Here is a 60,281-nt window from a genome sequence, read left to right on the forward strand (position 1 = left end):
TCGGTTAACAGCTGCGAAATGAGCCGAGATAGGCATAGGACCACATTCAGGTGGCTGGAAATAAATATGGCAACAAGAAAAACCTGTCTACATTATTTGGAATACGTGTCAGCTGAGAATAAGCCTTCCAGAATAAGGAATGCATGCATATGAAAAAAAATGAAGCATCATTCAGTGCCAGGAGGAAACATTAATGCAATCAATTTGCAGTAATTTACTTGCTGTTCTGGGGATTGCTTGCTGTAGCTTAACTCATATTGATGCCTGTTCCTTTTTTGCAGATTTTGAAAGCTGGAAGGATCATGAGGAAAAGACTGAGCTTGTCCACTTTGTTCTGTCAGGGGGTACGAAACATCTGGCATCTGGAAGGACAAAGAAGTATCTGGCTTGTCATCGCTCAGGGTTATATGTGAAGACAGCAAGAGGTAAGCGCCAATCAAAGGTTCATGGTAGTGTGAAATGTGAGAGGAACCGCTTGGCGACAATGGATGTCATTGAAAAAAATGAAAATATGGTAGTGGACTACCAAGCTGAACACTACGGCCATGAGAAAGAGCTACGGTGCCAGCCCTTGTCGATTTCTGACCAAAAAGACATTGCATGCAAGCTGAAGCTGAAGGTCCCTCGTAGGGTTATTCTTTCAGATGCTCGTTCGCCTGCCAGAGCTCCACTGGACCGGCTTCACCTTTTGACCTCATCAGAGGTTCAAAACATAAAGATGTTTAATATTGGCAGTGAAGTGGAGAAAGATCGTGATGACTATGTCAGTACACAGAAGTGGATCGTCGAGCTACAGGATCATGGTGCTTTGTTGTATGCAGAGGGAGAAAAGCTAACAGAAGAAGGCATTGGTGAGTTTGTGATGGCAATGATGAACACTACCCAGGGTGACATGCTGCTAAAGCATAGTCAAAGAGCAGTGTGTGTTGATTCAACTCATGGCACAAGTCGCTATAAGCACCAGCTTAGAACTGTGATGGTGATAAGAAATACTGGGTCAGGCATTCTGTGTGCCTTCCTCCTCTCTTGTAGTGTGTCTGAGGATGTCATGGAAAGATTTTTTGCTGCTATCAGGGACAGGCTTGGCAAACGAGTTAGCTGTGGTGCATTCATGTCAGATGATGCACCAGCATATGCAAATGCATGGGCGCGGGTCATGGGGAACCCTGTGAAACGCATGTAGTGTGTGTGGCACGTCAGATGGAACTGGAAGTGCAACATGACCAAGGTAACTGACAGCCAAAGCCGAGAAGTTGTTCAGGAGAAGTTGAATGCATTGTGGACCAGCAGAAGCGAAGAGGACTTTCACAAGGAGCTGTCAGAGTTCCGTACTTTAAAGGAGTTTGTTGAGTGCGTTAAGTTTGTTGAGTACTTTCGGAGAGTATATGCTAAGCGCCCGGAACAGTGGGCTCTTTTCTACAGGCAGGACACCGGATTGACTACTAACAACCATCTTGAGTCAATGCGTAACGAGCTCAAGAAAAGTTATTTGGGAGGGTTTCAGAACTGGCGGTTCGACAGGCTGCTGGTGTCTTTGACGAAATTGTCCACTGACTGGGTAATGAAACAGCTGATCTGTCATGTGAAGCGCAGGGCAGACCATCGCACAGCAGACTGTTTCAAGAAGCATGCTGCAGGAGTGGAAGTCTCCAAGTCTGGCGTGACCAGACTTTCTGATGGAAAGTGGTCTGTGCAGTCGTGATCTGAAGAACGTCCTGACAACAATACGTCCTGACAACACTGTTGTCAGGAAGGACACACAGTGCCAAGGGTGCATGCTTAGCTGCCCTGAATGTAACACTTGTTGTTCCACTGCAGCTGTAGGTATTTTTATCTGTGCATGAAAATGTGCGAACATATCCATGCAGTTGTGCAGTGGGAGCTGCGGAGAAGGGATGCAACTGTTCGCGATCCGATCATTGAGGATCCATCTTCTGTTTTGGTATCTGCAGATGATCATTCATTCACACTGAATGAACCTCCTGTTCACGAGTCAGTCAGTCAGGACACATCAGCAAATGATTCATTCCCAGTGGATGATCCTGCAGCACTATTTGAGAGCATTCAAGGTGACATGATTCAGTCATAAGACTCAAATGTGCTTGCAGGTATTCACATTGAGCTTGCTGCTCTTACACGCAAATTCAGTAAAAAACATCAACTGACCCACAAGTGGGAGCATTGGTGCGTGAATACATTGGAAAACTTGCGCAGGTTGTCAGGGGGTGTGCCGACAAAGAGGAGGAACCACCTCAGCCTAGGCCAATTCCTGCCAATAAGCGACAAGAAGAGCAGTCAAGGTATTGGCCCGAACGCAGCAATGCCACCGCTTCTACATATGCTGGAACATGTTCTCAAGGGGAGCATGTGAGACAACAGCTTGAATGTCAACAGGGGCCACCTATCCGCATCGCGCATTATGATCCATGTATCCACATTCTGAGAGAGCACGACTACGTAAAGCTCTCCTGAATACAATTACAATGAGCAACCGCAGCAGCTTCGCTAACTATTCAACCTTTCTATTATGTGCACACCCCTAAATTTTAGACTATTTGTTTTCGTGTAACAAGTATGCAAATGCATAGAAATCTAAAAGAAGGGTACAGCAGCTATGGGGGATCACCAGTGACCTTCACGCTGTGGGCATGATAAGGAAAGCGTTATTGGAGGGAGGACACTATAAAATGCACACTTGTGGAGTGTGGCATTTGTTTGGTAGCTCATCTTTTGGTGGCCAGCACTGCTATATGAAAGGAAAAAATACAGTAAACAATGCTGTCATTTAAACTTAGGCTGGAAATATGTTTGACAGCTGTCAAGTCAAGCAGCAGTTAAAAATTAAATTTGCTTTGTGTAATTGGAGGTATGGAATAGTTTCATTAATATGAGCCTGCTGATATGCTGAGAAAACGGCAGATAATGAGACACAGTTAAGAGTTCAGTCACGCTCTCACTCATATCCACTCAATCGCACTCACACTCATGACCACTCGTACTGACAGCCACTCACTCACACACGCGAACACCCACTCACACTCACGTCATCACACTTTTGTCACATGCATGCGATACGAGTGCACTCGTGAGTGAGTGTGCTGACCTGTGATATTATGTAGGCAGTGGCACTATCTGGCCTGGGTGGTACACCAGTGAGAGGTGCTCCCAGTGCTGGCGCCACTTGTGCTCAAGTTGATTTTGTGTGCCACGAATGCTGCAGTGTGAATGGGCGACAACCATTTAGAATGTTTAGTTTGAAAAGTTTGTCCTGTCCCAGCAGTGTCTGTCTCTGCCTTGTGAAAAAGCATTAGTGGGCTCTGCAGTGTAAAAGTTGCTTATAGTGGTGGTCCTGCTTTCCAGTGGTGTGCTCAGTGTGTACAGTTGTGGTCTGCAGCCAAGTGGCACTAACTCGCCTGGGTGGTACGTGAGAGAGAGCTGCCTCCAGTGCTGGCGCCACTTGTGCTCAAGTTGTTCTTGTGTGGCACGAATGCCATGATGTGATGCGAGAGGTGCTGCTAGTGCTTGTGCCACTTCCATGGTGTGAACAGTTGTAATATGCTGTGACGACGCAGACATTTCTCATGTCTGCGGGTGGTTGTCCACATTATCCAGGCGAATATTGGATGACATCCGGTCTGTCGATAGTAAAACCAGCGAAGGAATCTCTTTCCGGTCAACCTCAGATGCTTCACCCCTTTGCATATTTGTAGTGCGAAAAAGCGTTCTTCCAGCTGACAGCACAAATGTCGACTGGCGTTTCTTTGCATAAGCTTTCAATGGCTTCCCGAGCTCGCAGAAATCAGTCCATATGTGCATTGTTTCAAGTGCGGAACGAAATTCGCTAGGCATTCGGTCTGTTGGTAGTAAAAGCAGCCAAAATCTCTTTGTGGTCACCTTCAAATGCTTCGCCCTCCTTGCATTTGTGCAGTGCAAGGAAGCGATGTTGCAGCTGACTGTCTTAGTGAGTGCTTTGCTTTTCATGCTGCCTTCTCCGCACTTCGGCGGCTCGTATGTAAGCGCATCGTAGTAGTAATTGAATCAAAGCAGTTTAAAGTCGTGAATTGACACATGGGTTGCGAGGGACGCCGTATTGGAGGCCTTCGGATTAGTTTAGACCGCTCGGGGTTTATATAGCATGTGCCAACATCGCGCACACTACACCGCAGTATGTGACTGCTGCTGCATCCTAGTTTTTCATGTTGCTTGCTGCCATGTTTGGCCCGTTTAAATGTTTGCGCACCTACGGATAGCCATTAAACATTATACGAACCAGAATTCGTCGAAATTGTAACTTTGGCAGCTGGGGAAACCTGTCGCATGGTGTTTATTTGTAATTCTAGGAGGAGACATTTCTGCTGTCCGCGATTTTGAGAGCTATCAACTGGCAACATATCAAAAAGGTCTTAATGTATTCATAGTCTAGGGAAGTGGCACAAACAGGCCAGGATGTGATGCGAGAGAGGTGTTGCTAATGCGTTTGCCACTTGCATGGTGTGAACAGGTGTAATATGATGTGACGACGCAGACATTTCTCCTGTCTGCGGGTGGTGGTGGGTCCGTCACACCTAACACTAAAACAAACCGTGTTTTCCCTTTTTGCCTGAGTGGAAGTCAGACTGAGGAAATTTCTCACTACTTTTGGAAATGCCCTAAATGTATGCTTCGTTTCTTTTGCTTCATCTAAGTGCAGAACAGTTTTGGATAATTCTGTCGCTTGCGGTAACTGCGTAATAACCAGATGTGTAATGCCTGGCATCACATATTGTTTTTTCTTCATCTCCAAGCTTTTTTTCCCTTAGAGTTGTTCCTTTTTATAAGCACATTTTTCTTCCATTTGCATAATCAGGGGTACCCTGTAGGCAACCAAGGTACGGCTCTGGCACGAACGAATGCCTCAGTCAAACCAGTTCGTGTTTTTTAATTGTCTTGGTACCGATTAAAACTTTTTACAGCCTTGTGTTTTCTTTGCATGTTGGTTTCCGTCTTGTTTCAGAGGATTCCAAAACTTCTTCCTGCTGTTTTATCGTGTTTTACCTTTCTATTCTTTTCGCCTGTTGGCTATGGTAATTTTGTGGCTGTATACTTGGTCTTGCATGGTGTTTTGTAGCCGCTATGTGATATTACTGTTTCATGTTTTTCCTTTTCTGTGGATATATTATACATTTCTGCATACACTGTTTTATTTTAACCCAAGATGTGGTTTCATTGTGCAGTTATCTGTGCCGAATACATGATAGTCGCTTCTTTGCAGAGTGCTTACAACCTGACTGCTCTGCCAGGACCTCCCTGTCAGGAACCTGTTTTTGGTAGTATCAAATAAAGAAAGACATGACCACGTATTTTTGATGTGTTATTTATTTGCACAAATCCAGGTTTGGATGTCCACAATAGGACAGAGAAGACAGGAGCACAATTCTGTTTCTTTAGCAGCACAGTACCCAAATTTCCAGTTCAGCTGTGCTTTTCACTGATTTCGGCTGAGAAGTGTTAGTGTAAACTTAATGAAAACACAAGCCCAGGGAGAATGGCGAGCCGGTAATTCATGTAGACAGCAAACATGCCATCCCGCAGGACCAACAGCATCAAGTATTCGGTCGCCTGTTTTCATAAAGTTGCTCCCGTTACAACTTTGTGGTGTTATTGTGAGAACAGAATCTTGCTTCGCAACCGCATGATAACTTCACAAGAATACTTCTGCACACTGCAACCCTGCATTACAGGTGTGAATGGAGCACATATGCACAGGTGTTTTTCTTCCAGATATACTATACCTTAGCTTTATCACAAGGTTAAGAACAATCGGCCTCTGACCCGCATAAATACAAAATAGAAATAGCAATCCGCTCATGCGTTTCCCCCCTGCCCGGGCGTCGACACAGGCGGAGATGTTGGCCATATGGGACGCTTTGAGCGCCCTCTGTCCACGCCTTTCGTCCCTCGAAGCCACAGTGGCATTCTCACAGACTCCTCAGGCGCCATCCGTACTCTTAAGGCGTGTTCTGAACTCCGACTCTTTTGGCACAGGATGATCAGAACGTAATTAAAAATTCTCCCTCACAGTACGGGTACGACGGATACGTCGAAATGCACACCTCACACAAGCCTCGGTGGGTGGAGCAAGTACTAAACTTAAAAGACGGTTCGTTGCGTTCGTCGGAATGGATTAGGCTCTTCGAAAAGTTGATGATTCGGCGGTGGGGACGGAGAAGGCGCTAGATGATAGAGGCGAGGAAGACGAGGAAATATATTTGCATGCATATGCAATGGAGACCACTTCAAGTTACATAAGCAGTGACACATACGAATTGAGAGATCCGTAACTTAAAAGAACTTATGTCACACACAGAAACAACACCCGAACACCTTACTTACCGATCGGAGGTCTCGGTTAGAGCCCAGGTATTTTTGAAGTACGTGCTAAGCACGGAGCCTCTAACTTGACTGCTGTCCAGTGCATTTTCTTGTATTTTTATACGTTTCGCGAATAAAGAAATTAGGGCGGGTATGTTTGAAGGCCCGCCCCAAACTTCGGTAACCAATGAAGCTTTAATACAAGGTAGCCACAGCCCCTGAAGGTTGGACACAACCTCGAGCCCATGCAGGCCTTGGTTAAAATAAAGTAAGAAGCACACCGAGAAAGCATTCCGAACACCCACTCCCCGCGGCAGTCCTCGGCCTTATTGCGTGACGCCCTTTCCCTTTTCCCATTTCACCACCACACCTGCGTGTCACTTCTCCAAGGATGACGAGTTCTTCTAGCCAGGAAGTGTCGAATGGCGTTGGCAGGCCCTTCGGTGCCGCCACGAATGCCTGCAAACGAAACCCTCGCGAAACCCCAGCGGATGCCCGCGGTGAACAACGCTAGGAGTCCTCGGCCGCCGTAGCGGCGCTGTTAAACCGGCAAATGACTTCCGCGCTTTTGTATATGCTCGCAGAGGACGCTTGGGCGGTGAGCTCCGAAAACGTGGAGGGTAGAGCGGAGGCGTACAATATCTCAAGCTAAATTAACTACAAAGGCTCTAATGAAGCGCGACCTTACACATGTTGTGACTGAACCTGTCCGGAGACTCTTCCTAGCAGAAGAAAACTTATACGGCGCCGCGCGCTCCCTTGAACCCCGCGTGGTAACGATCTGGCGGCCTTGCGCGCTGAGAAGTCTTGCTTCGCAGTTTACGCCTCCGTGTCGCCCTCACCTTAGCGGTCATCTGATCGAGTCCGGCATAGCACCATGTGACTTGCTCTGGGCCTTGCTCTGGACGTGCCTGTCTTTGCACGCCATGCGGCAGAAATACCAGCTCCGATGCGGACCGCCCCAGGTCGACAACCTGATGAAGACGACTGGATATTTGGGCCGCACCACCGGATCTTGTTGGACTTGCTTCAGGGATCCGGCGTGTATCTGCACGTGCGGATAATTTATGCAACCAGGCAAGCTGGCGCAGTACAACAAAAAAAATATTCAATTACCCGCCCAAATCAAGAAACGCGCATGCTCTCTCTCCTCTTCCACTCAAACAGACCAGCTTTGCAACATAATGTGTGCGCGTCGTCATAAGACGGCAAGCAGGTGAGGCTTGACGCGACCTTGTTCAGAGAAGCAGCACCAGTTAGCGCTCGTGCTTCTCAGTCCGTGCCGCGCTCAACTCTTCGATTGCCTGAACTGTGCGCCGCGTAGGGCGAGTGAGCTGCCATTGCTATGCAGGCGAGCTTGGAAGAAGACGAAAATAACATAAACCGGGCAATGCATTCTTGAAACAGAATCTCACCGACTGCCTTGCTAAGTGTTCCAACCTTTTCTTTTCTATGAATTATTACATTTTGACTAAATCATTAATATTTAATCCCTCTCTTTATTATTATTCTTAAAATTTTAAAATCAAAACACACATCCCTTTTCTGTTCATGACAAAAATTCACCGGTGTTGCGCTACCACGTGCTTTTCCTTTTTGTTAACTGCGTTCAGGTGAATAGCCACCCCATTCTTGGCCGATCCCCCAGTGTGGGTATGTGCCATCTTTTGATAGGCTAACAACAACAACAACAACTTCTATCCAGCGCCAGTGCATCTGTAAATCTTTTTTCACCAGCGCCTTCTTTCAGCATCTACATTTATTAAGTTGCTTCATTTTAGCCGCAGCCGCGCGACACGATTGCGACGGAACGTGCTGTGGCCTTCGAAGGAAGAAGATGCCATCTTGCGCAGCCGGAGGGGAAGCTTCGTCATAGCTGCAGGTAGCATCGCAGACCGTCCGCACAGCGAAGGCTTCACTCGCCCTGCTGTTTCAAGGGAGGCAGTGAGTAAGGCAGGCGGCAGCCGTACTGAGCGATCGCGTCTCTGTGTGCACTGACGCCACCGTCGATGGCTCGCCAACGCAGTGCTGCCTCGTGAACCGGGGCCTCTCCGTGGGGGAGAGGAGGTGCAGCCTGGGGAGGACTCCGCTGCATGTGCCGCTTGGCGCGACCGGGGAGACCAGCCGTGCTCCTGCTGCTGCTGCTCGGGCGCATGGCTCTGGCGGCAGCAGCAGAACCCGCAGACAAGCGGCGGCCCGCCCGTTGTGCACGACAACATGGTGGGGCCCTTCGAGCGTGGCACCGGCGTCCCCGACGACCTTCACGGGCTAAACTTCAAGCCTGCCAGCTACGGCAGCGTGCCGACGCAGGACCCCAAGGCGCCGCGCGGCGGCGACGGCCCAACGTGTGACGCCGTCACGGTGGTGGAGCACTGCCCCTGCGGCGACCACCGAGGAGTCGACGACATGCATAAGCACGGCGACGACGCCACGGGCACAGCGGCGGCAGGTGAGCCGGGTGTCCACGGGGCGTGCATCCCAGCTTCACTCACCGGTGAGGTTGGCGCAGTTTTGAGCATGCCTAGTCCGCCTACGACCACCTGCGAATGCGGCGGAGGAGGAGGCAGGGCAGACACGCCCGTGGCACATCTAAGCAAGCCTTTACAGGAAAACCAGACGAAAGTGTATAGATGCTGTGTAGGCGGCGGTGGCCTGCCGAGCGGATAAAGACGACGCGTATAGGACAGGAAAGAAGTTTATTTACATAGAACACTATGTACATATACTAAGGAAGACAACAGTCACCGAAGCCAAGGGGCATAGGGGAAAGTTATCATTTTTTCATCAATTTGTGATGATCAGTGGGAGTTGAGTAGTCTATTATTCATTCGCTGAAAGATAATTGATGAGCAGAAGCAAAAGCAACTATGCATATGCCGCCGGTGGGATCCAAGCCCACGACCTCCGAATTTCGCGCCCGGTGCTCTACCAGCCGAGCAACGGCGGCGGCTGTTCCATCGTCTATTTCCGGGGGTATGTTCATGCGCCTGTAACCTAACATCGAGAGTGCTCACCAGGGCCACCCTCGTCCATAGCGGCGGACGTAGTGCGTTCTGTATTACCGCAAGTGTCACGTGGGAGATGATCAAACGGTGAGGGCGGAAGCTGTGCGAGAAACTTCTTACGCTATCAAGACTTCCAGAACCGAGACCCTCGGCAAGCTACTGAGCGGACAATGGAAGAGGAATGAGGCGCTCATTACGATCGACATACCTGCGAAGGACGCCAGCAGTCAACAAAACGAATGAGCGCGTATATGTATATAGGGTGTTTCACCTACGAATTTCCAGAGTTTTTAAAAATTGGCTTTTGTGTTAGAAGATAGCTTTTTTCAGCATAGCATTGTCAGCGGTGTAGTGCATCGAAATGCAGAGAAGGCGTCCTAACTAGCAGGCTGCTTAATTAGTATTCAATTGTTACCTTTTTACCTACTAATTTTAGGCTCCTGTTAGGCCACCATAATATGCATTTTTTTAGAATTTCGAAAACGGAGTTAGCCTTAATGTTGTGTCTCAACAAATTTTCGCTATTTCAACGAGTTACGTGCACTGGAGAGGTTGTTTTGCCTGTAAGCTTCGCGAAAGCGGATGCATTTAGGCGCGATATAGCCAAAATTTTTGGGCCACAGCGCCGAGGGTAACCGCGTTTTCGAATTTTCTAAAAATTGATATGGATATTACTTATGGTGAGCTACACGCCTCTCAATAATTAAGGAGCCTAACAGTAATAGTTAAACTGTTAACTATTCAATATTCCTTAACCAGCCTGCTAATTAGCACTCCTTAAATGTATTATGATGTACTACATCGATGACAATGCTATGCCAAAACTCAAAAACAAAAAAAAACTCTAACTCTTCAATCGAATTCTTAAAAATTGTGTAATATCTTAGGTGACACACCCTTTGTATAACATAGGCATGGTGACGTAAAACATATTTGTGAGGCTAAGTTATACAAGTAGGTGCACTGAAAAAGAAACTTAAACCAAAACTTAGCGAGCAACAGTAGGGGTGCAGTTTTTTTTATCACTGAAGAAAGTGATATGAAAACATTTTTACAACCTTCACGGGAGGTCGGAACTTAAAAGTTAAGTTGTTCATCACTGAATGCTAATGTGATGACGTCTCTCTAATTTGAACACCCGTACCTTGACACATCTTTGTATTGTTAGCCTACTTTACATGAAGCTGGCAGGAGCGTATCGATTCAGTCGTCGGTCTGAGAGAGGTCATGCCAATTCGACTACTGCGCGTTTTGTCGATAAAATACTTTTCGAGTCAAGCCAGTCACGCCGCGTTCTAGTAGGCACGGCGGCACTTGTGAGCATGCCCCTGCTCCTGCTGTTTATCAGCCAGATAATCTTTTCAGCCGTGTAATCTGCACAGTGATCAGCGAGCCAAGACATCCGCGGCCGACCCGACTAGAACCTTCCCTTGCACTCCCCGATTCGACTCGTCGGCGTTTACATGAACAGAGTAATCGATTTTCTTCCCGACAGAGAACCTCAACTTTGCCCTCTCGGTTTTAAAATGAACTCGACGAGTCGACAGAATCGGTACGACTCGGCCTGTTGGGCTGAGTCGTGTCGAAGTAGGTTGACTGAGTGCGACCCGAACTTTGTGGGGTCGGTGGAAGGGAAGAGGAGAAAGTGGTCTTGTACTGGTGCTCGCGATCCTGGACGCCTCCTTTCAGAGCTCGCGTTGCAGTGCTCTGCGCTGACCATCGCCGCTGTTACCCGGATGGCGTTTACGTAAACGCGCGGTCGGCAAGTAGGGCTGACGTCTGACTCGACTCGCTCCTGTCGTGTTCACGTGAACATCGCTTTTCGCCGCGAACGTCAGCTGACATCGGCAGCCTTACGAGGGCAATCCTTTCTGTAGTGCCTGCGGGCCTTGAAAGTATGCATAAATAAATAAATAAATAAATAAATAAATAAATAAAGAAATAAATAAAAAGTAAATAAATAAATAAACCCTCATGAGGGTCTTCTCAGCCCCACCTCATGAGGGATTAAGTCGGTGAGGTGAGGGAGGAAAAGGTGCACGGATTGGGGTGACAGTGCGTAACAAAATTGGCGCTTATCCTGGTTTAAGTTTACCGTGCGGGGCAAAGCAGATTCTAGAGCAGGCATGGACGCAGGGACGAGGACGGGATAAAAACAACTAAACAAGTATAGTTTAACGGCAAGAGTAGCAGGGGTACAAACGCCTTCCTTTTTATTATTATTTTATTTAGAAATACTGCAGACAGCTAGTGCTGCCCAAGCAGGAGGGCATTACAATGCTTCGATAACAACTATTCAACTTTTTCCTCGTCAGAACATTAAACAATAGAGGGAGGGAGACAGTTCCACTTTTCAATCGTATGGGGAAGAACGATTTTTGAAATACTGTTGTGCGTGCAAAATATGGCATTATTATTGCAGAATGATTCAGTCTCACGGACCTGAGCGCTGGGAAAAAAAACATAATTGTCACTTGATAGGCGAATTTTGTTATAGTACAATAAATAAATAAACTTCAGTCTGGCAATCTGTCGCTGTATGGAGTGCTTCTAGTTTAATCTTGTTTAACATGTTGGTGACTGAGGAGGACATTTTATAATAGGATAAGATAAATCGGGCATCGTGACGATCAGAGCGCTCTACCTTAATATCTTTAGTGAAATAAGGGTCCTACACAACGAATCCATACTCGAGAACTGGGCGAACAAGTGTACAATAGGCTTCATTCTTTACATTTGACGGGGCACTCTTTAGTTTTCTGCGCAAGGAACAGAGTTTAGCAAATGCTTTGGAAGAAATGTTATTAATGTACTCGGCCCAACTAAGATTATTTTTAATTGTTAAGCCTAAGTACTTCACAGGCGAGACTGAAGGAATATGCTGATAGCCAATGTCATACGAATGGGACGTTTTTTTTTTATTGTGATTGACATAGAGACTGTTTTCTGAAAATTAATTTGCATCCCACGCCGTTCGCACCAGTCCCCAAGGTTGCAGATGTTCTCACTGAGTAGGTTCTGGCTGTGATTATCATTAACAACTCTGAAGATTAGACAGTCGTTTGCAAATAGTTTAACAACAACAGATTCATCAATCGTGAATGTCGTAGCTTCACCTGATTTGATTCGGGTGTTCGAAATTACTATTGCCTCTTTGATTTTGTTAGCAGCCATTTTGTAAGGTAAATTGATCACTATTCTTCACGGTTGTAAAAATATGTCTCTATTATTTTTGTTCGGATTCTTGAGGAGTTGACTATACTGTTAGACTGCTTCTTCTACCTTGCTTTGTAGATGTCCCTAATAATTTCCCATCTATTTTGGAATCATCTTCTGTGTGCGTTCACCCTTTTCCACTCTCTTTATATTTGCGGGCTCCACCAAAAATTGGTTCTTTCTGTTTTGTTAGCTGTTACCTTCGAATGTCTTTGGATAAGATTGTTATTATTATATAAGACGTTGACTATATGTTCAAGTTGATTAACTGCGGCACTGTTGGCTTCAGCTGTATCCTTTAAACACGCACAGTTTTCTCGCTCTTTAAGAACTTTAAGCTCTCCCTTGTGTGTAAGCTTCCTTACTTTTGCCTCTGGTTGATCGAAAAGCTTAATACTTAAATACCTGTGGTCGCCATTTGTAAATTCATCTAGAACCTCCCATTAGACCAAATAAGACGTCAGCTGTGGAGAAAATATTGTCAAGTCAATCCCGCGTCGTCCATGCTGGACTCGAACGTAGGAAAAGTGTTGGGATGATTTAATAATTCCAAGTTCCGGCACTGATAAAATTTTCTATTTCAATTCCCTTGCCGTCGGTCTTATTTCTACCACAAGCTGAATTCTTGGCGTTGAAATCTCCTCCAGCAAATATGAAGCCATCGCTGTTATAAAATATTCTCTATATTTCTGTTAGTAGAGGTTCTAGGCTTTGTGTGGGAAGACAGTAGCAAATAATGCATACGATGCTTCTTCCTTCCCAACTAAGTCTTACTGCAGTGATATTATGGATAGCTTATAAGGAGAATTACTATTACTGTACTTGGTTGACCCGGAACCGCTATTGTTTTATCTTTATTTCATCATCATCATCACCACCATCAGCCTGACTACGCCTACTGCAGGGTAGTAAATGCCTCTCCCATTTCTCTCCAATTAGCCCTGTTCCTGAAGAAGAGACCGGTCTTGTTTTAGCTGCTTTCAGGGCGTACTTCAGGGCGTACTTCATGCCTGCAAAAGGGTTGAGCACATACTCCACCTTCACTGGCTGCAGTCTCAAAAAAGCCCGAACATAGAACAAATCCGCCCACAAAAATATATTATAACATTCGCTGTTTTGCCTTTTGTCGTAGCACGCAATGTACGATACCATGATATAACCTCGCACACATGAAATGCGAAATGCAAAAGCTTATCAGTGCTCGCGAGAAGAGGATTTCATAAGGACTTTAATACTGTTCTGTCTTCGTCATGCTAGAGTGCTGCGGGTGCGCCGAACACTTCCATTCCTTCTTTCCGCTCCCACTTCCGTTTACACATCAGGGGATAAAAGCCATCACACGCCCCAAATACACGTCTTCTATGTTCGAGCTGTCAGTGCCTAGTAACTGTCCTGGCCGCAGGCCGTGGCTATGCAACACTGGCGACGAGGATGGGATATTCCACAGTCGGTGAAAGTAGACCCGGAATCGGCATCCGCGAAGGCAGCCTCACAGACGACAAGCATGACTCATCATATGCTACCTGCATTCAACGAAGATACAGATAAGTGGAAGCCGTATCTCATTAAAGCAGATGCCTACATTGAAGCTAAATAAATCACCGATTCGGCCAAGAAGAGAGCACTGCTCGTGGCAGCATTGAGCACACAAACCGTGGAAGTATTAGCCGTCAAGTTCGCACTGCGAGCCCCAAAAGCTTTGAGTTTCGAGCAAGAGTTCGAGGTGCTGAGCGAGTACTATGACCCGAAGCGACATGAAATAGCTGAGAGTTTCAAGTTTTTTAATCGCTCCCAGATGGAAGGGGAATATGTCACGTAGTTCTTGGTGGAAATACGGCACATAGCCGATGACTGCAATTTTGGCAACGCCCTGGAGCGGATGCTCAGGGATCGTATTGTGTGCGGTGTTCGGTCGAGGGCCCTACAGAAGCTATTACTTGGAAAGGCCGACATCACGATAGCGGAGGCTGAAGCGCTCGCAATTTCGGTTGAAACTGCTGAAAATGACGCTTTGAAAATGTCATCAGAGCCAAAGGCTCTATTGAAATTGCATGCAGCTCGAAAAACGCCCTCCGGGGAATACAGAAAGGCTGAAGAGCATCTGTAATGCGGAAGGTATGGCAGCTCGAAACACGACGATGTCAGTTGCGGATGAGCAAGTGCGTTGTTGTCGCTGTAGGCGGCGGGGACACCTTGCTAGGAAATGTTAAAGCCACCCTAACCGCTGAAGGTTAGCTGCCAGAGCGATGCAAACAGTTGCACTGGGAATAACGGAAACCACGCCAATGGACGATGGCAGTGACGAAGTCCACGTTAGGATATTGGTTTCGGAGCGTAAAAATCTTCTCGAGCCACCAATACGCCACTCATTTATATGGAGCGGCGTTCAAATAGCAATGGAAGTCGACACCTGGTCGCCAGTATGTCATTTCTAAGGAACAGTACAGGAAGCATCAAAACCATTGGCCTGCCTAGAAGCCGTCACGTGTGAAGTTGTGCTACGCAGTGCGGTTTGCGGTGCTAGGTGATCTGACATTACGTGTCGGCTTCAGAGACGTGCTCGTGGACTGTCCCCTCATGGTGTTCGACTGCGAAGGGCCAAGCCTATGCGGAAGGGACCTGCTGACGCTGCAGGACAACGCTGGCGCTCCGGTGCTACATTTGACTCCGGCCTGCGGAGCCACAGAAACCAGCGAAACGGACACCTGCAAGATTAAATCCATTTTCTCAGACTACCAGGACGTCTTCACCACGGAGCTCGGCCTAATGAAGGGTCCTCCAGCGAGCCTGCGCCTCAAAGATGAAGCAATACCAAAGTTTTGTAAGGCGAGACCCTTCCTTATGCCCTACGCGACAAGGTAGCTTTGGTGCTAGACCGACTCGTTTCCCTTGGCGTCTTATCGCCAGTCAGCCATTAGGATTAGGCAACGTTATAGCGCCGGTGCTAAAGAAAGATGGATCGGTACGGATTTGTGGCAATGTTAAAGCTACATTGAACCCTGTTTGCGCAATCGAAATATATCCTATTCGTGTAATCGAGGATATGTTCGCAGTTTTAAGTGGCAGTGAATGATTCAGCACCCTCGACTTGCGAGACGCTTGCAGTCAGGTACCTCGAAGTCGCACGCAAACTCTGCGTCATCAATACCCAAAACGGCTTATTTTGCTATAATTGACATCCGTTCGGAATATCGACTGCGCCGTCGATTTCGCACAGAAAAATCGACACGATTATCAGTGGTCTACCCGGCGTGCAAGCCTACATTGATGATGTAATCGTATCCGAGAAGAAAGGCGATAACGGAGAGCGATTGAAAGTCGTCTTAGAGCGTTTTCGGGATCATGGAGTGAAGTTACGGTATGACAAATGCAAATTTCGACAACCAGCTGTTATATACCTCGGACATCACATTGAATGCGAGTGCCTCTATTCAATCGAAAGCAACGTGAAAGCTATTATGCACACAACCTTTTCCACGGAGCGTGACCGAACGGCGGTCATTTATCGGAATGTTGACGTTCGACGCGAAATTTTTTCCAAACATGTCAACGTACCTAGCACCGCTGTATCAATTAACTATTGGGGAAAAACGCTCGGTGGCAATGGAAAGCACCGCAAAAAGTTGCCATCAAGGAATCCACGTCATCGTCATGATTCCCATGTAATTCATTGTTAACCGCTGTTATTGCGCCCTCTCCTCATGTAATGTCCCGTCAGGGACCCTTGAGGTTCAAATAAATAAAATAAAATAAAAGTTTGATGCAGCGAAAGAACGTCTGAAAAATGCTCGAGTGCTTGTACATTTCGACTGTACAAATGAACTCAAGCTAGAGTGTGATGCGTCGTCGCTAGGGGTCGGAGCAGTTCCATTTCATTCTAGCAACAACGTACATAGACCTATTGGTTTTCGCTCAAGAACACTGACCGAAGCAGAGCGGAACTACTCCCAGTTAGAATGTGATGTGTTGGCGCTGATTTTCGGTGTAACAAAATTCCGGGACTATCTTCTAGGTCGTGAATTTACGTTGGTCACGGATGATCAACCTCTCGTCAGCCCTCTGAGACCTGACCGCCAGACACCGACTATGACGGCTGCGCGAATTCAACGCTGGGCACTGTACCTCGGAGGCTACAATTACAAGCTTCAGTATGTTCCTGGGAAACAACTACTCAACTCGGATGCTCTCAGCAGACTGACACAGCAGACCACCAGAGACAGAGGTGAAGGTGAGCCCCCGGAGTACGTCCTCCCACTCAAAAGCTTAGATGAAGGTGTGGTCTCAACGCGTGAACTGAAGAATCTAACGAATGTCGACTCGAAATTGCTTAAGAGAGAGAGAGATCACTTTATTTGCACCCGTCAAAGAGTATGGGTGATCGGGTGAGACGCAGCTCCCCCTTTCACCTTCACCGTATGCCTCCCCCCTAGACGTCGGCCGGAATCAGTTGACTTCCGGCGGCGGCCTGGGCTTGACCGATGACATGTTTCTGGACTTGTCCTTCCTGGCTATGGAAGAAGGAACCCCATGACTCTTTGTTTCCATGTAGACCATTTAGCGCTGGTCAAGACCACAGCATGTGATTTAGGGTCGCTATGCTTTCAGTTTTTGCATTTGGAAGAGTGCACCTCAGGATGCCATTTGTGTAGGACATACAGGTTTGGAAAGGTACCCGTCTGCAGTTTTCGCCAGATTACTTCTTCCTTCTTTGTGAGAGATGTACGGGGGGGGGGGGGGCAGGGTTCTCCTCCCCATTCTGTAGTGTTCTAGAATTTCACTGTATCGTAAGGTTCAACATTGCGTGTCGCGCGGTTGGCCACCAAGCAGGGCAAACATAAAGCCCGATTTAGCACTTTATTATGAGCGTAGACTAGAACTGTCCTTGGCCCATGACCTCGTATACTGGGGCAATCGCGTCGTCATACACAGTGACGCCAGATAGCGCTACCTGCAACTTCTTCACGAAACCCACAAAGGATCATCGGCTATGAAAGCCGTGGCACGCTCCCTATTTTGGTGGCCAGGTCTTGACCGCGACTTAGAGTAGCGCGCGGCCAATTGTGGAAATTGAATAGCAAATTTACTTATGCCACCGGCTGCACCTCCCCTAGAATGTCCGAAGACTGAAGAACGGTGGTATCGGATCCAAATCGACTTCGCAGGACCCGTAACTGGGAAGATGATCCTGGTTGTAGTGGACGCGCACTCCAAATGGATCAAAGCGATTCCTGTGAAGCATGCAAACGTAGAAAGCACAATAAAGGCTCTGAGGAGCATGTTTGCCCGCTTTGGTGTGCCACGTACAACGGCACACCAAGAGTAAGGCATTTTCCACATTTACAGCAAAAAACATTACGAACCTGTGCACAGCACCTTTTCACACACAGTCAAACTGCAGCTGCTGAAAGGGCGGAGCGAACGATAAAGGATGGTATTCAGAAAATAAAGGGTGGCGATCTCGACGAGAAATTGGTACGGCTGCTGTTCAATTATAGACGAACACCTGTGAAGACTGGGAAATCACCTTCAGAGATGCTCCTCGGGTATCAAATAAGATCGCGTCTAGACACCTGCTTCCCTGTGAATGTTGCAGGTCCAACTGAGGGGAGCCACGACTGGACACGGCCGCCAGACAGCAGCTTGTACGTCCGCAATTACGGACAGGGAGAGAAGTGGATCCCTGGTCATGTCAAATCGGCGACAGGAGCACGGATGATAACCGTAGAGCCTCCCACTGCAATCGTCAAGCGGCAAGTCGATCAGGTGCGCCGCCGCTCGGATTCATCACCAAGGTTTCCGGTCACCGATACGACTGCTCGTGGTCCAGGGCCCAGCCAGACGAAAGGACCCTGCACGGCGGCCAATGTAACCACTCCCTTGGAAGCGGCCGCCCCAGATTATTCTCCTGATACAGCCCAAATTGCGGGCAATAACATTCAACCTCGCACCTCTCTTCTCCCACCTACCTTGAGTCCGGCCGAAGCTTCGCAGTAAGTCCTGCGCCGGTCAACGAGGCAGCGGAAGCCAGTGCAACGGTTCCATTTTGGAGGAGAGGGTAGAGTTGTCTTCGTCATGCTAGAGTGCTGTGCGTGCGCCGAACATTTCAATTCCTTCTTTCCGCTACCACTTCCCTTCACACTTCAGGTGATAAAAGCCATCGCACGCCCCAAATAAACGTCTTCTATGTCCGAGCTGTCTGTGACTTTCCAGGCCGTGGCTAAGCAACAAATACATTGTATGGTTAGTCTGATTTGGCATGTTTGCATTTTCCTGCAACACCTGCCTTGCAACCGCACGTTGCTAGGACCAGGTGCCTGGTCTATATGACAGCTGTGTTAGAAAGAGGAACCGATAAAACTTTTCGAAGGCGCCGAGACGCATGTTCGCGCGATGCACCGGGCCGACACTTCGCGCCAGTTTCCGCTAAAATTTCTTTCAAATCGTGAACAAGGCGTGGTTAAAAAACCTTCATGCTTTAAGCCAGGTTACCTCCTTCAAGAAAACTTGTCAGTCCAAAAAGCTGTCAGAACCAAGTTTCTATGTGTCTTGGGAAGAGGCAGTCATTCGAGGAAGATTCGTGGAGGCCACGGCAACTTGCAGGCTTCAAAGCAGTCGCTCGACAAATGTCTGCGCTCTGTTGCTTCGAGCATCTCGGGCATACGATGGAATTGTTGCAGACTCTGCTCACGTGACCCATCCCCATGCACCTCCTGCACTGTAGCGGCTTCGGAACGATAGGCCGAACTTACTGTCGAAAATGCCCAAGCTTCAAGTATAATGGTATACATTCAACCTCGAAGGTCAGCTTGATGCATTTATACCTGGCAAGGAACATAGGTAAATCGGCATCACATATGGCACTGTCACCGTTGCAGATTACGCCAGACGTAGTGCCGCTGCCTTGGAGTGGGCGTACATACTATTGTCGAGTTTGGCGATGGCGATCAATATTTCTAGGACGTCCCACCCCTTGGCAACAATGGCAATAACACTTTTATAGGGTTTTATTCTCACGTCTTCGACCCCTCCCTGTACGAGGCTTTCCAGAGATATAGAGGTGCCTGACTGTTCTGAACGTTTAGGAGGACGGGTTGTTCATGTGTCACAAGCGAGACTGTTTGCGCCGGAGCACTTCGCGCCCACTTCACCTTTGACGGGCTTCATTAGGACGACTTGGATTGTCTGCGCAGTCTGCGCTTGGCCTTTCATAACGACCGCTACGAACCCGGCATCCGTCGAGGAGTCATAACTTGGCACAGAGTACACCAGTGTCCTGGCTGCTAGAATCCCTCATGTGGCAGATTCGCTTTCTCTGGAAGGCAGTTGCCGACCCACCAGGTTCTAAGGTAGGCCCAGCGGCCTCCACTTCCATCGCCGGGGCAAAAGGGAGCGGGGAATGAGAATAGTCTTAGTTGCAAACAATCGCTATTTCAAGGAGGGCTTGCTGTGATTGTGTGACCAGCGCCTTGTATTGTCTAGTACAGCGAATGTCTTAAATATAAAGGTTTCCGGAAACCCTTCAGCTAGTGTCACACCTGTAGCATAGTAGCAAGCGTAACTGATTCCCACCGGTGGGTGCAACAAGCACCTTGCTCTATCGAGCCCAAGTTGGATACGTGCTGGCTTGGTCGGGGTGGTTGCTGACACTTGCACGGCTCTTTGCGTTTATAAGGCGGGAGCTGGACTTTACTTTGCTTTACTTCCCACGAGTTAACCCTATCGGACGAGTTAACCACGTCCTATCCTGTACGGCACCCATAAAATAAGTACGTATATCTGCGCAAGAGACGCATATATACAGTACGCTGTACTTGACAGGACCGGGAAATATGCAGCGGAGTACCACGCATGTGGCACTGCGCCTCGCTATGCTGGGGAAAGCACCACCACGGTGCTTTTATTTTTCCAGCATTCTGCCTGCAGCGCATACATGTTCATTAATTGATTACTGTCTGCCCATGTTGTTGCTGTTGGATCAGAAGCAATGGCACATGTTTGGTGGTTTAAACAGGAGAAAAAGTCATCCAGACTTATCTCAAGCTGCTCATAAATAAAAATTGAGCATTTTGGGGAAACGAAAAACAAATTTTTAGAGGTTTTAAGAAGATTGGAATGAGACCATGTATTGGTGTAGTATGGTCGCAACTTTCGCCTTTTTTTCCCCAGAGGCATAAGGATTTGTGGGGGCTTTGAGTCTGCTTTGCGGAATTGTCCGCGCTGTACGTGCCTTTTAATGGTGTGCCACAAGTGATTAGTGTTGCAGTCACGTGGCAAGATAAGAAAACGGGACAATGAACAGTTGGCGCCATCAAGGTCCTTTTGCTACGGGAAGGTATACCAATTCATTATACACCTCGCGATCATGTGACACAAGTGGGGACCATGGGATTACGTGCCGACGTTGTCACGTGCTCGCGCCATCATTGGGTCGCACTTTGGTCGGTGTTCCGGAATTTTTAACTACCCAGGAGAGTAACAGTGTTGTGAGTTCTTTGCGGGTATCTTTATAATTTTCGATTTCTTTTTGCCCGGTGGCCAAAAATTTATAAAATACTGCACTTTTTAATCCCAATGCAATAGGCAGAGACCCTTAAGACACAGTCGACGACGAAGTTGACAGCAGTGCGGACCGCGCGAGGTTGTGCGAAACCCGAGATTTATCGGATCTCTTGCATTCTCGCTGAGAAGAAGTTGATATGATTTGCAGATCATGTATGAGTCCGCGATATGCAACGAATTTACAGTCAGTGTCTCCATATCGCGTTCCTTCCATAATGCCTTCACTGTGCGACGATATGCCTGTCTCCGAATAGCGGGAGAACCGCGTGAAGTGTCCTGAACCTTAGCAGCCTATCAACGAAGAGACCCCGCCAGTTGCCCGTATAGAGAATAACGTCAATCGAAACCCTCAGTTAACTCTCTGCACGGAGCCGGACGTGTTAAGGAGCGACAGGCTCGGCTGCGCTGAATGCAGTACTCATGGCAGCATTCGCCGCAACTGAGCCATACTGTTCCTCGAAATGTAGGCAATTCCACAGTCAGGACCCTGTGATAGATGGAGCACGGACAAAGAAAGTGATTTCTAAGAACTTCGGCGACAGGCAAGAGGATGTCGACCAGACTGTCCTCACTATAGTCGTCGTCGCGCGCTATCTGATGTTGGGGCAGTGGCGTACATTGCGAGGAGGAGGAGGAATGGTTTTAGTGAGCGCCGCCTGATGTCGCTACGTGCGCGCCAATCCAATAGAAGAAGAAAAGTAGCAAAAACGTACTTTGCTACTCGCTTAGCTGCGACTTCTGTCATTTCCATGCTCATAATTACTAATATACCCCATAGTACATGTCTCTAAAGCACCCTTTTAAGACAACACCGTATTCACTAGACGCGCCTTTGCTCATTCCAAATCATTTAGTGTGAAATGGCCACATGTCCCTTCCAAATACCTCTGGTGTTCCTCTTGACAAGTATAGAGATAACGATCACTTTTGGAAGGAGAAAATTCAAGAATTAACGGTCCACGCATGCGTACACAGAAATGGTCGGCAAAGGAACTGTCTATACTCGCGCGCGCGAACTTATGTATCGTATACTGGTTCAGAAAGTGTGCTATTTGTTGCAGGTCCTTTCGCGCTTTCGACTTAGCATTAAAAAGTTTCATCGTATCTTTGCAGTATTTGTTTGGCAGTCCTCGTGGGAGAGGACTAAACGTGCTAAGTTATTTCTGCGCTTGAGAAAAGGGGTTCTTTCCCTGCCACACATGTACTTGAGGCAGGTGGTGTCAAGCTTTATGTTTCTTCAAGATACACACGGCCGTTTCCTGCGGACTTTTATTCAATGGAGGCTTTCTTCGGCTTTGCCAAACTCTGTTATTTCCACTGTAGATGGGATGCGATACAGTGCAAGTAGATTTTTGAAAGCAGTGATCTTTGCTTTCAGGTTTATAAATGCTCGGTTCAGTTTGTCACGCGTAAGAAACTGCTAAAAGACTTGCTTGACTGTGTCTTCTCCAAGTCAATATATCGATCTCTGTATGCACTGGAGGCCAAGGAGGAAATGTTTTAACAAGACGGTTGTGCCAGTGGGTGTGAAGACGTTTTTCTTCAAGTTGCACACTGGTGCGTAGCCGGTTAAAACATGGATGGAGGTGAAGGGACTGTTTTTACCACGGGGTGCTGACTGCTTGTTGTGTCACACACCAGAGTCAATAGAACACGTCTTTATTGATTGTTGGGATGCGCTGCTCTTTTTGGACGTGCTCCAGCGTACTGTAAAGAAAGACTTACCCTTGACGTACGCCGTATGGGATACGATTCCTGGACGTTGAGGCGGATGTTTATAAATACGATGTAATTTTCCTTCTTGGCCTGCACAGCATTTGGCGACGCAGGATGGCTGTACGATACTGCGATGAAGATGCACGGTCTGTCCCAGATTACTTCAAAGAAAACATATTTAAGCTACGTGAAGTGTGCAAGGAGCTATGTTTTGGAGATGAAGTTATCGAGTTGATGGGAGAATTGTGTTCCTTGAAACCGTTTTGATCTTCTCACATGAGTGAATCAAATGTCCGCTCTTGATGTTAGAGAGTTCAGCGCAGAACATGTGTTTGCGATCTATTGTAAACTGTCAAAACAGGCAACGAAGACAAAAAAAAAAGAGCTGGCGTGGCGGAGTGGTTAGCGTGCTCGTCTCGCACCCGTACGCCGACACTGGCTGTGTACCGCGAGTGCAAGAACAGCATCGGACCCGAAAAGATATTTGACAACGGCCTGGGTAGCACATTGCTGTTTGAGGCCCGTGCCGGAGCGCTGCGAACACAGCTGTACCGCCGTCGCTTCGATACAACACCAGAAGCACAGGCAGCACTATGCCGAGCATGTGGCGATGCGGAGGAGACCATCGAGCAGATGTCGTGCCACAGACTCCACCCGATGCCAACAGAGGGCACTACATTCCCACAGGTTCTCATGTTGTTTCACGGTCCTGCAGTGGACGACGAAGGAGACAGCTGCTAGGACGAAGGGGTGCTGCGAACCAAGCGTCAACTAACTCTTTGGTGGAGCCACTGGTGGAGCACTGTGTCTAACTGCGCGAAATCGCAGTCGGACGCGGACGAGGTCGATGAGCGAATCCCCCGCCCCCCGACTTCCTTTGTATGTTTTTGTTTTTCTTCCCCTTGCGCGCTTTTTTTCTCTCCTGCGCTTTCATCTTCTCGGGGTTTTTAGGTTTTTCTTTGTCCGGGTGCCCAACCACGGCCGGTCTCGAGGGCGGCGCGTGCTCTCTCCCATACGGCCTTCACATCCGCCGCGGAAGCAATGTGAGTTTTTCGCAGGGAGTTATGCCGCCCGCCGCCGCTAGAGGCGCGACAACCCCACCGCTCGCAGGGTGCCGCGAGTGGCGTATTAAAAACCGAGCTGAACCCACGAGGCTCCGCCATCTTTCCCCATGGATGCTGAAGAATACCTAGGTTCGGCTCGGTCGGGAACATCCCTAGCCGTCCCTGTTTTTTTGTGCCTGTTGTGTTTTGCATAACAATAAGCTTCCACAAACGTACCTAATTATAAAATTTAAACCTTATTTCCACCTTATTTCAACATTTAGTTATTTTTTTAGATTATGGTTCAATTACATTTACCGTCGGCGCGGTGGTAAATGCGTTTACCACGTGACCATGCTCAATTGCCTTGTCAAGGCCTTGGCTCATCGCCATTGATCCTAGCTGGTCAGGGAACGATCTCTGTGAGCAGATTTTCTCGTACCCGGCTGCTGTTTCCATCGCCAAGATGGAAAACCAAAGTTCAATCAGCGCGGAATGCCTTGCTGCGGGCTCCGCTGAACAAGCTAAGTATCTGTGTCCGGTGTGCAATGCTGCGTTCACATTTGACAGTGTACGGAGGCGGCACGTGCGAAAACAGCACCCTGATGTCGCCGACTCGTTGGTACCCATTTGTAGTGCTTTGTTTGAATGTGATGTTTGCTGTAAGGTTTCGTTTCCCCACCGTGGTGGTCTCTTGCAGCACCACGAACAGGTCCACGGGTTTGTGCCGAGGCGCATCAGGCTTGAGTTCTCTTCCTTAACAGGTGAAGTATAAACGAGATCTCCATATTGTGCAGGCACCGTTTTCTGTCATGGGGTTGCAGTATAGGAGGTATTCACTGAGGCCGCACTACCAGACGGCGCGTGCGTCGCCGCGGCAAACGCGCCATGCTTGTGGTCGTTTCACGCCAGCTCGCGCAGTGTCACGGTACGCCGTGAGGTATCCGGCCTGAATTGTTAGTGATCCGTAACATCTTTGCACGTTGTTAAATGCGTCAACGTCCACTTTTCTTTGCGGAACGCTTATTGTGCATAAAGTTTGCAGCAGAATTCTGTACCGTGATTTTACCGAGCTGCCTGCCGCGACTCGACAGCAAAAGTGGCCGGCTGCATTGCACGCAAGAACGTACACGACTTGCAGCTTTTAATATCAGTTCATAACAGTCAGCTACTCGTTCAGGACACATCGTGGATAACACAGCACATGATTAATCACCCATATACCAAAACAGATGCTGCAGAAACTCACATTGCCAGCGGCTGTAGTCCACGAACTACCGAAGCCTCATTGTTTCAGCAGAAAGGCAATTGCGTCATAACTGCTTTATTTACGCGACAAAATGGTCGAGAAAATACTGTCGTGCACTCGCAGCACGAATGGCAGACATAGCGAGAATGTTTTGCAGGTTTGATTGTAGAAACGTAGCGTTGCTTCCAGTGCACAAGACCTGGAATCTATAGGACTTTTCGCAGCAGCGCGATGTGCAGCAATTCCGCTACATTCAGTAGTAACATGTCACTTTCAGCAGACAGAGATGACAAGTTAGGCTAGCTAAACGAACAAACACGTTTAACTACTCACCTCTCCAAAAACGGCACTTCGGTCGTCGGCACCCTCAGCCTCGCCCACTTGTCAAGCAATTCCACCGTCTCATAGATTTGCGTGCTTTAATTCCTTGGCATGTCGGTAAACTTACGCCGTGCACGAGGCGGGCCTCATTATCGGTGCATTTAACGCACGACAGCAGTCCTGTAGTACGTCAAACACCACGCCGGCGCCTGCAAATTCCTACGGGCCGACGTTTTCATGAAGTGTAACCTTTTCAGTGTGCCCGCTCTTTTCTGCTTAGCACAGTTCACGGCGTATCCACCAAGTCACCCAGTGTTACGGGGCGGACAGATATGATCTGCGGCGAGACGCTAAATACACTCACATTTCACACATCACAAGCGAGGTAAATGCTGCGGCTGCTGCGCGTGCGACCACCAACATGGCAAATGCCGCGCCGGACGCTAGTGCCACTTGCGGATGACGTCATGTGAATACCTCCTATAGGGAAGCCACACAAGTTGAAATAACGCATCGCGGAAACTTTCTCTGCATTTGGATGTTTTGTGATGCTATGCGCTAGTACATATGGGCAGAACTATTGTTCTGCCTGGGTGGAGCTAGGCATTTTGAAAAGAATTAGCTGCTCTTGGAGTTATGTCCAGGAAGAACAACTGCCACTTGAGCTCTGTAACCTAATATAAACTAATTAAAACAAAACCTAACTGCTTTGCATGCAAAGTGTTTCAAAACAAACTACTCACCAATATACTGTTGTACTGTTGAGGACAAAATTTTCCAGGACGCGCGACTGATGATTTCGGCTTAAAGGTGTGAAGTGTGCCTTATTTCACTAACAAACATTATACATTCCAAGGCCTAGTTTCATCTCCACAAGCGTGATCTCCAACCACTGGCTGATAACAAAGCTATAAGTTTTTGATAACAATCGCGTGTCCTGGGCAATTTTGACCAAGACAGTACGTGATGTGATATTATATGTACAGCCTACTGCGATTTGAAGGTGATCTGTTTAGGCTTTATGAGCTTGGATTCACCGACCTAACACGATATTTTTATTAGAAAGAAAGTTGCAACCACGATATGAACGTAGCTAGCCAAAGGTTTTATTGCAACAGTGTTAAGGCTCCCGTTCAGCAGAAAATCTCGCGTCTGTGGCGGGCAAATTATTGATTGTGAGAAGTTTCTCAGAAGGGCAACCCCCACCGGTGCACAAGGCCCGCCACCTCACCTGTGACAGCACCTGCCATCGCAGGTCAGTGGCACATCGCTTAACTGCTGCACCACTGTGCCTGGTGTGGTATGAAGTCCACGGATGAATGTGAAGTCAAGAATGATGAATTCCGCACATATGGTACACATTACAGCTATTGCGTCACACCCTTAAGGCGGAGCCTAAGTGTGCACTGCGATTTTTCTATATCATGTAATCATTTTTGTTGTGCACCAAGTGCCCATCATGACAGGAAAAATTTATTGGTTCGTGTTAGGTGGAACAGGTGCGATAACCTTCAAATTTCACTAGTTTCTACAGGTGTTATTGCGATTAAATCATGATGGGAAAATTTGATGCCAGGGTTAGCTCCAGAAAGGAATGCAGGGTCTGTTAAGGATGGAACTGCAATGCTGAAGTGCTGTGTTTTAACAGAACTGTAGCAGTAGTCATGTCATTCCGTGTTCCGTAACTTCAGGCACCTGATTTCATTTTTTGATGCCAGTGCATGCAAGCCTTCTGTCTGCAATGAGCCAGAATCGAAACATTACCGTAATGAAATAGACTGCTTATAAGTTTAGTTTAGTTTATGGGGTTTAACGTCTCAAAACGACTCAGGCTATCAGATACGCCGTAGTGAAAGGATCTGGAAATTTCGACCACCAGAGATTCTTTCATGTGCACTGACATTACACAGCACACGAGCCTCTAGAATTTCGCCTCTATCGAATTAATGAAGAACAATCGTGGCACAAGAGCCTTTTGAAGAACTTCACCCTTTTTGTGTAGCAGTTCGGGCCAGATTACGCGCACTTTCTGTTTTACGCTGAGGCATGTTATAAGGTTTGCATACACATGGCTTATATCGTTAAACAGCTGCGAAATGAGCCGAGATAGGCATAGGACCACATTCAGGTGGCTGGAAATAAATATGGCAACAAGAAAAACCTGTCTACATTATTTGGAATACGTGTCAGCTGAGAATAAGCCTTCCAGAATAAGGAATGCATGCATATGAAAAAAAAAGAAGGATCATTCAGTGCCAGGAGGAAACATTAATGCAATCAATTTGCAGTAATTTACTTGCTGTTCTGGGGATTGCTTGCTGTAGCTTAACTCATATTGATGCCTGTTCCTTTTTTGCAGATTTTGAAAGCTGGAAGGATCATGAGGAAAAGACTGAGCTTGTCCACTTTGTTCTGTCAGGGGGTACGAAACATCTGGCATCTGGAAGGACAAAGAAGTATCTGGCTTGTCATCGCTTAGGGTTATATGTGACGACAGCAAGAGGTAAGCGCCAATCAAAGGTTCATGGTAGTGTGAAATGTGAGAGGAACCGCTTGGCGACAATGGATGTCATTGAAAAAAATAAAAAAATATGGTAGTGGACTATCAAGCTGAACACTACGGCCATGAGAAAGAGCTACGGTGCCAGCCCTTGTCGATTTCTGACCAAAAAGACATTGCATGCAAGCTGAAGCTGAAGGTCCCTCGTAGGGTTATTCTTACAGATGCTCGTTCGCCTGCCAGAGCTCCACTGGACCGGCTTCACCTTTTGACCTCATCAGAGGTTCAAAACATAAAGATGTTTAATATTGGCAGTGAAGTGGAGAAAGATCGTGATGACTATGTCAGTACACAGAAGTGGATCGTCGAGCTACAGGATCATGGTGCTTTGTTGTATGCAGAGGGAGAAAAGCTGACAGAAGAAGGCATTGGTGAGTTTGTGATGGCAATGATGAACACTACCCAGGGTGACATGCTGCTAAAGCATAGTCAAAGAGCAGTGTGTGTTGATTCAACTCATGGCACAAGTCGCTATAAGCACCAACTTAGAACTGTGATGGTGATAAGAAATACTGGGTCAGGCATTCTGTGTGCCTTCCTCCTCTCTTGTAGTGTGTCTGAGGATGTCATGGAAAGATTTTTTGCTGCTATCAGGGACAGGCTTGGCAAACGAGTTAGCTGTGGTGCATTCATGTCAGATGATGCACCAGCATATGCAAATGCATGGGCGCGGGTCATGGGGAACCCTGTGAAACGCATGTAGTGTGTGTGGCACGTCAGATGGAACTGGAAGTGCAACATGACCAAGGTAACTGACAGCCAAAGCCGAGAAGTTGTTCAGGAGAAGTTGAATGCATTGTGGACCAGCAGAAGCGAAGAGGACTTTCACAAGGAGCTGTCAGAGTTCCGTACTTTAAAGGAGTTTGTTGAGTGCGTTAAGTTTGTTGAGTACTTTCGGAGAGTATATGCTAAGCGCCCGGAACAGTGGGCTCTTTTCTACAGGCAGGACACCGGATTGACTACTAACAACCATCTTGAGTCAATGCGTAACGAGCTCAAGAAAAGTTATTTGGGAGGGTTTCAGAACTGGCGGTTCGACAGGCTGCTGGTGTCTTTGACGAAATTGTCCACTGACTGGGTAATGAAACAGCTGATCTGTCATGTGAAGCGCAGGGCAGACCATCGCACAGCAGACTGTTTCAAGAAGCATGCTGCAGGAGTGGAAGTCTCCAAGTCTGGCGTGACCAGACTTTCTGATGGAAAGTGGTCTGTGCAGTCGTGATCTGAAGAACGTCCTGACAACAATACATCCTGACAACACTGTTGTCAGGAAGGACACACAGTGCCAAGGGTGCATGCTTAGCTGCCCTGAATGTAACACTTGTTGTTCCACTGCAGCTGTAGGTATTTTTATCTGTGCATGAAAATGTGCGAACATATCCATGCAGTTGTGCAGTGGGAGCTGCGGAGAAGGGATGCAACTGTTCGCGATCCGATCATTGAGGATCCATCTTCTGTTTTGGTATCTGCAGATGATCATTCATTCACACTGAATGAACCTCCTGTTCACGAGTCAGTCAGTAAGGATACATCAGCAAATGATTCATTCCCAGTGGATGATCCTGCAGCACTATTTGAGAGCATTCAAGGTGACATGATTCAGTCATAAGACTCAAATGTGCTTGCAGGTATTCACATTGAGCTTGCTGCTCTTACACGCAAATTCAGTAAAAAACATCAACTGACCCACAAGTGGGAGCATTGGTGCGTGAATACATTGGAAAACTTGCGCAGGTTGTCAGGGGGTGTGCCGACAAAGAGGAGGAACCACCTCAGCCTAGGCCAATTCCTGCCAATAAGCGACAAGAAGAGCAGTCAAGGTATTGGCCCAAACGCAGCAATGCCACCGCTTCTACATATGCTGGAACATGTTCTCAAGGGGAGCATGTGAGACAACAGCGTGAATGTCAACAGGGGCCACCTATCCGCATCGCGCATTATGATCCATGTATCCACATTCTGAGAGAGCACGACTACGTAAAGCTCTCCCGAATACAATTACAATGAGCAACCGCAGCAGCTTCGCTAACTATTCAACCTTTCTATTATGTGCACACCCCTAAATTTTAGACTATTTGTTTTCGTGTAACAAGTATGCAAATGCATAGAAATCTAAAAGAAGGGTACAGCAGCTATGGGGGATCACCAGTGACCTTCACGCTGTGGGCATGATAAGGAAAGCGTTATTGGAGGGAGGACACTATAAAATGCACACTTGTGGAGTGTGGCATTTGTTTGGTAGCTCATCTTTAGGTGGCCAGCACTGCTATATGAAAGGAAAAAATACAGTAAACAATGCTGTCATTTAAACTTAGGCTGGAAATATGTTTGACAGCTGTCAAGACAAGCAGCAGTTAAAAATAAATTTGCTTTGTGTAATTGGAGGTATGGAATAGTTTCATTAATATGAGCCTGCTGATATGCTGAGAAAACGGCAGATAATGAGACACAGTTAAGAGTTCAGTCACGCTCTCACTCACATCCACTCAATCGCACTCACACTCATGACCACTCGTACTGACAGCCACTCGCTCACACACGCGACACCCACCCACTCACACTCACGTCATCACACTTGTGTCACATGCATGCGATACGAGTGCACTCGTGAGTGAGTGTGCTGACCTGTGATATTATGTAGGCAGTGGCACTATCTGGCCTGGGTGGTACACCAGTGAGAGGTGCTCCCAGTGCTGGCGCCACTTGTGCTCAAGTTGATTTTGTGTGCCACGAATGCTGCAGTGTGAATGGGCGACAACCATTTAGAATGTTTAGTTTGAAAAGTTTGTCCTGTCCCAGCAGTGTCTGTCTCTGCCTTGTGAAAAAGCATTAGTGGGCTCTGCAGTGTAAAAGTTGCTTATAGTGGTGGCCCTGCTTTCCAGTGGTGTGCTCAGTGTGTACAGTTGTGGTCTGCAGCCAAGTGGCACTAACTCGCCTGGGTGGTACGTGAGAGAGAGGTGCCCCCAGTGCTGGCGCCACTTGTGCTCAAGTTGTTCTTGTGTGGCACGAATGCCATGATGTGATGCGAGAGGTGCTGCTAGTGCTTGTGCCACTTCCATGGTGTGAACAGTTGTAATATGCTGTGACGACGCAGACATTTCTCATGTCTGTGGGTGGTTGTCCACATTATCCAGGCGAATATTGGATGACATCCGGTCTGTCGATAGTAAAACCAGCGAAGGAATCTCTTTCCGGTCAACCTCAGATGCTTCACCCCTCTGCATTTTTCTAGTTCTTCCAGCTGACAGCACAAATGTCGACTGGCGTTTCTTTGCATAAGCTTTCAATGGCTTCCCGAGCTCGCAGAAATCAGTCCATATGTGCATTGTTTCAAGTGCGGAACGAAATTCGCTAGGCATTCGGTCTGTTGGTAGTAAAAGCAGCCAAAATCTCTTTGTGGTCACCTTCAAATGCTTCGCCCTCCTTGCATTTGTGCAGTGCAAGGAAGCGATGTTGCAGCTGACTGTCTTAGTGAGTGCTTTGCTTTTCATGCTGCCTTCTCCGCACTTCGGCGGCTCGTATGTAAGCGCATCGTAGTAGTAATTGAATCAAAGCAGTTTAAAGTCGTGAATTGACACATGGGTTGCGAGGGACGCCGTATTGGAGGCCTTCGGATTAGTTTAGACCGCCCGGGGTTTATATAGCATGTGCCAACATCGCGCACACTACACCGCAGTATGTGACTGCTGCTGCATCCTAGTTTTTCATGTTGCTTGCTGCCATGTTTGGCCCGTTTAAATGTTTGCGCACCTACGGATAGCCATTAAACATTATACGAACCAGAATTCGTCGAAATTGTAACTTTGGCAGCTGGGGAAACCTGTCGCATGGTGTTGTATTTGTAATTCTAGGAGGAGACATTTCTGCTGTCCGCGATTTTGAGAGCTATCAACTGGCAACATATCAAAAAGGTCTTAATGTATTCATAGTCTAGGGAAGTGGCACAAACAGGCCAGGATGGGATGCGAGAGAGGTGTTGCTAATGCGTTTGCCACTTGCATGGTGTGAACAGGTGTAATATGATGTGACGACGCAGACATTTCTCCTGTCTGCGGGTGGTGGTGGGTCCGTCACACCTAACACTAAAACAAATCGTGTTTTCCCTTTTTGCCTGAGTGGAAGTCAGACTGAGGAAATTTCTCACTACTTTTGGAAATGCCCTAAATGTATGCTTCGTTTCTTTTGCTTCATCTAAGTGCAGAACAGTTTTGGATAATTCTGTCGCTTGCGGTAACTGCGTAATAACCAGATGTGTAATGCCTGGCATCACATATTGTTTTTTCTTCATCTCCAAGCTTTTTTTCCCTTAGAGTTGTTCCTTTTTATAAGCACATTTTTCTTCCATTTGCATATTCAGGGGTACCCTGTAGGCAACCAAGGTACGGCTCTGGCACGAACGAATGCCTCAGTCAAACCAGTTCGTGTTTTTTAATTGTCTTGGTACCGATTAAAACTTTTTACAGCCTTGTGTTTTCTTTGCATGTTGGTTTCCGTCTTGTTTCAGAGGATTCCAAAACTTCTTCCTGCTGTTTTATCGTGTTTTACCTTTCTATTCTTTTCTCCTGTTGGCTATGGTAATTTTGTGGCTGTATACTTGGTCTTGCATGGTGTTTCGTAGCCGCTATGTGATATTACTGTTTCATGTTTTTCCTTTTCTGTGGATATATTATACATTTCTGCATACACTGTTTTATTTTAACCCAAGATGTGGTTTCATTGTGCAGTTATCTGTGCCGAATACATGATAGTCGCTTCTTTGCAGAGTGCTTACAACCTGACTGCCCTGCCAGGACCTCCCTGTCAGGAACCTGTTTTTGGTAGTATCAAATAAAGAAAGACATGACCACGTATTTTTGATGTGTTATTTATTTGCACAAATCCAGGTTTGGATGTCCACAATAGGACAGAGAAGACAGGAGCACAATTCTGTTTCTTTAGCAGCACAGTACCCAAATTTCCAGTTCAGCTGCGCTTTTCACTGATTTCGGCTGAGAAGTGTTAGTGTAAACTTTATGAAAACACAAGCCCAGGGAGAATGGCGAGCCGGTAATTCATGTAGACAGCAAACATGCCGTCCCGCAGGACCAACAGCATCAAGTATTCGGTCGCCTGTTTTCATAAAGTTGCTCCCGTTACAACTTTGTGGTGTTATTGTGAGAACAGAATCTTGCTTCGCAACCGCATGATAACTTCACAAGAATACTTCTGCACACTGCAACCCTGCATTACAGGTGTGAATGGAGCACATATGCACAGGTGTTTTTCTTCCAGATATACTATACCTTAGCTTTATCACAAGGTTAAGAACAATCGGCCTCTGACCCGAATAAATACAAAATAGAAATAGCAATCCGCTCATGCGTTTCCCCCCTGCCCGGGCGTCGACACAGGCGGAGATGTTGGCCATATGGGACGCTTTGAGCGCCCTCTGTCCACGCCTTTCGTCCCTCGAAGCCACAGTGGCATTCTCACAGACTCCTCAGGCGCCATCCGTACTCTTAAGGCGTGTTCTGAACTCCGACTCTTTTGGCACAGGATGATCAGAACGTAATTAAAAATTCTCCCTCACAGTACGGGTACGACGGATACGTCGAAATGCACACCTCACACAAGCCTCGGTGGGTGGAGCAAGTACTAAACTTAAAAGACGGTTCGTTGCGTTCGTCGGAATGGATTAGGCTCTTCGAAAAGTTGATGATTCGGCGGTGGGGACGGAGAAGGCGCTAGATGATAGAGGCGAGGAAGACGAGGAAATATATTTGCATGCATATACAATGGAGACCACTTCAAGTTACATAAGCAGTGACACATACGAATTGAGCGATCCGTAACTTAAAAGAACTTATGTCACACACAGAAACAACACCCGAACACCTTACTTACCGATCGGAGGTCTCGGTTAGAGCCCAGGTATTTTTGAAGTACGTGCTAAGCACGGAGCCTCTAACTTGACTGCTGTACAGTGCATTTTCTTGTATTTTCATACGTTTCGCGAATAAAGAAATTAGGGCGGGTATGTTTGAAGGCCCGCCCCAAACTTCGGTAACCAATGAAGCTTTAATACAAGGTAGCCACAGCCCCTGAAGGTTGGACACAACCTCGAGCCCATGCAGGCCTTGGTTAAAACAAAGTAAGAAGCACACCGAGAAAGCATTCCGAACACCCACTCCCCGCGGCAGTCCTCGGCCTTATTGCGTGACGCCCTTTCCCTTTTCCCATTTCACCACCACACCTGCGTGTCACTTCTCCAAGGATGACGAGTTCTTCTAGCCAGGAAGTGTCGAATGGCGGAGGCAGGCCCTTCGGTGCCGCCACGAATGCCTGCAAACGAAACCCTCGCGAAACCCCAGCGGATGCCCGCGGTGAACAACGCTAGGAGTCCTCGGCCGCCGTAGCGACGCTGTTAAACCGGCAAATGACTTCCGCGCTTTTGTATATGCTCGCAGAGGACGCTTGGGCGGTGAGCTCCGAAAACGTGGAGGGTAGAGCGGAGGCGTACAATATTTCAAGCTAAATTAATTACAAAGGCTCTAATGAAGCGCGACCTTACACATGTTGTGACTGAACCTGTCCGGAGACTCTTCCTAGCAGAAGAAAACCTATACGGCGCCGCGCGCTCCCTTGAACCCCGCGTGGTGGCGATCTGGCGGCCTTGCGCGCTGAGAAGTCTTGCTTCGCAGTTTACGCCTCCGTGTCGCCCTCACCTTAGCGGTCATCTGATCGAGTCCGGCATAGCACCATGTGACTTCGGTGACTCCTGCCCCTTCTGTCCCGCCCACTTGCTCTGGGCCTTGCTCTGGACGTGCCTGTCTTTGCACGCCATGCGGCAGAAATACCAGCTCCGATGCGGACCGCCCCAGGTCGACAACCTGATGAAGACGACTGGATATTTGGGCCGCACCACCGGATCTTGTTGGACTTGCTTCAGGGATCCGGCGTGTATCTGCACGTGCGGATAATTTATGCAATTAGGCAAGCTGGCGCAGTACAACAAAAAAATATTCAATTACCCGCCCAAATCAAGAAACGCGCATGCTCTCTCTCCTCTTCCACTCAGACAGACCAGCTTTGCAACATAATGTGTGCGCGTCGTCATAAGACGGCAAGCAGGTGAGGCTTGACGCGACCTTGTTCAGAGAAGCAGCACCAGTTAGCGCTCGTGCTTCTCAGTCCGTACCGCGCTCTACTCTTCGATTGCCTGAACTGTGCGCCGCGTAGCGCGAGTGAGCTGCCATTGCTATGCAGGCGAGCTTGGAAGAAGACGAAAATAACATAAACCGGGCAATGCATTCTTGAAACAGAATCTCACCGACTGCCTTGCTAAGTGTTCCAACCTTTTCTTTTCTATGAATTATTACATTTTGACTAAATCATTAATATTTAATCCCTCTCTTTATTATTATTCTTAAAATTTTAAAATCAAAACACACATCCCTTTTCTGTTCATGACAAACATTCACCGGTGTTGCGCTACCACGTGCTTTTCCTTTTTGTTAACTGCGTTCAGGTGAATAGCCACCCCATTCTTGGCCGATCCCCCAGTGTGGGTATGTGCCATCTTTTGATAGGCTAACAACAACAACAACAACTTCTATCCAGCGCCAGTGCATCTGTAAATCTTTTTTCACCAGCGCCTTCTTTCAGCATCTACATTTATTAAGTTGCTTCATTTTAGCCGCAGCCGCGCGACACGATTGCGACGGAACGTGCTGTGGCCTTCGAAGGAAGAAGATGCCATCTTGCGCAGCCGGAGGGGAAGCTTCGTCATAGCTGCAGGTAGCATCGCAGACCGTCCGCACAGCGAAGGCTTCACTCGCCCTGCTGTTTCAAGGGAGGCAGTGAGTAAGGCAGGCGGCAGCCGTACTGAGCGATCGCGTCTCTGTGTGCACTGACGCCACCGTCGATGGCTCGCCAACGCAGTGCTGCCTCGTGAACCGGGGCCTCTCCGTGGGGGAGAGGAGGTGCAGCCTGGGGAGGACTCCGCTGCATGTGCCGCTTGGCGCGACCGGGGAGACCAGCCGTGCTCCTGCTGCTGCTGCTCGGGCGCATGCCTCTGGCGGCAGCAGCAGAACCCGCAGACAAGCGGCGGCCCGCCCGTTGTGCACGACAACATGGTGGGGCCCTTCGAGCGTGGCACCGGCGTCCCCGACGACCTTCACGGGCTAAACTTCAAGCCTGCCAGCTACGGCAGCGTGCCGACACAGGACCCCAAGGCGCCGCGCGGCGGCGACGGCCCAACGTGTGACGCCGTCACGGTGGTGGAGCACTGCCCCTGCGGCGACCACCGAGGAGTCGACGACATGCATAAGCACAGCGACGACGCCACGGGCACAGCGGCGGCAGGTGAGCCGGGTGTCCACGGGGCGTGCATCCCAGCTTCACTCACCGGTGAGGTTGGCGCAGTTTTGAGCATGCCTAGTCCGCCTACGACCACCTGCGAATGCGGCGGAGGAGGAGGCAGGGCAGACACGCCCGTGGCACATCTAAGCAAGCCTTTACAGGAAAACCAGACGAAAGTGTATAGATGCTGTGTAGGCGGCGGTGGCCTGCCGAGCGGATAAAGACGACGCGTATAGGACAGGAAAGAAGTTTATTTACATAGAACACTATGTACATATACTAAGGAAGACAACAGTCACCGAAGCCAAGGGGCATAGGGGAAAGTTATCATTTTTTCATCAATTTGTGATGATCAGTGGGAGTTGAGTAGTCTATTATTCATTCGCTGAAAGATAATTGATGAGCAGAAGCAAAAGCAACTATGCATATGCCGCCGGTGGGATCCAAGCCCACGACCTCCGAATTTCGCGCCCGGTGCTCTACCAGCCGAGCAACGGCGGCGGCTGTTCCATCGTCTATTTCCGGGGGTATGTTCATGCGCCTGTAACCTAACATTGAGAGTGCTCACCAGGGCCACCCTCGTCCATAGCGGCGGACGTAGTGCATTCTGTATTACCGCAAGTGTCACGTGGGAGATGATCAAACGGTGAGGGCGGAAGCTGTGCGAGAAACTTCTTACGCTATCAAGACTTCCAGAACCGAGACCCTCGGCAAGCTACTGAGCGGACAATGGAAGAGGAATGAGGCGCTCATTACGATCGACATACCTGCGAAGGACGCCAGCAGTCAACAAAACGAATGAGCGCGTATATGTATATAGGGTGTTTCACCTACGAATTTCCAGAGTTTTTAAAAATTGGCTTTTGTGTTAGAAGATAGCTTTTTTCAGCATAGCATTGTCAGCGGTGTAGTGCATCGAAATGCAGACAAGGCGTCCTAACTAGCAGGCTGCTTAATTAGTATTCAATTGTTACCTTTTTACCTACTAGTTTTAGGCTCCTGTTAGGCCACCATAATATGCATTTTTTTAGAATTTCGAAAACGGAGTTAGCCTTAATGTTGTGTCTCAACAAATTTTCGCTATTTCAACGAGTTACGTGCACTGGAGAGGTTGTTTTGCCTGTAAGCTTCGCGAAAGCGGATGCATTTAGGCGCGATATAGCCAAAATTTTTGGGCCACAGCGCCGAGGGTAACCGCGTTTTCGAATTTTCTAAAAATTGATATGGATATTACTTATGGTGAGCTACACGCCTCTCAATAATTAAGGAGCCTAACAGTAATAGTTAAACTGTTAACTATTCAATATTCCTTAACCAGCCTGCTAATTAGCACTCCTTAAATGTATTATGATGTACTACATCGATGACAATGCTATGCCAAAACTCAAAAACAAAAAAAACTCTAACTCTTCAAGCGAATTCTTAAAAATTGTGTAATATCTTAGGTGACACACCCTTTGTATAACATAGACATGGTGACGTAAAACATATTTGTGAGGCTAAGTTATACAAGTAGGTGCACTGAAAAAGAAACTTAAACCATAACTTAGCGAGCAACAGTAGGGGTGCAGTTTTTTTTATCACTGAAGAAAGTGATATGAAAACATTTTTACAACCTTCACGGGAGGTCGGAACTTAAAAGTTAAGTTGTTCATCACTGAATGCTAATGTGATGACGTCTCTCTAATTTGAACACCCGTACCTTGACACATCTTTGTATTGTTAGGCTACTTTACATGAAGCTGGCAGGAGCGTATCGATTCAGTCGTCGGTCTGAGAGAGGTCATGCCAATTCGACTACTGCGCGTTTTGTGGATAAAATACTTTTCGAGTCAAGCCAGTCACGCCGCGTTCTAGTAGGCACGGCGGCACTTGTGAGCATGCCCCTGCTCCTGCTGTTTACCAGCCAGATAATCTTTTCAGCCGTGTAATCTGCACAGTGATCAGCGAGCCAAGACATCCGCGGCCGACCCGACTAGAACCTTCCCTTGCATTCCCCGATTCGACTCGTCGGCGTTTACATGAACAGAGTAATCGATGTTCTTCCCGACAGAGAACCTCAACTTTGCCCTCTCGGTTTTAAAATGAACTCGACGAGTCGACAGAATCGGTACGACTCGGCCTGTTGGGCTGAGTCGCGCCGAAGTAGGTTGACTGAATGCGACCCGACCTTTGTGGGGTCGGTGGAAGGGAAGAGGAGAAAGTGGTCTTGTACTGGTGCTCGCGATCCTGGACGCCTCCTTTCAGAGCTCGCGTTGCAGTGCTCTGCGCTGACCATCGCCGCTGTTACCCGGATGGCGTTTACGTAAACGCGCGGTCGGCGAGTAGGGCTGACGTCTGACTCGACTCGCTCCTGTCGTGTTCACGTGAACATCGCTTTTCGCCGCGAACGTCAGCTGACATCGGCACCCTTACGAGGGCAATCCTTTCTGTAGTGCCTGCGGGCCTTGAAAGTATGCATAAATAAATAATTAAATAAATAAATAAATAAAAAAAAAGTAAATAAATAAATAAACCCTCATGAGGGTCTTCTCAGCCCCACCTCATGAGGGATTAAGTCGGTGAGGTGAGGGAGGAAAAGGTGCACGGATTGGGGTGACAGTGCGTAACAAAATTGGCGCTTATCCTGGTTTAAGTTTACCGTGCGGGGCAAAGTAGATTCTAGAGCAGGCATGGACGCAGGGACGAGGACGGGATAAAAACAACTAAACAAGTATAGTTTAACGGCAAGAGTAGCAGGGGTACAAACGCCTTCCTTTTTATTATTATTTTATTTAGAAATACTGCAGACAGCTAGTGCTGCCCAAGCAGGAGGGCATTACAATGCTTCGATAACAACTATTCAACTTTTTCCTCGTCAGAACATTAAACAATAGAGGGAGGGAGACAGTTCCACTTTTCAATCGTATGGGGAAGAACTATTTTTGAAATACTGTTGTGCGTGCAAAATATGGCATTATTATTGCAGAATGATTCAGTCTCACGGACCTGAGCGCTGGGAAAAAAAAACATAATTGTCACTTGATAGGCGAATTTTGTTATAGTACAATAAATAAATAAACTTCAGTCTGGCAATCTGTCGCTGTATGGAGTGCTTCTAGTTTAATCTTGTTTAACATGTTGGTGACTGAGGAGGACATTTTATAATAGGATAAGATAAATCTGGCAGCGTGACGATCAGAGCGCTCTACCTTAATATCTTTAGTGAAATAAGGGTCCTACACAACGAATCCATACTCGAGAACTGGGCGAACAAGTGTACAATATGCTTCATTCTTTACATTTGACGGGGCACTCTTTAGTTTTCTGCGCAAGGAACAGAGTTTAGCAAATGCTTTGGAAGAAATGTTATTAATGTACTCGGCCCAACTAAGATTATTTTTAATTGTTAAGCCTAAGTACTTCACAGGCGAGACTGAATGAATATGCTGATAGCCAATGTCATACGAATGGGACGTTTTTTTTTTTATTGTGATTGACATAGAGACTGTTTTCTGAAAATTAATTTGCATCCCACGCCGTTCGCACCAGTCCCCTAGGTTGCAGATGTTCTCACTGAGTAGGTTCTGGCTGTGATTATCATTAACAACTCTGTAGATTAGACAGTCGTTTGCAAATAGTTTAACAACAACAGATTCATCAATCGTGAATGTCGTAGCTTCACCTGATTTGATTCGGGTGTTCGAAATTACTATTGCCTCTTTGATTTTGTTAGCAGCCATTTTGTAAGGTAAATTGATCACTATTCTTCACGGTTGTACAAATATGTCTCTATTATTTTTGTTCGGATTCTTGAGGAGTTGACTATACTGTTAGACTGCTTCTTCTACCTTGCTTTGTAGATGTCCCTAATAATTTCCCATCTATTTTGGAATCATCTTCTGTGTGCGTTCACCCTTTTCCACTCTCTTTATATTTGCGGGCTCCACCAAAAATTGGTTCTTTCTGTTTTGTTAGCTGTTACCTTCGAATGTCTTTGGATAAGATTGTTATTATTATATAAGGCGTTGACTATATGTTCAAGTTGATTAACTGCGGCACTGTTGGCTTCAGCTGTATCCTTTAAACACGCACAGTTTTCTCGCTCTTTAAGAACTTTAAGCTCTCCCTTGTGTGTAAGCTTCCTTACTTTTGCCTCTGGTTGATCGAAAAGCTTAATACTTAAATACCTGTGGTCGCCATTTGTAAATTCATCTAGAACCTCCCATTAGACCAAATAAGACGTCAGCTGTGGAGAAAATATTGTCAAGTCAATCCCGCGTCGTCCATGCTGGACTCGAACGTAGGAAAAGTGTTGGGATGATTTAATAATTCCAAGTTCCGGCACTGATAAAATTTTCTATTTCAATTCCCTTGCCGTCGGTCTTATTTCTACCACAAGCTGAATTCTTGGCGTTGAAATCTCCTCCAGCAAATATGAAGCCATCGCTGTTATAAAATATTCTCTATATTTCTGTTAGTAGAGGTTCTAGGCTTTGTGTGGGAAGACAGTAGCAAATAATGCATACGATGCTTCTTCCTTCCCAACTAAGTCTTACTGCAGTGATATTATGGATAGCTTATAAGGAGAATTACTATTGCTGTACTTGGTTGACCCGGAACCGCTATTATTTTATCTTTAATTCATCATCATCATCACCACCATCAGCCTGACTACGCCTACTGCAGGGTAGTAAATGCCTCTCCCATTTCTCTCCAATTAGCCCTGTTCCTGAAGAAGAGACCGGTCTTGTTTTAGCTGCTTTCAGGGCGTACTTCAGGGCGTACTTCATGCCTGCAAAAGGGTTGAGCACATACTCCACCTTCACTGGCTGCAGTCTCAAAAAAGCCCGAACATAGAACAAATCCGCCCACAAAAATATATTAGAACATTCGCTGTTTTGCCTTTTGTCGTAGCACGCAATGTACGATACCATGATATAACCTCACACACATGAAATGCGAAATGCAAAAGCTTATCAGTGCTCGCGAGAAGAGGATTTCATAAGGACTTTAATACTGTTCTGTCTTCGTCATGCTAGAGTGCTGCGGGTGCGCCGAACACTTCCATTCCTTCTTTCCGCTCCCACTTCCGTTTACACATCAGGGGATAAAAGCCATCACACGCCCCAAATACACGTCTTCTATGTTCGAGCTGTCAGTGCCTAGTAACGGTCCTGGCCGCAGGCCGTGGCTATGCAACACTGGCGACGAAGATGGGATATTCCACAGTCGGTGAAAGTAGACCCGGAATCGGCATCCGCGAAGGCAGCCTCACAGACGACAAGCATGACTCATCATATGCTACCTGCATTCAACGAAGATACAGATAAGTGGAAGCCGTATCTCATTAAAGCAGATGCCTACATTGAAGCTAACGAAATCACCGATTCGGCCAAGAAGAGAGCACTGCTCGTGGCAGCATTGAGCACACAAACCGTGGAAGTATTAGCCGTCAAGGTCGCACTGCGAGCCCCAAAAGCTTTGAGCTTCGAGCAAGAGCTCGAGGTGCTGAGCGAGTACTATGACCCGAAGCGACATGAAATAGCTGAGAGTTTCAAGTTTTTTAATCGCTCCCAGATGGAAGGGGAATATGTCACGTAGTTCTTGGTGGAAATACGGCACATAGCCGATGACTGCAATTTTGGCAACGCCCTGGAGCGGATGCTCAGGGATCGTATTGTGTGCGGTGTTCGGTCGAGGGCCCTACAGAAGCTATTACTTGGAAAGGCCGACATCACGATAGCGGAGGCTGAAGCGCTCGCAATTTCGGTTGAAACTGCTGAAAATGACGCTTTGAAAATGTCATCAGAGCCAAAGGCTCTATTGAAATTGCATGCAGCTCGAAAAACGCCCTCCGGGGAATACAGAAAGGCTGAAGAGCATCTGTAATGCGGAAGGTATGGCAGCTCGAAACACGACGATGTCAGTTGCGGATGAGCAAGTGCGTTGTTGTCGCTGTAGGCGGCGGGGACACCTTGCTAGGAAATGTTAAAGCCACCCTAACCGCTGAAGGTTAGCTGCCAGAGCGATGCAAACAGTTGCACTGGGAATAACGGAAACCACGCCAATGGACGATGGCAGTGACGAAGTCCACGTTAGGAAATTGGTTTCTGAGCGTAAAAATCTTCTCGAGCCACCAATACGCCACTCATTTATATGGAGCGGCGTTCAATTAGCAATGGAAGTCGACACCTGGTCGCCAGTATGTCATTTCTAAGGAACAGTACAGGAAGCATCAAAACCATTGGCCTGCCTAGAAGCCGTCACGTGTGAAGTTGTGCTACGCAGTGCGCTTTGCGGTGCTAGGTGATCTGACATTACGTGTCGGCTTCAGAGACGTGCTCGTGGACTGTCCCCTCATGGTGTTCGACTGCGAAGGGCCAAGCCTATGCGGAAGGGACCTGCTGACGCTGCAGGACAACGCTGGCGCTCCGGTGCTACATTTGACTCCGGCCTGCGGAGCCACAGAAACCAGCGAAACGGACACCTGCAAGATTAAATCCATTTTCTCAGACTACCAGGACGTCTTCACCACGGAGCTCGGCCTAATGAAGGGTCCTCCAGCGAGCCTGCGCCCCAAAGATGAAGCAATACCAAAGTTTTGTAAGGCGAGACCCTTCCTTATGCCCTACGCGACAAGGTAGCTTTGGTGCTAGACCGACTCGTTTCCCTTGGCGTCTTATCGCCAGTCAGCCATTAGGATTAGGCAACGTTATAGCGCCGGTGCTAAAGAAAGATGGATCGGTACTGATTTGTGGCAATGTTAAAGCTACATTGAACCCTGTTTGCGCAATCGAAATATATCCTATTCGTGTAATCGAGGATATGTTCGCAGTTTTAAGTGGCAGTGAATGATTCAGCACCCTCGACTTGCGAGACGCTTGCAGTCAGGTACCTCGAAGTCGCACGCAAACTCGGCGTCATCAATACCCAAAACGGCTTATTTTGCTATAATTGACTTCCTTTCGGAATATCGACTGCGCCGTCGATTTCGCACAGAAAAATCGACACGATTATCAGTGGTCTACCCGGCGTGCAAGCCTACATTGATGATGTAATCGTATCCGAGAAGAAAGGCGATAACGGAGAGCGATTGAAAGTCGTCTTAGAGCGTTTTCGGGATCATGGAGTGAAGTTGCGGTATGACAAATGCAAATTTCGACAACAAGCTGTTATATACCTCGGACATCACATTGAAGGCGAGTGCCTCTATTCAATCGAAAGCAACGTGAAAGCTATTATGCACACACCTTTTCCACGGAGCGTGACCGAACGGCGGTCATTTATCGGAATGTTGACGTTCGACGCGAAATTTTTTCCAAACATGTCAACGTACCTAGCACCGCTGTATCAATTAACTATTGGGGAAAAACGCTCGGTGGCAATGGAAAGCACCGCAACAAGTTGCCATCAAGGAATCCACGTCATCGTCATGATTCCCATGTAATTCATTGTTAACCGCTGTTATTGCGCCCTCTCCTCATGTAGTGTCCCGTCAGGGACCCTTGAGGTTCAAATAAATAAAATAAAATAAAAGTTTGATGCAGCGAAAGAACGTCTGAAAAATGCTCGAGTGCTTGTACATTTCGACTGTACAAATGAACTCAAGCTAGAGTGTGATGCGTCGTCGCTAGGGGTCGGAGCAGTTCCATTTCATTCTAGCATCAACGTACATAGACCTATTGGTTTTCGCTCAAGAACACTGACTGAAGCAGAGCGGAACAACTCCCAGTTAGAATGTGATGTGTTGGCGCTGATTTTCGGTGTAACAAAATTCCGGGACTATCTTCTAGGTCGTGAATTTACGTTGGTCACGGATGATCAACCTCTCGTCAGCCCTCTGAGACCTGACCGCCAGACACCGACTATGACGGCTGCGCGAATTCAACGCTGGGCACTGTACCTCGGAGGCTACAATTACAAGCTTCAGTATGTTCCTGGGAAACAACTACTCAACTCGGATGCTCTCAGCAGACTGACACAGCAGACCACCAGAGACAGAGGTGAAGGTGAGCCCCCGGAGTACGTCCTCCCACTCAAAAGCTTAGATGAAGGTGTGGTCTCAACGCGTGAACTGAAGAATCTAACGAATGTCGACTCGAAATTGCTTAAGAAAGAGAGAGATCACTTTATTTGCACCCGTCAAAGAGTATGGGTGATCGGGTGAGACGCAGCTCCCCCTTTCACCTTCACCGTATGCCTCCCCCCTAGACGTCGGCCGGAATCAGTTGACTTCCGGCGGCGGCCTGGGCTTGACCGATGACATGTTTCTGGACTTGTCCTTCCTGGCTATGGAAGAAGGAACCCCATTACTCTTTGTTTCCATGTAGACCATGTAGCGCTGGTCAAGACCACAGCATGTGATTTAGGGTCGCTATGCTTTCAGTTTTTGCATTTGGAAGAGTGCACCTCAGGATGCCATTTGTGTAGGACATACAGGTTTGGAAAGGTAGCCGTCTGCAGTTTTCGCCAGATTACTTCTTCCTTCTTTGTGAGAGATGTACGGGGGGGGGGGGGCAGGGTTCTCCTCCCCATTCTGTAGTGTTCTAGAATTTCACTGTATCGTAAGGTTCAACATTGCGTGTCGCGCGGTTGGCCACCAAGCAGGGCAAACATAAAGCCCGATTTAGCACTTTATTATGAGCGTAGACTAGAACTGTCCTTGGCCCATGACCTCGTATACTGGGGCAATCGCGTCGTCATACACAGTGACGCCAGATAGCGCTACCTGCAACTTCTTCACGAAACCCACAAAGGATCATCGGCTATGAAAGCCGTGGCACGCTCCCTATTTTGGTGGCCAGGTCTTGACCGCGACTTAGAGTAGCGCGCGGCCAATTGTGGAAATTGAATAGCAAATTTACTTATGCCACCGGCTGCACCTCCCCTAGAATGTCCGAAGACTGAAGAACGGTGGTATCGGATCCAAATCGACTTCGCAGGACCCGTAACTGGGAAGATGATCCTGGTTGTAGTGGACGCGCACTCCAAATGGATCAAAGCGATTCCTGTGAAGCATGCAAACGTAGAAAGCACAATAAAGGCTCTGAGGAGCATGTTTGCCCGCTTTGGTGTGCCACGTACAACGGCACACACTTCAAGAGTAAGGCATTTTCCACATTTACAGCAAAAAACATTACGAACCTGTGCACAGCACCTTTTCACACACAGTCAAACTGCAGCTGCTGAAAGGGCGGAGCGAACGATAAAGGATGGTATTCAGAAAATAAAGGGTGGCGATCTCGACGAGAAATTGGTACGGCTGCTGTTCAATTATAGACGAACACCTGTGAAGACTGGGAAATCACCTTCAGAGATGCTCCTCGGGTATCAAATAAGATCGCGTCTAGACACCTGCTTCCCTGTGAATGTTGCAGGTCCAACTGAGGGGAGCCACGACTGGACACGGCCGCCAGACAGCAGCTTGTACGTCCGCAATTACGGACAGGGAGAGAAGTGGATCCCTGGTCATGTCAAATCGGCGACAGGAGCACGGATGGTAACCGTAGAGCCTCCCACTGCAATCGTCAAGCGGCAAGTCGATCAGGTGCGCCGCCGCTCGGATTCATCACCAAGGTTTCCGGTCACCGATACGACTGCTCGTGGTCCAGGGCCCAGCCAGACGAAAGGACCCTGCACGGCGGCCAATGTAACCACTCCCTTGGAAGCGGCCGCCCCAGATTATTCTCCTGATACAGCCCAAATTGCGGGCAATAACATTCAACCTCGCACCTCTCTTCTCCCACCTACATTGAGTCCGGCCGAAGCTTCGCAGTAAGTCCTGCGCCGGTCAACGAGGCAGCGGAAGCCAGTGCAACGGTTCCATTTTGGAGGAGAGGGTAGAGTTGTCTTCGTCATGCTAGAGTGCTGTGCGTGCGCCGAACACTTCAATTCCTTCTTTCCGCTACCACTTCCCTTCACACTTCAGGTGATAAAAGCCATCGCACGCCCCAAATAAACGTCTTCTATGTCCGAGCTGTCTGTGACTTTCCAGGCCGTGGCTAAGCAACAAATACATTGTATGGTTAGTCTGATTTGGCATGTTTGCATTTTCCTGCAACACCTGCCTTGCAACCGCACGTTGCTAGGACCAGGTGCCTGGTCTATATGACAGCTGTGTTAGAAAGAGGAACCGATAAAACTTTTCGAAGGCGCCGAGACGCATGTTCGCGCGATGCACCGGGCCGACACTTCGCGCCAGTTTCCGCTAAAATTTCTTTCAAATCGTGAACAAGGCGTGGTTAAAAAACCTTCATGCTTTAAGCCAGGTTACCTCCTTCAAGAAAACTTGTCAGTCCAAAAAGCTGTCAGAACCAAGTTTCTATGTGTCTTGGGAAGAGGCAGTCATTCGAGGAAGATTCGTGGAGGCCACGGCAACTTGCAGGCGTACATACTATTGTCGAGTTTGGCGATGGCGATCAATATTTCTAGGACGTCCCACCCCTTGGCAACAATGGCAATAACACTTTTATAGGGTTTTATTCTCACGTCTTCGACCCCTCCCTTTACGAGGCTTTCCAGAGATATAGAGGTGCCTGACTGTTCTGAACGTTTAGGAGGACGGGTTGTTCATGTGTCACAAGCGAGACTGTTTGCGCCGGGGCACTTCGCGCCCACTTCACCTTTGACGGGCTTCATTAGGACGACTTGGATTGTCTGCGCAGTCTGCGCTTGGCCTTTCATAACGACCGCTACGAACCCGGCATCCGTCGAGGAGTCATAACTTGGCACAGAGTACACCAGTGTCCTGGCTGCTAGAATCCCTCATGTGGCAGATTCGCTTTCTCTGGAAGGCAGTTGCCGACCCACCAGGTTCTAAGGTAGGCCCAGCGGCCTCCACTTCCATCGCCGGGGCAAAAGGGAGCGGCGCCTCCTTGGTAATTTGCCCAAATACATTTAAAATGGTGTATCGAAGGCAGCGTTCTGATAAAAAACAACTTCGTCTTCCTCATACTGACATGAGCTACCCTGTGTGGGGGAATGAGAATAGTCTTAGTTGCAAACAATCGCTATTTCAAGGAGGGCTTGCTGTGATTGTGTGACCAGCGCCTTGTATTGTCTAGTACAGCGAATGTCTTAAATATAAAGGTTTCCGGAAACCCTCCAGCTAGTGTCACACCTGTAGCATAGTAGCAAGCGTAACTGATTCCCACCGGTGGGTGCAACAAGCACCTTGCTCTATCGAGCCCAAGTTGGATACGTGCTGGCTTGGTCGGGGTGGTTGCTGACACTTGCACGGCTCTTTGCGTTTATAAGGCGGGAGCTGGACTTTACATTGCTTTACTTCCCACGAGTTAACCCTATCGGACGAGTTAACCACGTCCTATCCTGTACGGCACCCATAAAATAAGTACGTATATCTGCGCAAGAGACGCATATATACAGTACGCTGTACTTGACAGGACCGGGAAATATGCAGCGGAGTACCACGCATGTGGCACTGCGCCTCGCTATGCTGGGGAAAGCACCACCACGGGGCTTTTATTTTTCCAGCATTCTGCCTGCAGCGCATACATGTTCATTAATTGATTACTGTCTGCCCATGTTGTTGCTGTTGGATCAGAAGCAATGGCACATGTTTGGTGGTTTAAACAGGAGAAAAAGTCATCCAGACTTATCTCAAGCTGCTCATAAATAAAAATTGAGCATTTTGGGGAAACGAAAAACAAATTTTTAGAGGTTTTAAGAAGATTGGAATGAGACCATGTATTGGTGTAGTATGGTCGCAACTTTCGCCTTTTTTTCCCCAGAGGCATAAGGATTTGTGGGGGCTTTGAGTCTGCTTTGCGGAATTGTCCGCGCTGTACGTGCCTTTTAATGGTGTGCCACAAGTGATTAGTGTTGCAGTCACGTGGCAAGATAAGAAAACGGGACAATGAACAGTTGGCGCCATCTAGGTCCTTTTGCTACGGGAAGGTATACCAATTCATTATACGCCTCGCGATCATGTGACACAAGTGGGGACCATGGGATTACGTGCCGACGTTGTCACGTGCTCGCGCCATCATTGGGTCGCACTTTGGTCGGTGTTCCGGAATTTTTAACTACCCAGGAGAGTAACAGTGTTGTGAGTTCTTTGCGGGTATCTTTATAATTTTCGATTTCTTTTTGCCCGGTGGCTAAAAATTTATAAAATACTGCACTTTTTAATCCCAATGCAATAGGCAGAGACCCCTAAGACACAGTCGACGACGAAGTTGACAGCAGTGCGGACAGCGCGAGGTTGTGCGAAACCCGAGATTTATCGGATCTCTTGCATTCTCGCTGAGAAGAAGTTGATATGATTTGCAGATCATGTATGAGTCCGCGATATGCAACGAATTTACAGTCAGTGTCTCCATATCGCGTTCCTTCCATAATGCCTTCACTGTGCGACGATATGCCTGTCTCCGAATAGCGGGAGAACCGCGTGAAGTGTCCTGAACCTTGGCAGCCTATCAACGAAGAGACCCCGCCAGTTGCCCGTATAGAGAATAACGTCAATCGAAACCCTCAGTTAACTCTCTGCACGGAGCCGGACGTGTTAAGGAGCGACAGGCTCGGCTGCGCTGAATGCAGTACTCATGGCAGCATTCGCCGCAACTGAGCCATACTGTTCCTCGAAATGTAGGCAAGGCCACAGTCAGGACCCTGCGATAGATGGAGCACGGACAAAGAAAGTGATTTCTAAGAACTTCGGCGACAGGCAAGAGGATGTCGACCAGACTGTCGTCGCTGATGTCGCTACGTGCGCGCCAATCCAATAGAAGAAGAAAAGTAGCAAAAACGTACTTTGCTACTCGCTTAGCTGCGACTTCTGTCATTTCCATGCTCATAATTACTAATATACCCCATAGTACATGTCTCTAAAGCACCCTTTTAAGACAACACCGTATTCACTAGACGCGCCTTTGCTGATTCCAAATCATTTAGCTGGCGTGGTTTTGTGATGTAACCATGAGCGTTGTTAATCTGGACAAATGTGCGGGCCTTTGGCATTGGAACTGGACATCAGCGCCTTTGTTTCATGCGAGTGTGAAATGGCCACATGTCCCTTCCAAATACCTCTGGTGTTCCTCTTGACAAGTATAGAGATAACGATCACTTTTGGAAGGAGAAAATTCAAGAATTAACTGTCCACGCATGCGTACACAGAAATGGTCGGCAAAGGAACTGTCTATACTCGCGTTCGCGAACTTATGTATCGTATACTGGTTCAGAAAGTGTGCTATTTGTTGCAGGTCCTTTCGCGCTTTCGACTTAGCATTAAAAAGTTTCATCGTATCTTTGCAGTATTTGTTTGGCAGTCCTCGTGGGAGAGGACTAAACGTGATAAGTTATTTCTGCGCTTGAGAAAAGGGGTTCTTTCCCTGCCACACATGTACTTGAGGCAGGTGGTGTCAAGCTTTATGTTTCTTCAAGATACACACGGCCGTTTCCTGCGGACTTTTATTCAATGGAGGCTTTCTTCGGCTTTGCCAAACTCTGTTATTTCCACTGTAGATGGGATGCGATACAGTGCAAGTAGATTTTTGAAAGCAGTGATCTTTGCTTTCAGGTTTATAAATGCTCGGTTCAGTTTGTCACGCGTAAGAAACTGCTAAAAGACTTGCTTGAATGTGTCTTCTCCAAGTCAATATATCGATATCCGTATGCACTGGAGGCCAAGGAGGAAATGTTTTAACAAGACGGTTGTGCCAGTGGGTGTGAAGACGTTTTTCTTCAAGTTGCACACTGGTGCGTAGCCGGTTAAAACATGGATGGAGGTGAAGGGACTGTTTTTACCACGGGGTGCTGACTGCTTGTTGTGTCACACACCAGAGTCAATAGAACACGTCTTTATTGATTGTTGGGATGCGCTGCTCTTTTTGGACGTGCTCCAGCGTACTGTAAAGAAAGACTTACCCTTGACGTACGCCGTATGGGATACGATTCCTGGACGTTGAGGCGGATGTTTATAAATACGATGTAATTTTCCTTCTTGGCCTGCACAGCATTTGGCGACGCAGGATGGCTGTACGATACTGCGATGAAGATGCACGGTCTGTCCCAGATTACTTCAAAGAAAACATATTTAAGCTACGTGAAGTGTGCAAGGAGCTATGTTTTGGAGATGAAGTTATCGAGTTGATGGGAGAATTGTGTTCCTTGAAACCGTTTTGATCTTCTCACGTGAGTGAATCAAATGTCCGCTCTTGATGTTAGAGAGTTCAGCGCAGAACATGTGTTTGCGATCTATTGTAAACTGTCAAAACAGGCAATGAAGACAAAAAAAAGAGCTGGCGTGGCGGAGTGGTTAGCGTGCTCGTCTCGCACCCGTACGCCGACACTGGCTGTGTACCGCGAGTGCAAGAACAGCATCGGACCCGAAAAGATATTTGACAACGGCCTGGGTAGCACATTGCTGTTTGAGGCCCGTGCCGGAGCGCTGCGAACACAGCTGTACCGCCGTCGCTTCGATACAACACCAGAAGCACAGGCAGCACTATGCCGAGCATGTGGCGATGCGGAGGAGACCATCGAGCAGATGTCGTGCCACAGACTCCACCCGATGCCAACAGAGGGCACTACATTCCCACAGGTTCTCATGTTGTTTCACGGTCCTGCAGTGGACGACGAAGGAGACAGCTGCTAGGACGAAGGGGTGCTGCGAACCAAGCGTCAACTAACTCTTTGGTGGAGCCACTGGTGGAGCACTGTGTCTAACTGCGCGAAATCGCAGTCGGACGCGGACGAGGTCGATGAGCGAATCCCCCGCCCCCCGACTTCCTTTGTATCTTTTTGTTTTTCTTCCCCTTGCGCGCTTTTTTTCTCTCCTGCGCTTTCATCTTCTCGGGGTTTTTAGGTTTTTCTTTGTCCGGGTGCCCAACCACGGCCGGTCTCGAGGGCGGCGCGTGCTCTCTCCCATACGGCCTTCACATCCGCCGCGGAAGCAATGTGAGTTTTTCGCAGGGAGTTATGCCGCCCGCCGCCGCTAGAGGCGCGACAACCCCACCGCTCGCAGGGTGCCGTGAGTGGCGTATTAAAAACCGAGCTGAACCCGCGAGGCTCCGCCATCTTTCCCCATGGATGCTGAAGAATACCTAGGTTCGGCTCGGTCGGGAACATCCCTAGCCGTCCCTGTTTTTTTTGTGCCTGTTGTGTTTTGCATAACAATAAGCTTCCACAAACGTACCTAATTATAAAATTTAAACCTTATTTCCACCTTATTTCAACATTTAGTTATTTCTTTAGATTATGGTTCAATTACATTTACCGTCGGCGCGGTGGTAAATGCGTTTACCACGTGACCATGCTCAATTGCCTTGTCAAGGCCTTGGCTCATCGCCATTGATCCTAGCTGGTCAGGGAACGATCTCTGTGAGCAGATTTTCTCGTACCCGGCTGCTGTTTCCATCGCCAAGATGGAAAACCAAAGTTCAATCAGCGCGGAATGCCTTGCTGCGGGCTCCGCTGAACAAGCTAAGTATCTGTGTCCGGTGTGCGATGCTGCGTTCACATTTGAAAGTGTACGGAGGCGGCACGTGCGAAAACAGCACCCTGATGTCGCCGACTCGTTGGTACCCATTTGTAGTGCTTTGTTTGAATATGATGTTTGCTGTAAGGTTTCGTTTCCCCACCGTGGTGGTCTCTTGCAGCACCACGAACAGGTCCACGGGTTTGTGCCGAGGCGCATCAGGCTTGAGTTCTCTTCCTTAACAGGTGAAGTATAAACGAGATCTCCATATTGTGCAGGCACCGTTTTCTGTCATGGGGTTGCAGTATAGGAGGTATTCACTGAGGCCGCACTACCAGACGGCGCGTGCGTCGCCGCGGCAAACGCGCCATGCTTGTGGTCGTTTCACGCCAGCTCGCGCAGTGTCACGGTACGCCGTGAGGTATCCGGCCTGAATTGTTAGTGATCCGTAACATCTTTGCACGTTGTTAAATGCGTCAACGTCCACTTTTCTTTGCGGAACGCTTATTGTGCATAAAGTTTGCAGCAGAATTCTGTACCGTGATTTTACCGAGCTGCCTGCCGCGACTCGACAGCAAAAGTGGCCGGCTTGCATTGCATTGCACGTGTCGTTCGCTTTCTTGTCTTTTGTGCTCGTCTTTGTTCGCGCTGTTTGTTCAAGATGCTTAACCAACTAGCCCGCCAAAACGTGTTAATGCACGCAAGAGCGTACACGACTTTCAGCTTTTAATATCAGTTCATAACAGTCAGCTACTCGTTCAGGACACATCGTGGATAACACAGCACATGATTAATCACCCATATACCAAAACAGATGCTGCAGAAACTCACATTGCCAGCGGCTGTAGTCCACGAACTACCGAAGCCTCATTGTTTCAGCAGAAAGGCAATTGCGTCATAACTGCTTTATTTACGCGACAAAATGGTCGAGAAAATACTGTCGTGCACTCGCAGCACGAATGGGAGACATAGCGAGAATGTTTTGCAGGTTTGATTGTAGAAACGTAGCGTTGCTTCCAGTGCACAAGACCTAGAATCTATAGGACTTTTCGCAGCAGCGCGATGTGCAGCAATTCCGCTACATTCAGTAGTAACATGTCACTTTCAGCAGACAGAGATGACAAGTTAGGCTAGCTAAACGAACAAACACGTTTAACTACTCACCTCTCCAAAAACGGCACTTCGGTCGTCGGCACCCTCAGCCTCGCCCACTTGTCAAGCAATTCCACCGTCTCATAGATTTGCATGCTTTAATTCCTTGGCATGTCGGTAAACTTACGCCGTGCACGAGGCGGGCCTCATTATCGGTGCATTTAACGCACGACAGCAGTCCTGTAGTACGTCAAACACCACGCCGGCGCCTGCAAATTCCTACGGGCCGACGTTTTCATGAAGTGTAACCTTTTCAGTGTGCCCGCTCTTTTCTGCTTAGCACAGTTCACGGCGTATCCACCAAGTCACCCAGTGTTACGGGGCGGACAGATATGATCTGCGGCGAGACGCTAAATACACTCACATTTCACACATCACAAGCGAGGTAAATGCTGCGGCTGCTGCGCGTGCGACCACCAACATGGCAAATGCCGCGCCGGACGCTAGTGCCACTTGCGGATGACGTCATGTGAATACCTCCTATAGGGAAGCCACACAAGTTGAAATAACGCATCGCGGAAACTTTCTCTGCATTTGGATGTTTTGTGATGCTATGCGCTAGTACAAATGGGCAGAACTATTGTTCTGCCTGGGTGGAGCTAGGCATTTTGAAAAGAATTCGCTGCTCTTGGAGTTATGTCCAGGAAGAACAACTGCCACTTGAGCTCTGTAACCTAATATAAACTAATTAAAACAAAACCTAACTGCTTTGCATGCAAAGTGTTTCAAAACAAACTACTCACCAATATACTGTTGTACTGTTGAGGACAAAATTTTCCAGGACGCGCGACTGGTGATTTCGGCTTAAAGGTGTGAAGTGTGCCTTATTTCACTAACAAACATTATACATCCCAAGGCCTAGTTTCATCTCCACAAGCGTGATCTCCAACCACTGGCTGATAACAAAGCTATAAGCTTTGGATAACAATCGCGTGTCCTGGGCAATTTTGACCAAGACAGTACGTGATGTGATATTATATGTACAGCCTACTGCGATTTGAAGGTGATCTGTTTAGGCTTTATGAGCTTGGATTCACCGACCTAACACGATATTTTTATTAGAAAGAAAGTTGCAACCACGATATGAACGTAGCTAGCCAAAGGTTTTAATGCAACAGTGTTAAGGCTCCCGTTCAGCAGAAAATCTCGCGTCTGTGGCGGGCAAATTATTGATTGTGAGAAGTTTCTCAGAAGGGCAACCCCCACCGGTGCACAAGGCCCGCCACCTCACCTGTGACAGCACCTGCCATCGCAGGTCAGTGGCAGATCGCTTAACTGCTGCACCACTGTGCCTGGTGTGGTATGAAGTCCACGGATGAATGTGAAGTCAAGAATGATGAATTCCGCACATATGGTACACATTACAGCTATTGCGTCACACCCTTAAGGCGGAGCCTAAGTGTGCACTGCGATTTTTCTATATCATGTAATCATTTTTGTTGTGCACCAAGTGCCCATCATGACAGGAAAAATTTATTGGTTCGTGTTAGGTGGAACAGGTGCGATAACCTTCAAATTTCACTAGTTTCTACAGGTGTTATTGCGATTAAAACATGATGGAAAAATTTGATGCCAGGGTTAGCTCCAGAAAGGAATGCAGGGTCTGTTAAGGATGGAACTGCAATGCTGAAGTGCTGTGTTTTAACAGAACTGTAGCAGTAGTCATGTCATTCCGTGTTCCGTAACTTCAGGCACCTGATTTCATTTTTTGATGCCAGTGCATGCAAGCCTTCTGTCTGCAATGAGCCAGAATCGAAACATTACCGTAATGAAATAGACTGCTTATAAGTTTAGTTTAGTTTATGGGGTTTAACGTCTCAAAACGACTCAGGCTATCAGATACGCCGTAGTGAAAGGATCTGGAAATTTCGACCACCAGAGATTCTTTCATGTGCACTGACATTACACAGCACACGAGCCTCTAGAATTTCGCCTCTATCGAATTAATGTTGATTCGTGGCACAAGAGCCTTTTGAAGAACTTCACCCTTTTTGTGTAGCAGTTCGGGCCAGATTACGCGCACTTTCTGTTTTACGCTGAGGCATGTTATAAGGTTTGCATACACATGGCTTATATCGTTAAACAGCTGCGAAATGAGCCGAGATAGGCATAGGACCACATTCAGGTGGCTGGAAATAAATATGGCAACAAGAAAAACCTGTCTACATTATTTGGAATACGTGTCAGCTGAGAATAAGCCTTCCAGAATAAGGAATGCATGCATATGAAAAAAAATGAAGCATCATTCGGTGCCAGGAGGAAACATTAATGCAATCAATTTGCAGTAATTTACTTGCTGTTCTGGGGATTGCTTGCTGTAGCTTAACTCATATTGATGCCTGTTCCTTTTTTGCAGATTTTGAAAGCTGGAAGGATCATGAGGAAAAGACTGAGCTTGTCCACTTTGTTCTGTCAGGGGGTACGAAACATCTGGCATCTGGAAAGACAAAGAAGTATCTGGCTTGTCATCGCTCAGGGTTATATGTGAAGACAGCAAGAGGTAAGCGCCAATCAAAGGTTCATGGTAGTGTGAAATGTGAGAGGAACCGCTTGGCGACAATGGATGTCATTGAAAAAAATGGAAATATGGTAGTGGACTATCAAGCTGAACACTACGGCCATGAGAAAGAGCTACGGTGCCAGCCCTTGTCGATTTCTGACCAAAAAGACATTGCATGCAAGCTGAAGCTGAAGGTCCCTCGTAGGGTTATTCTTTCAGATGCTCGTTCGCCTGCCAGAGCTCCACTGGACCGGCTTCACCTTTTGACCTCATCAGAGGTTCAAAACATAAAGATGTTTAATATTGGCAGTGAAGTGGAGAAAGATCGTGATGACTATGTCAGTACACAGAAGTGGATCGTCGAGCTACAGGATCATGGTGCTTTGTTGTATGCAGAGGGAGAAAAGCTGACAGAAGAAGGCATTGGTGAGTTTGTGATGGCAATGATGAACACTACCCAGGGTGACATGCTGCTAAAGCATAGTCAAAGAGCAGTGTGTGTTGATTCAACTCATGGCACAAGTCGCTATAAGCACCAACTTAGAACTGTGATGGTGATAAGAAATACTGGGTCAGGCATTCTGTGTGCCTTCCTCCTCTCTTGTAGTGTGTCTGAGGATGTCATGGAAAGATGTTTTGCTGCTATCAGGGACAGGCTTGGCAAACGAGTTAGCTGTGGTGCATTCATGTCAGATGATGCACCAGCATATGCAAATGCATGGGCGCGGGTCATGGGGAACCCTGTGAAACGCATGTAGTGTGTGTGGCACGTCAGATGGAACTGGAAGTGCAACATGACCAAGGTAACTGACAGCCAAAGCCGAGAAGTTGTTCAGGAGAAGTTGAATGCATTGTGGACCAGCAGAAGCGAAGAGGACTTTCACAAGGAGCTGTCAGAGTTCCGTACTTTAAAGGAGTTTGTTGAGTGCGTTAAGTTTGTTGAGTACTTTCGGAGAGTATATGCTAAGCGCCCGGAACAGTGGGCTCTTTTCTACAGGCAGGACACCGGATTGACTACTAACAACCATCTTGAGTCAATGCGTAACGAGCTCAAGAAAAGTTATTTGGGAGGGTTTCAGAACTGGCGGTTCGACAGGCTGCTGGTGTCTTTGACGAAATTGTCCACTGACTGGGTAATGAAACAGCTGATCTGTCATGTGAAGCGCAGGGCAGACCATCGCACAGCAGACTGTTTCAAGAAGCATGCTGCAGGAGTGGAAGTCTCCAAGTCTGGCGTGACCAGACTTTCTGATGGAAAGTGGTCTGTGCAGTCGTGATCTGAAGAACGTCCTGACAACAATACATCCTGACAACACTGTTGTCAGGAAGGACACACAGTGCCAAGGGTGCATGCTTAGCTGCCCTGAATGTAACACTTGTTGTTCCACTGCAGCTGTAGGTATTTTTATCTGTGCATGAAAATGTGCGAACATATCCATGCAGTTGTGCAGTGGGAGCTGCGGAGAAGGGATGCAACTGTTCGCGATCCGATCATTGAGGATCCATCTTCTGTTTTGGTATCTGCAGATGATCATTCATTCACACTGAATGAACCTCCTGTTCACGAGTCAGTCAGTGAGGACACATCAGCAAATGATTCATTCCCAGTGGATGATCCTGCAGCACTATTTGAGAGCATTCAAGGTGACATGATTCAGTCATAAGACTCAAATGTGCTTGCAGGTATTCACATTGAGCTTGCTGCTCTTACACGCAAATTCAGTAAAAAACATCAACTGACCCACAAGTGGGAGCATTGGTGCGTGAATACATTGGAAAACTTGCGCAGGTTGTCAGGGGGTGTGCCGACAAAGAGGAGGAACCACCTCAGCCTAGGCCAATTCCTGCCAATAAGCGACAAGAAGAGCAGTCAAGGTATTGGCCCGAACGCAGCAATGCCACCGCTTCTACATATGCTGGAACATGTTCTCAAGGGGAGCATGTGAGACAACAGCTTGAATGTCAACAGGGGCCACCTATCCGCATCGCGCATTATAATCCATGTATCCACATTCTGAGAGAGCACGACTACGTAAAGCTCTCCTGAATACAATTACAATGAGCAACCGCAGCAGCTTCGCTAACTATTCAACCTTTCTATTATGTGCACACCCCTAAATTTTAGACTATTTGTTTTCGTGTAACAAGTATGCAAATGCATAGAAATCTAAAAGAAGGGTAAAGCAGCTATGGGGGATCACCAGTGACCTTCACGCTGTGGGCATGATAAGGAAAGCGTTATTGGAGGGAGGACACTATAAAATGCACACTTGTGGAGTGTGGCATTTGTTTGGTAGCTCATCTTTAGGTGGCCAGCACTGCTATATGAAAGGAAAAAATACAGTAAACAATGCTGTCATTTAAACTTAGGCTGGAAATATGTTTGACAGCTGTCAAGTCAAGCAGCAGTTAAAAATTAAATTTGCTTTGTGTAATTGGAGGTATGGAATAGTTTCATTAATATGAGCCTGCTGATATGCTGAGAAAACGGCAGATAATGAGACACAGTTAAGAGTTCAGTCACGCTCTCACTCACATCCACTCAATCGCACTCACACTCATGACCACTCGTACTGACAACCACTCGCTCACACACGCGACCACCCACTCACACTCACGTCATCACACTTGTGTCACATGCATGCGATGCGAGTGCACTCGTGAGTGAGTGTGCTGACCTGTGATGTTATGTAGGCAGTGGCACTATCTGGCCTGGGTGGTACACCAGTGAGAGGTGCTCCCAGTGCTGGCGCCACTTGTGCTCAAGTTGATTTTGTGTGCCACGAATGCTGCAGTGTGAATGGGCGACAACCATTTAGAATGTTTAGTATGAAAAGTTTGTCCTGTCCCAGCAGTGTCTGTCTCTGCCTTGTGAAAAAGCATTAGTGGGCTCTGCAGTGTAAAAGTTGCTTATAGTGGTGGTCCTGCTTTCCAGTGGTGTGCTCAGTGTGTACAGTTGTGGTCTGCAGCCAAGTGGCACTAACTCGCCTGGGTGGTACGTGAGAGAGAGGTGCCCCCAGTGCTGGCGCCGCTTGTGCTCAAGTTGTTCTTGTGTGGCACGAATGCCATGATGTGATGCGAGAGGTGCTGCTAGTGCTTGTGCCACTTCCATGGTGTGAACAGTTGTAATATGCTGTGAAGACGCAGACATTTCTCATGTCTGCGGGTGGTTGTCCACATTATCCAGGCGAATATTGGATGACATCCGGTCTGTCGATAGTAAAACCAGCGAAGGAATCTCTTTCCGGTCAACCTCAGATGCTTCACCCCTTTGCATATTTGTAGTGCGAAAAAGCGTTCTGGCAGCTGACAGCACAAATGTCGACTGGCGTTTCTTTGCATAAGCTTTCAATGGCTTCCCGAGCTCGCAGAAATCAGTCCATATGTGCATTGTTTCAAGTGCGGAACGAAATTCGCTAGGCATTCGGTCTGTTGGTAGTAAAAGCAGCCAAAATCTCTTTGTGGTCACCTTCAAATGCTTCGCCCTCCTTGCATTTGTGCAGTGCAAGGAAGCGATGTTGCAGCTGACTGTCTTAGTGAGTGCTTTGCTTTTCATGCTGCCTTCTCCGCACTTCGGCGGCTCGTATGTAAGCGCATCGTAGTAGTAATTGAATCAAAGCAGTTTAAAGTCGTGAATTGACACATGGGTTGCGAGGGACGCCGTATTGGAGGCCTTCGGATTAGTTTAGACCGCCCGGGGTTTATATAGCATGTGCCAACATCGCGCACACTACACCGCAGTATGTGACTGCTGCTGCATCCTAGTTTTTCATGTTGCTTGCTGCCATGTTTGGCCCGTTTAAATGTTTGCGCACCTACGGATAGCCATTAAACATTATACGAACCAGAATGCGTCGAAATTGTAACTTTGGTAGCTGGGGAAACCTGTCGCATGGTGTTGTATTTGTAATTCTAGGAGGAGACATTTCTGCTGTCCGCGATTTTGAGAGCTATCAACTGGCAACATATCAAAAAGGTCTTAATGTATTCATAGTCTAGGGAAGTGGCACAAACAGGCCAGGATGTGATGCGAGAGAGGTGTTGCTAATGCGTTTGCCACTTGCATGGTGTGAACAGGTGTAATATGATGTGACGACGCAGGCATTTCTCCTGTCTGCGGGTGGTGGTGGGTCCGTCACACCTAACACTAAAACAAACCGTGTTTTCCCTTTTTGCCTGAGTGGAAGTCAGACTGAGGAAATTTCTCACTACTTTTGGAAATGCCCTAAATGTATGCTTCGTTTCTTTTGCTTCATCTAAGTGCAGAACAGTTTTGGATAATTCTGTCGCTTGCGGTAACTGCGTAATAACCAGATGTGTAATGCCTGGCATCACATATTGTTTTTTCTTCATCTCCAAGCTTTTTTTCCCTTAGAGTTGTTCCTTTTTATAAGCACATTTTTCTTCCATTTGCATAATCAGGGGTACCCTGTAGGCAACCAAGGTACGGCTCTGGCACGAACGAATGCCTCAGTCAAACCAGTTCGTGTTTTTTAATTGTCTTGGTACCGATTAAAACTTTTTACAGCCTTGTGTTTTCTTTGCATGTTGGTTTCCGTCTTGTTTCAGAGGATTCCAAAACTTCTTCCTGCTGTTTTATCGTGTTTTACCTTTCTATTCTTTTCTCCTGTTGACTATGGTAATTTTGTGGCTGTATACTTGGTCTTGCATGGTGTTTTGTAGCCGCTATGTGATATTACTGTTTCATGTTTTTCCTTTTCTGTGGATATATTATACATTTCTGCATACACTGTTTTATTTTAACCCAAGATGTGGTTTCATTGTGCAGTTATCTGTGCCGAATACATGATAGTCGCTTCTTTGCAGAGTGCTTACAACCTGACTGCCCTG

At 47.6% G+C, this 60,281-nt stretch overlaps 2 protein-coding genes across 2 annotated transcripts; both read left to right on the forward strand.

Annotated features, from left to right (window-relative positions):
- The first annotated feature begins 8,754 nt into the window (after positions 1 to 8,754).
- On the forward strand, positions 8,755 to 18,751 carry LOC144108128 (uncharacterized). The gene is made up of 3 exons (XM_077641410.1): positions 8,755 to 8,800; positions 16,585 to 16,800; positions 18,166 to 18,751. The coding sequence occupies exons 1-3, from the start codon at positions 8,758 to 8,760 to the stop codon at positions 18,564 to 18,566; spliced, it is 660 nt and encodes a 219-aa protein (XP_077497536.1). The 5' UTR covers positions 8,755 to 8,757; the 3' UTR covers positions 18,567 to 18,751.
- A 16,755-nt stretch (positions 18,752 to 35,506) lies between these two features.
- On the forward strand, positions 35,507 to 46,120 carry LOC144129550 (uncharacterized). The gene is made up of 4 exons (XM_077663697.1): positions 35,507 to 35,858; positions 35,941 to 36,363; positions 44,136 to 44,351; positions 45,720 to 46,120. Coding segments are annotated over exons 1-4 (1,041 nt in total). The 5' UTR covers positions 35,507 to 35,857.
- Positions 46,121 to 60,281: the final 14,161 nt, after the last annotated feature.

This window comes from Amblyomma americanum, chromosome 1 (genome assembly GCF_052857255.1).
Source record: "Amblyomma americanum isolate KBUSLIRL-KWMA chromosome 1, ASM5285725v1, whole genome shotgun sequence".
NCBI classification, from domain to species: Eukaryota; Metazoa; Arthropoda; class Arachnida; order Ixodida; family Ixodidae; genus Amblyomma; species Amblyomma americanum.

Excerpts from the sequence above, each read along its gene's own strand:
- LOC144108128 (XM_077641410.1), top strand. The coding sequence starts at position 8,758 with ATGCATAAGCACGGCGACGACGCCACGGGCACAGCGGCGGCAG. Across the intron at positions 8,801-16,584 it reads CACGGGCACAGCGGCGGCAG|GTCGTGAATTTACGTTGGTC; the intron begins GTGAGCCGGGTG and ends ACTATCTTCTAG. Across the intron at positions 16,801-18,165 it reads CACCAGAGACAGAGGTGAAG|GTCCAACTGAGGGGAGCCAC; the intron begins GTGAGCCCCCGG and ends TGAATGTTGCAG.
- LOC144129550 (XM_077663697.1), top strand. Across the intron at positions 36,364-44,135 it reads CACGGGCACAGCGGCGGCAG|GTCGTGAATTTACGTTGGTC; the intron begins GTGAGCCGGGTG and ends ACTATCTTCTAG. Across the intron at positions 44,352-45,719 it reads CACCAGAGACAGAGGTGAAG|GTCCAACTGAGGGGAGCCAC; the intron begins GTGAGCCCCCGG and ends TGAATGTTGCAG.